Genomic DNA, 72089 nt, shown 5'->3' on the forward strand with positions numbered 1-72089 from the left:
TTGTGGATCTATTCTAGATAAGTAAAAAACTCAGATTCTCAACAATTTTTTTAAGAGTGTAAAGGGATTCTGAGACCAAATGTTTGAGAACTGCTCATCAAGAATATTACTATTATTTATGCATCTGAGATGGTGATTTTTTGCCCCAAAAGTTTCTTTCTAGAAGGCAGTGATCATGGCTACATTTGATCCCAGGCAAAACTAAAATCACTTTATGAACAGATGAGGTATCATTTTTTACACATACATTCATTTCTCATTTTATCTGTTCCAAAAATATTTCCTGAGCTCCTGGCATATATGCTCCAGGTACAGCACCTTCTTCTGGGAAGATAGTGAAAGGTAAGACCAACGTGGATCCCTGTCCTCACGGAGATCTGGGATCTAGTTTGCAAAGGAGAAACAATGATGACTCGAAAATTCAGGATCAATGTAAAACCAGATGGAAACTGCTTTTGTTAACATTCACATAAACTACCAATTTAAAAAAAATACTATTTATTTTCCGGAGTCTGAAGACTTGAGGTTGAAGAGTTTCCTGGCAGGAGGACGTCATTTGACAGGTATTAGATTTACTGGTGGTTCAAGTTACAGCGGCCTTAGTCTGTTATTATGGTGTTTAAAAGTATGATATGTTTTGAGAAAATTCAGTGTAGGTAAACAGAAATCTACATTAGAGAGCATCATGCTTGCATTACAAAAAGGTTTTTCATTTTGGAAATACTATACTGGACTGACAGAGGGAGTGATCGATAACCTTATTGATTGAATGAACAGTTCATTGTATACTTAAAATTTGATTCACATTATCACAATTGATTCACAACTTCTCAGTTACATGTATAATACATTTAGGAAGATGAAATTGTCTTGTACAGTTACAGTGAAAAAGGAGAAAGCAAGCTTCTAGTTGTGGCCAGCGACTGATGTTAGTTGAGCCTTAGACCAGGAGGAAAAGTCCAGAATTGGTAAAAGAGAGGTGCCAAAGAAAACATGAACTGTGAGGTGTAAGTAGAGTTTCATTTCTTTGTTTGACAGCATGGTTGGGCTGGAGGGTCAAGGCAATGCATGTAAATTTCAGCCTGGCATTAGACAAAAATCTTTTATAGTGTCCTTGTCGATTCATGGAGAGTTGGAGGGTAGGTGTAGGGCAAATTCGATTGATTTGTAGCTGGTTGAACAATCACTTCCCAAAAGTCTTGAAATGGATCCATTTCAATTTTGATGGAGGTCACTAGTGACTTGCCCCAGGAATCTACCTTCTGCCTCACTCAGTCCAATATTGTTGTAAGTGATATCCTGAAGAAATCTGATGGTGACAAATATGGGAGAATAGCTTATACTTTAAGATGCTAGAGCTGGGGTCCAAAAATATTTTCAAAGATTGGAACAATGTGTCAAGTCTAATAAGATAGAATTTAAGGGGCGCCTGGGTGGCTCAGCCGTTAAGCGTCTGCCTTCAGCTCAGGTCATGGTCCCAGGGTCCTGGGATCGAGCCCCGCATCAGGCTCCCTGCTCTGTGGGAAGCCTGCTTCTCCCTCTCCCACTCCCCCTGCTTGTGTTCCCTCTCTCTGTCTGTCAAATAAATAAAAAAAAATCTTTTTTTTAAAAAAAAGATAGAATTTAATAGGGAATTATCCCACAGTTATGCACCTAAAAATCATCCAAACAAGGCCAGGATGTTTGGAACCTGGCATGTTTAAATGAAACCAGGATAAGGCAAATACAAAAATGTACCTATAAAGATTTTGTTATGAGTAGGCCAGCACTTGGCATCTAGTCTATTACCTGAAGCTCCATGATAACAGTAGATGTTAGTCCAGGGAAAAGGAAGATGAGGGTGGAGAAGAAATTTGGGTGGGGAGTGTGGCTTAAGAGTACAATATGCAAAAGAAAAAAAATAAATGACTTCTTAAAATGCTACATGAGAGGCCTTGGATTTTATTAATAGAAATATTATGTCCAGAATAAAGGAGAGGATGGTCCGACTCTACTCTGCAAGTTAGGCCTCTCCTGGAATATTGGAGGCAATTCTGGGTGACTATCTTTTATGGAGACTTTGACCAGCTAGAATATGTAGACAAGACAGCAACTAACATGGAAAGGCTCTTGAAATGATGTCATGTCCCTGCTCTCAACACTGCAAAGTGTGGCCCTAGACCTTTGAGGCCACATGACCCCTGGCTACCTCTTAACCCTCTCTTCTGACTTCTCTCCCCTTCTCCATTTCAGCGTGGCCGGCCTCCTTGATATTTCTCAAACATCAAGCATTTATCCTTGCAGGATCTTTGCCCTCCCCGCCCACATATTGACATGGCTCATCCCCTCAAACGTCTTTGCTCAAGTCACTTCCTCATTGACCTCCCTTACCTCCCAACCTAAAGAAACACTCCCATTTCCCAGTCACTTTACCTTGCTTTTCCTTCAGTATATTTATCAGTACCTCACATTATGTTACCAATTTACTCAACGGTTTATTTTCTGTCTTCATCAGTAGAATTTAAGTCCCAGGAGGGCTGGGGTTTTGTTTGCTCCTCTGATCCATCCCTTGCTCCTGATACACCTTAGGTTCTCGATGAGCACATTTTGATGAACTCAAAAGCCATACTGTAAACCCACAGTAGGGCAGGCCTCTGAGAGCTCCATCAAACACTGAAGGAGCTACTTTGTGGAAGAGACCTCTCCCACCCCCATGGCCAGGCTAGAATAATGAGTGGACGCTCAAGGCAAGGTGCTTTGGGACTCTCGGGCTCAATATAAAGAAATATTTCTAAGAACTGGAAAGGGTGGGCCACTAGGAACCTCCCCACCACAGGGCATGTTTCCTCAAGTGTGAGGAAGTCACTTGTCAGAGGCATTTGGTGGGACTTGAATTCAGTGATACCTAAGATTTTTTTTCTATTCCAAATTTTATGAGATCATCACAGGTTAGGCCACCTCTTTCTTGTTGAAACATTTCTGAATTTGGTCTACTGAAATAGTTTTCCTATGTGAACACATTTTCAATGTTTTGAATGTGATAATGGGATTCAATTTGTAGAAACGATGCCCATTTTCTGAAACGTGGTTTGGAATATGTGAGATTTAGAGGAGAAAGATGGATCTCGTGCAAATTGTGTGTCATTCTGTATTCTCTGACAGCATCCCAAGAATGATCAAAATGTACCTAATTTTTCTTATTCACATGCCCAGTGTGCTCACGAGCCTTATAAATAATCACAAATGTTGCTTTCTCAGTATCTTTCTAGATAAGACATGGCGTCTGTCCCAAGGAGAATGATTTTAGCACTCAACAGCTGAGAAAGGAAATGAATTATCCTATTGTGACTACTAGGGCAATTTAGGTAGTCAGGAATTATCCTGGTATGGACAGACAGACAAAGAGTAAACAAGACCTTGGGATGCTTTTTCAATGAGGCAAAAGTTTTCTTTTGGAAAATAGCACTAAATGTTTAACACAGAGTTCAGAGAACACTGAGCACAGAGATCTGTGTATTTTTATAAATTAAAACAAACAAAAAAACCATAACAGGGCTTGCAGAGGACTCTGTGTTTCTCACTTGGGGAAAAAGGGACAAAATATCAGTGTGGAGGGACTCCAGGCGCCTTCCAGTTAATATCTCCAGCTCTGACTTACTCCTACAGTCCTGAAGCAGGCCAAGAACAGAGATAGAGCTTGAAAGTGTGTCATGGGAATCTGTGACCGTTTCTCTGGCTGCGTGATGAGATTTCTGCTGTCTGTAAATGTCTGAGGTTGGAACCCCACGGCTAGTGTTCTGTTAACCTAAAAAGAAAAAGTCGTTCCTGAAATTCTAAATTTGCAAAACTTATTTCAAAAAGCAAACAAAAAAAGCCCAAACGTAATTTCAGCACCTTAAAACAACAACTGCTGAGCTATGTAAAGGCAGACACAGGGGTGAAAACTTCTTTCTCTCCCCATGTCAGCCAGACTGTAGAACCTAGTTTCGTGAGAAGGCAAGGGTGGGATATGGATGTGTGACGCTGGCTCTTAGCAACTTCCCCGGAAATGAATTTGTCCAGAAATGGGGTTAATGAAGCCAGAGCGGACCCAAGATGAGAAATTGGGATGCTTCTATTCCTGCGTCCTGGGGATGTTCCTCCCTGGGCGTCAGCACTTGGTGGTGGTTTTCCTATGGGACTCTACGTTGTTCAGGCTGGCTTTTGGGTCCCTCCCAGGGCTGCTGGCTGAGCCTCTCTTTCCTAGAGCCTCTGGCGCCTGACAGAGTAAGTCAGTGGAATCAAGACAGCTAACCAGGGTGGGCCCCAGGGTGGGAGATGCACTACGATTGTTCTTTATGCTTTACTGGCCCACTGCACAGGGGGCTGAGCAGTTCCTGAAGGACAGGGATGCCGCTTGTGACCCTTGTATCCCCAGCACTTAGCCCAGCCCTAGCGCCAAAGTCAGCCCTCAGGACAGGTTTTTTTGTTACTATTAAATGAAGTGAAAAGGTCCAAAGGAATGCATGTCTGCATTAACCTCCTTCTAACCAGTGGCACAGATTTGCCTATTTTGGTATGACAGCGTGGTTTTCTTCCTCCACATTGTTTTGGATTCTCAAGTAATGGACACCATGTACCTCTTGTCCCCTGAAAACATTTCTTTGATGAGCTGGGTAGTGAGGGCACAGGGTCTGCGTCCTTGCTCACCACTGAATCTCCCATACGGTGCCCAGCACCCCATCGATGGTCAATAAACATTTGTTAAATAAGTAAAAATATAAACATTTAAAAAATTTAAAAAAAGAAAATGATGGCTACTGGTCCCACTTGCACCTACCCGGCTTCTGACATTACCCAATAAATGGGCCTCTTTCAAAACAGGACATGTTAGGAAACTGAATTTCCCTAAAGGGAAAAGATGTTAGGACAGCAGGCCCTTTTCTCCACCGTTTTCTGGGAAGGTGAGCAGAAACATGGGACAAAACTTCCCAGGGTCCTGCTCCCGCACTGACCGATGGCCTTTCAGAGGTGACCGGGTGCCCCCCTCCCCCGCCCCCCGGCCTCGCTCATCAGACCATAAGCGCCCCAGAAAGGAGAGCGGGCGGGTTCGCAGGCCGGGAAGGCTTGTCGTGCCCGGCCCCCGCCCCGCCGCGCGGCTAGGTAACTGCTCGGGCTCCCGCGCGACCACCAAGTGTTCCAAGGGTGAGGATCTGGCGAAATGTGGCCGAGACAGAGGGCGGCGCGGCGGTGCACCGGCCCCCGCCTCCCGGGGCCTCCATTTGGTGAGTTCACCGTGGGCCGCAGAGCCAGGAGAGAGACACCTGCCGGCGGCACGCGGCGGTGCGGGTCCCCGAGAGCCCCTCAGACGCGCACGCCGGGCGCCGGGCCCTGGGCGGCGGGCGGGGAGGGGGCCGCGCCGCGCGGAACCCGGAACCCGGAACCCGGCTCCTCTGCAAGCCCCTTTTTGATCAGGCACCCAACACGATCTCTTCTCTGGACCTTCTTCGAAAAGATTTTTGGAAAAACAGACCTATGTTCACGTATAGGGGAGCCCAACCAAATGTCTCCCTGCCCTGGCCCCTCTGGGCATCGTCAGCCGGCCAGCCTCCCCACACCTGTTCCCGGGGCTGCTGAGCCAATTCAGTCCAAGAACGGGCCTCTGCAATCAGCGGGTCCTTGAAAGAGAGGGCAAAGTCTCACTAGGCTTCTTCTTTTTTTTTTTTTAAGTTATTTATTTATTTATTTTTAATAGTAATCTCTAGACCCAACTTGAGGCTTGAACTCACGACCCCGAGATCAAGAGTCACATGCTCTTCCGTCGGAGCCAACCAGACGCTCACTAGGTTTCTTTTAAGTTCACCTACAAAGGTTAGCCAGATTGCTCTCTGGGAAACATTTGTCCTGGCTCTCTGTGAGCTTCAGGCCAGGCCGAGCCCCAGCCCAGTGCTTGCCCGTGTGTGTGTGTGTGTGTGTGTGTGTGTGTGTGTGTGTGTGTGTATCCAGAGTGTGTGTGTACCCAGTGTGTGTGTGTGTGTGTGTGTGTGTGTGTGTCGGGGGTCTCTGTGAGCTTCAAGCCCGAGCCCCAGCCCAGTGCTTGCCCGTGTGTGTGTGTGTGTGTGTGTATCCAGAGTGTGTGTGTACCCAGTGTGTGTGTGTGTGTGTGTGTGTGTGTGTCGGGGGTCTCTGTGAGCTTCAGGCCCAGCCCCAACCCAGTGCTTGGCCATGTGTGTGTGTGTGTGTGTGTACCCAATGCCTGCCCATGTGTGTGTTGTGTGTGTGTGTGTACCCAATGCCTGCCCATGTGTGTTGTGTGTGTGTGTGTGTGTACCCAGTGCCTGCCCGTGTGTGTGTGTGTGTGTGTGTGTGTGGTTTCTGTGTGTGTATGGGAGGACATGCAAGGTAAAAACTGGATGTGCTAGAAGTCACAATGAAAGAAGGGAGCAAAGTGCAGTGAGAATAAGTAATAACAACTCAACTCTGCCCGGGCTACGCACGGGCTAGTGGGAAAGGAAGGACTAACCTGGCAAATTCTAATCATCAACTTTGATTGCCCACTAAGTACCAGAAGAAAGAACTCCAAGAAGGCTGAAGAAGTAAAAAAGTCTTCTGGGGGCTGCTGGTCTGGAGCGAATCCCTGCAGAATGAGGGAGATGTGAGTCCTTGGAAGGCAAGGGAATGAACAGGACTTTCCATTTCAGGGTGAAAAGCAGTGGCTTAAGGTGAGATGTTGCAGGCTAAGTAGGGTGTGTGGATATTCCCACTGCTGGTTCTCCACAGTCCAGGAAGTGCATGGTACCCCTGGAATTCATCTGTGGAAGCAACTGGTCTCAGAGCAGTTTCAGCCTCCCCTGGGAACCTCTTAGCAATGCACATTTAGGGCCCCTCCCTAGACCTACTGAATCAGAGTCTCTGGGGGTGGGCCCTAGTGATCAGTCTTTAACAAGCCCTGTGGGTGATTCTGATGTTCTCTAAAGTTTGGGAACCCCTGGATTGGGAAATAGAGAAGAAAGGAGCCGACTGGGTGGCATCCCAGGTGCTGGGGCTGTGAGCTCCCTGTGTATAAATAAGGGGGGATAAATGTGTACCGTTGACAGGTACGGGATATGGGACAGGGGATTCAGTTTGTGAGGGGGAGAGCACTAAGTAAAGGTCATTTTGGTCCTGTTGAGTTTGGTGTGAAAGCAGGGTACCCACATCCAAACTCCTCGCAGCATCTGCAAGTTAGGGCCCGCCATGGCGAGGAGAGCAGGGATGGGGCCCCCTATGTGCAGTAGAAATGAAAGAGGGGGTCAGCTCACTGTGATCCAACAGACAGGGGAGGACAGAGAGTCCAAAAGCCTACAGGGAAGAGCTGGTCAGAGAGGAAGGAGAAAAAACAACAACAATCAGTGTGGTGCCACTGAGGCAAAGAAAGGAAAGAGATTCAAGAAGGAACTGGTCAGAGGGAGAAGCCGACCAATGCAGTTGGCCTCGGGCAGTGTTTTCTCACCCATTAGAGGGCTGGGAAGCAATATGGCTGTAAAACCAGCATTTAAAATAATAACAGAAAATGTCAGAGTGTATCTCACATATAGCAAGGATACACTTTCATGAAACTTCTGTGTAAGATGTATTTTGGTGTCAACAATACATCAATTTAAAAAAGATATACTTTGTGAGGGGGGCTACATCATTTCGTGTGGCATTCTTGCTAAAAACGTCTAACTTCACTGCAATCTTGAAAAAATATCAGACAAACTCCGGTGGAGGGACATTTGACAATATAACTGATCGATACTCTTCAAAAGTGTCAAGGTCCTGAAAGTCAAGAAAAGACTGATGAACTCTCATAGATTTGGGAGACTAAGGAGAAATGGCGAAATGCCATGTGAGACACCAAATGGGGGTCCTGGGACAGAAAAGGGACATTAGTGGAAAACTGGGGCCTTTGGTTACTAGTAGAGCACCAGTGTTAGTTTCCTGGCTTTGACCATTGCACTAGGGGAAGCTGGATGAGGATGGTTTCTTCTATTCCAGCTGCAATAACAAAATGCCACAGACGGGGTGGCTTATAAACAGAAGTTTATTTCTCACAGTTCTGTTGGTTGGAAGTCCAAGATCATGGTGCTGGCAGATTCTGTGTCTGGTGAGGGCTCCCTTCCTTCGTCATAGATGGTGCCTTCTTGCTGGGTCCTCACAGGGTGGACTGGTCTAGGAAGCTATCTGCAGCCTCCTTTGTAAGAGCACGAATCCCATTCATGAAGGCTCCCTTCTCAGGACCTACTCACCTCCCAAGGTCGCACCCCCTAATACTATCACTTTGCGCATGAGCATTCCAACATAGGAATTCTGGGGAGACCCAGGCCTCCAGACCATAGCAAAGGATATATGGAAATCCTCTGCAGGATTTCTGCAGCTTTTCTGAAAATCCACAATTAGTTCAGAACACAGCCTAAAAACACAATGTATTTGTGTATATGTGAACTGGGCGGGGGAGGGGCCATGACATAAACTTTGGGGAGGCTTGGTGAAAAAAGTTTGAGAGCCACACTGTCTGGGGTGTGGAGGGCACATGCACCAGGCAGTGAGGGGGGCCTCCTGCAGCTGAGGTCCTGGGAGGCCTCGTGCGCGTCGTCGGGGAGGGTGAGAAGCTGCAGGTCCTGGTCAAAGGCGGGGACTGGGGTTATCACAGTGCATGCAGAAGGGTAGATGCGGGCCTCAGTTCTGTTTGACGAATGCCGTGGATTCCAGAAGGAGAGGCATCCTGACCCCAGGAAGTCTGAGGGGTGGGTAGGCAATGTGGACATTAAAGCTGTCGCAGCGATATCCTGTTACCACCTACCACAGCCACGTGCCACAGACAGATCCCCTGCTACCCAGGGGAGGGTAGCATTTGATAGTCTAGGGTTGTGTTATTTCTTGGATTTTTGTTGTTCGGGGTGGGGGGAGGATCTAATTTCATAAGCTAAGTTTTGTAATCAAAGTTATGATCGAAGACCTATTTTATAATTGAACCCTCTCTGAAATCCTAAAATCCCTAGGCAGATAACTGTCCCTCCTTCATGAGGCATCTTTCAAGCAACCTGGAGGAATGAGAAAGGTTCTGGTAATTCAGTAGCTTCTAACTTTCTTCTCAAATGTTTTGAGTTAGAGCCATGGTTGCCCACTGAGGGTGATTTTGCATCCCCGCCCCCCACATTTGGCATTGTCTGGAGCTGTTTTCAGTGGTCACTACTGGGTGTGTGTGTGTGTGTGTGTGGCATTTGGGGGAGGCCCAGGATGGTGCTAAATATCCTATGGTGCACAAAACAGCCCTTCTACCCACAACAGAAAATTATCCAGCCCAGAATGTCAATAGTGCCAAAGTTGAGAAACCCTGAATTAGACGAGATGAAAATCTGAGGTCTGTTTATGGTTAGGAACGTTGCCTGGCTGCTTCTCACAAAAGAAGGGTATTAAACTTCATTTCTTGGCTTCATTTCAAGTGGATAATTATAACCTGCCTACCTAAAATTTACACTTTAATTTTCAATGGGTATCTTTCTTCAGTTCGTGCTTAAACAGGCTTGGGGTGGCTGTATTCTCGACAACAGGGCAATATTCTGTGCCTGAATCAGTTACAGGTCAGTAGTGGGCGAAACAATTGGTCTTGAAGTGATTCGAAATCTTCGGGCGATAAGCACTAAAACGAGAAACCTAGGGCATTATCGTCATCATTAATTATTAGTACTATTACAGCGCTCATTCAGCCACTCTCGGGATTCCCATGGGATTGCCATTAGTACTAGGGTCAAAAGCAGATTCATGACCTTCAGTATCACCAGACACCGCCCGGAATTATTACGTTAGCCGGTTAAAAGCCGAGCTCTCCTTCTGCAGGGCCTTGCCGCCTGCTTGCAGCGCTTGGAGAGGCTCTACATTGGCAACATTGAGCTTCAAAGCAAATCTTCAAACTTCTATTTGTACTCGCTGTTCCCATATTTAGACCGGAGCAGCACATACTTGTCTATTGCTTCAAGGCAAGAGCAAATTCTGAAGGCATTAAGTAGAGACTCGCTTGAAGCAAACAAGAGAGCCCAGAACAAGCTAAGGGCAAGACTTTCCCTCTCTCTCTCCTTATGTTCTAAAGCTTTATAATAATAATTCAGGGTAGCAAAACTTAAAATCACAAGCCAGGCTGCCAACTAATTCACAAACCAAACGATTGCCTTTTTATGAGCTGCACTGATCAGTTTGTGAAATCTGATTTGGCTTTTTTTTTTTTTTAAATAGTATTTTAATGTTAAACAAGCCTGGGCAGCTACGTGGTAAACAGGTTGGGTGTTCTTTCTTTCATTTGTAAAGTTTTTTTTTTTTAAGTTTTGTTTATTTTCCCTAGGATTTCTGTCTTTAAAAGATTTTATCAAGCTCATTTGAGTTAGCTGGAGCTTTGGCAAAGTATGACTTTGGGGATGATAAATAGCGATATATGGTGCTTCTCTGCTTGACATGTCTTTATTTAAGTAGGTTTGGAATGGAGACTATCCTGACACGATTCTTCCATAAAAATCCATATTATTTCATAGTACAAGTGCTGCCTTTGATAAGATGCCACTGACTTTAATTTGATTTTTTATGAGCTGCCTGCTCCACAGTCTCTGGCCTAGGTCCTCAAAAACAGGCATTTCGAAGGTGTTGGCTGAGGGGAGAAGCAGAAATTTTATTCATGGGGCAGAGTCTGTCTTTGCAAAGCAGCTAACTGGTGTATCCCCGACCGAGCCTGAGATCTGGGCTCCTGGTCGGAACAATCAAAACCATAATAAGAGTTCATGTTCCCTGGTTATTTAGTATGTGCCAACCTGAGTCCCAGGTTTCTCTGTGGAATGATTCATTTCAGGCTTGTCACAACTCCTTGACCACGGTGTTACTTGGTGCTTCTATATCACAGCTGAGGATCCTGAGGCTCCGAGAGGTCAGGTACTTTACCCAAGGTCATGGAGCAGAAAGACACGCTAGAATTTGCAACAAGCCATCGAGGGGCCTTGCTCTTGACTTTTCCCAACAAACATGATCTTAAAAACCTGAATAAGATTAGCATGTGATAATTATATGGTTTGTTTTTGAAATGTTCCAGGCTATTTTCACCTTCATTCCCTCTTTTGCTAAAGAGGCATGATGGTACCTGGAATCCTGGAAGGTGTCTTTTCATAAAGATTAGATTTGAAAACGGCTAGACGAGAGGGCACACACACTCCCTTTTCTAATACAACCTCAATGGGAGGCCTACTTGAGCAAATTGGGTGCCCCAAGAGATCACTTCAGTTTATTTTCCTTCTCCCAAAGATGAATTTATGTGGTGGGGTGTTTGAGATTGCCTTTCAGTAATGCCTTTCTTTTTCTACACTTTTCTTGAACATGATGCAATTGATACCCCTTTGAAGTTTAATTATACCTCTGGCATTGCATTGCATGAAGCATTTACCCATGGCTGTGTTTTTGGAAGCTAAGTGAATAGCAGGAACGACATATTTATCTTGGATTTGAGACTTGAGAAGCAAGTTCCTCCCTTGAACGTGGCTTAAGATAGATCACCTCCCCATCTGGGATTCCAACCTCAGGTACATAAGGGAGCCAACAGTAAATTTGAAGAGTGAAGAGAGTAGGAAGACATTTTTCCCATTAATGTAGCTGAAAGCTGATGAGGGCAAGTACTGCCATCTAAGGTTTCTGCAGGGTTTTAGTACTAGTCTGACCACCCCACCCCGCCACCTCCCCATTCACTCCCCCACACTTATCCTAAAGATAAGAATGGTTGGCAAATCACCACTTTCAACAATGTCTATTCTGGCTTAAATATGGCTCCTGTGCCTCAAGTTGAATATGGAACAAGTTGATAACATACGGACAATTCTATGCTTATGAGACATGTGGCAGCCTGTTGGCATTACTGAGGAGGCCCTTCGAAATTAGTCCCCAACCTGCCTGGCTGACTGGGTTGGTAGAGCATTTGACTCTTGAGCTCCAGGGTTGTGAGTTCAAGCCCCACGTTGGGCAGAGAGCTCACTTAAAAATAAATAAATAGGGCGCCTGGGTGGCTCAGATGGTTAAGTGTCTGCCTTCGGCTCAGGTCATGATCCCAGGGTCCTGGGATCGAGTCCCGCATCAGGCTCCCTACTCCTTGGGAGCCTGCTTCTCCCTCTGCCTCTCTCTCTCTCTGTCTCTCATGAATAAATAAATAAAATCTTTAAAAAAAAAAAAAAATAAAATAAATAAATAAATAAATAAATAAAAATAGAATTAGTTCTCAACCTTCTTTTCTAGATCTAGCACCTGCCATTCTCTACCCTGCAGCTATACTAGATGGCCTGTACCTTTTTATGCCAGGTGGGGTAAAAGGCGAGTTGAGGCCACATTTCAGAATTCCAAGGATTGGTTTTCTATTTCCTCTAGGCTGCACCTTTGAGACTTAGAAACAAGACTAGGATGGGTGATGTGCTTCCAAGATGACCGTCTTGGGCAGCCCAAACCCACAGAGACAGAGGGAATTCAATATCTTAATTTCATGCCTCCACACATTAATTTAATTCATGTGGATCCCTCATCCTGCGATGCCTTCCTTCACCTTGTCTCTAGAATTATACTTTTCCTTCAGTATCTAATCATTTTCCAGTGACCCAACCCTCTGATTGAGATGCCCCCTCCATGCTGCCATAACAGCCCAGGCTTCCCTGCGTTGTAACACACACCACAGGGAGGACTCTCACATATTGCTTTGTCTACCTTTCCCACTGAACTATTAATTCATTCTGGCTGATAGTACAAGATCAATATAGTTGTTGAATAAATGAATGAATCTTTCTTTCTGACAGAGCTTATTTGGGAAACAATTCAAGTCAGAAGATTAATTAGTGAATATAGAAGGCCTGGGATGAGCTGAGCCAGAAATGCCCCAAATCCATTCTGCAGCCAGCTACCCTGTCCCATAGCATCACCACTCTGCCAGGTGGCTCCAGATTCTTCTAGCTTTCCATTTTTCGATGCTGTGAGCACCTCTGTCAGCTCTGGTCCTGTCAAAAGGAGCCCCAAGCCGGTACTTACATCTTTGGTTTTAAACTTGGCCAGAACTTCAGTAAAGAAAAAAACCCAAGAAGGCTCTCGTCTCCTATGTTGAAGAAGTGATGTAACTTCTCACGTTGGGATCATGAGTTGAGCTGGACCAGCTTTGTGGGATGTTCCATCTGCAGGTTCTCCCACATCTACCTCTGGGCCCCAACAGTGCTGTCCGCCTGCTTTCCGAAGGGGTGTGGGAATGCTCTCATGCTAGTGGCTACATGGGACACGAAGCTATGACGAAGAGAATTTTCCCCTGAGAGGCAGCTCTGCATGAAGGTGAAGGAGATGGCCTCCATCAGCCCACTGCCAAATCCAAAGCCTGAGGGGCTTATGGAAGTAGGAGTCTATTAACCTCTGCTAACATATTAGCACTAATCTGTTGTTCAAGGAAGGAAGGCTCCCATAGGAGCCCTTTGACCATTTTGACCATGTAGAAGGCTCCTGAATGATCTATAGGTGCAGGGAAAATAGAAACTTCTGGGCAGCATGAGAATCTGAGCTTGGACCATGGTTATTCTCTTGGTCTTGTTGGAGACCTCGGCCAGGCTCTCCCTCTGTCATTTTGTCCTGCAGTTTTGCATGGAAATCACTCTGTACCTACTGAGACCTAATCAAGTGTAAATGCCTTAAAATGCCATCAAAAGCCTTAGAGGCAGTGGTCAGGTATTATCAGTGACCAACAGTGAATCTGAATGACAAGATCTTTTTTATGGCCAAGTAACATTCCATTGTGTAGATATACCATTCATCTCTCGAAATCTTGTCACTCATGACAACATGGATGGAACTAGAGGGCATTATACTAAGTGAAATAAGTCAGACAGAAAAAAAAAATAAGTCAGACAGAGAAAGACAAATATTTTGTGATTTCACTTATATTTGGAATCTAAGAAACAAAACAAATGATCAAATACACGAAAAACAACAACAACAACAAACAGAAACAGATTCATAAATGTAGAGAGTAAACTGGCAGTTGCCAGAGGGGAAGGGTGGGTGGGTGTGGAACAGGCCACATAGATGAAGGGGATTAAGAGGTACAAAATTCCAATTACAAAGTAAATAAGTCATGGGTATGGAAGGTACAGCATACAGAATATAGTCAATAATATTGTAATAACTTTGTATGGAGATAGATGGTAACTATACTTATCATGGTGAGCATTTCACGATGTATATAATTGTCGAATCATATTTGTACATCTGAAACTAGTATCATATGTCAATTATATTTCAATTACAAAATTTTAGAAATAGTGAATCAGAGCTCCCTTGAGTCTCCCATGCTCAGCACAAGGGCAGCCCTTCCCATCCGCTCATGTCCCTGAGCTTCTGGGAGGACTGGGCCATCTCTTTTATTTGTTTATTCCCCATGGCACTCACCTCAATCAATATTTTACAGTAAGGTGCTCGAAGTGTTTTCGTGAATTGAATTGAAGGCAACAACAAGGATCTGTATTTGGTTGAACTCCATTTGTAGTTCCCAAAAGGTATGGCAACTTGGGCAGATTTCATAGTTTAGCTGGAGTGGTCTGTCAATGGGGAGCCCATGAGACTGGCTACACGCAGCCTGGAATTTTCCAGATGGCCTTGGATTGAAATAATCTATCTTGCTGTACAAATCTTATACTGGAAGTTCTTAACTTGGGACTTGAAAAATGTGATTGCTGTGTCTGTTGGACATCCAGAATAACAATAATAACAATAATAATGCCACCCAATAAAGTGAACATTTGTTAAGTGCCAAGCATGGAGCTAAGTAAGCACTCTTCCATGTAGCATGATTACCAAGGGACCAGGTCTGTGAGAGCTTAGGCAGTATCTTGATTTATGGCCTTGTCATCCATACCTTTTTCCTAAAGAGTTTTCAGCGTACTTGAGGTTCTTCATCACGGGCTCAGGATGGGTCTGACCTGATGAAGGAGGATGCAGGGGCCAAGTCTGCTGAGAGCTGCAACAGAAGTTCCCTATATGGACCTGTTTTTGTGTTTATGGATCACCCGTGGCGACTGTCAGCAGTTTTAATATAGACAACAATTTGAGGCCATCCTAACCACCAGCTTTACTTCTTCCAAGGAGGCCTGGGGCCTTTTCCCAGTGATGATTATCCTTCTTTTCTAGAAATTCAATGGACCTTGTTTCAAACTTAGAATTATGAAGTACAAGCTTTATGTAAGAATAGAATATTCTTCTTTGTTTTTGTTTTTTATTTTAAGAATAGAATATTCTTTGTGGTTTCCAGGAACATGCACTATTCTATTGTATGTTAAATCATAAAGCTAGGGCAGAGAACATTTAAAACTTGGTGTTTATAATCTCTCCTCGCATGTTCTCCTCCCACTTTTCTTCCCTCATATCCCTCAAAGCCCAACTATTTTGCTAACACTCCATCAGGTATCTCCTATGACCTGCAAAATCTATTAATAGGTGAGAAAAAAATTAACTAGTGCAGGCAAAAAAGTTGATCCCAAATCTTGAACATTTTCCATCGGAGGCAATGAAAATGGATTGGGCAACAAAGTTGAATCCTTTATCTTTCTTCTTCCATGCCACTAATTCTCTTTCTAGCAAATCAGATCAATGGGCTGAAGGGACTGGGGGAGGATGAGGATGGTCTGATGGAGGCGGAGCCCTCACCTCTCCAAGCTATGGGCATCACAGAACCAAGGGTAAAGGACAGGAGAGATGGCAGGACGATCAACATAATTTCATCTCCTTGGACATCAGAAGGGATAGGATCGGTGGGTAATTCCTAGAGGTCCTGCTGATCCACAGGGCACAATACACAGGGCAAAGGTTTTTGAGATTACCTGAAGCTCTAAAAATGTGCAGGTGATACTGGACCCTTTAAATTTTCTTATTTTGGTAAAATATACACCCCATCAAATTTAACATTAGAACATTTGAAAGCATACACTTCCGTTGCATTAACTCCATTTCTGTGTTGTGAATCACCACCATCCATCTCCAGAATTTTTTCCTCTTCCCAAACTGAAACTCTGTCCCCCTTAAATAGTAACTCAGCATTCTCCCCTCTACCCAGCCCCTGACAACCACCATTCTATTTTCTGCCTCTATGAATTTGGTACCTCTAGGTACCTCATGTAACTGGAATTATACAGTATTTGTCATTTTGGGATGGGCTTATTTCACTTAGCACCATGTCCTCAAGTTTCACCCGTGTTGTAGTACGAGTCAGAACTTCCTTCCTTTTTAAAGCCGAATAATATTCCAGTGTATGTGTACAGCACATTTTGTTTATCCATTCATCCATGGACACTCGGGTTGTTTCCACCTTTTGGCAATTATGAATAATGCCGCTATGAACATGGGTGTACAGCTATCTGTTTGAGTCCCTGCTTTCAATTCTTGTGGCTATAGACCCAGAAGTGGAATTGCTGGATCACATGGCAATTCTATGTTTAATTTTTTGAGGAACCGCCATATTGTTCTCTGTAGAGGCTGCACCATTCTGATGATCACGGTAGTGCAGATCCTCATAGGAGGCGAACCTGGAGAAGACATGAACTTTATCTTTGATCCACGTGTCCCGTATCTTTGACTTTTTAGTGCTGGGGGGTGTTAGCATGCTTCTGCTTAGGTTCCCCACCTGCAGAAGGAAGATGGCAATTACTCTTCCTCTCAGGAAAACGAGGGACTATGGGAAGTATTACTGAGATTGGCTAGGAGAAGAAATTTGGTTCAAAATACCTTGAGTTCTAGGGCCAGAGCCTGTGCCCGTGCCCTTCCTTTCTCCAGCTTGAACTGGCCCTCCTTCCACTTGCACAGGTCAGGGGTGGTGGTGGTTGGGCTGGAGAGGGTCTAATATCCTACTTATCACACGTGGATTATCAAGGACCTTCTGTGAGGCCCTGGTATAAAGGACCATCCTCAGCGACCAGACCATTGTGCCTGCGTTTCTGACTCCTGTTTCAACTTGCCGTGTTCCCTTTCCCTTGGTGTGGGATGGAGTTCCATAGAGAGACTGTCCACTGAAGGATTGGTTCATCGAAATCCAATCAAGATTTCAGGAAGAACGTGATGGCTCCATTCTTTCCCTCTGTCTCTCCCTTCCCGTCCCCTGGTAAGGTCTTATTCAGGATGTCAAAAGCTTGGCCATTTCTAGAACACACTTTCACTCTCTGATCCACAGCAGGGCTTGTTGAAAGAGGGAAGGCCCCATACTGGGCTGTCATCGAGGAACAGAATTGGTGTCCTGTCCTTGGGAAGGCTGCCCAAGGCTGGATCTCACCCCTCTGGCACTGTGGACAGGCTGGCCTTTCGGGGAGCTCCTGCCCGAGCTGCTGTGGTGTCCTCGGAAGGGGGGGGGTTGCTGTGGAGAAACAGGGAAGCAGAAGGTACTGATGCTCCAGCCGGAACTCTGGCAGTGAGTCGGTCACAGCTCAAGGAGGGATCACTCCCGAGCAGCTCTGCTGTGTTTTTGGCCATGCTGCTGGCAGCAGGGAACCGTCTACACAAAGCCTCTTGTCCGTGTAGGATCAGAAACGGGGAGCAAGGACTCCTCGAGGCTCACTGGAAGGTGTCTCAGAAACCAGGTCCCACCTGTATCTGCCCGCAAAGATTTTCCTCTGTTTCCAAAGCATCAGCTGGTAAAATTAATTAATCTTCAGTGGCCCTGTCCTCTGAGTGATGGCTGTAAGGCAGAAGGGATTCCACAGGCTGCGCCCCCCAGCCCCGCCTCCTGGCCAGGCCAGGCCTCCTGGGCTCGGCCCCTTGGAGATGACTCTTCCTCACTGGAGTGAGGCCCCGCGGCAGCCCGGGATCCAGCTGCCTTGTTCACGGCAGCTTCCTCGGCACCTGGAACAGTGCCAGGCCCGGGAGGCACTCAGTATTCGTAGAATGAATGAATCCACAGCTGAAATCTGGCCTGGGCTGGAGAATGGGCCGGCCTCCTGTTCTAGAGACAGACACTGCTGGAGAAGGAGCTGCCACGGAGAAGCGCTTTGCAGTTCCATTCGGAGAAGGCCTTGGACTGGAGATAACCAGTGTTATTATTCCCCCCGGTCCTTCTGTACCTGAGTCATCACTACCCTCAGACACAGGAGGAAGCAAAATATCGCAGGCCTTCTATGGCCTTCGGGGGGGTGGGGGGAGGGGGGGAGAGTATTACAATGTGCTAGGTAAGGCTGTCACCTTCTGGGTATGGGAAGGGGGGGGTCCCCTTTGAGGCAAATTTGCGTATATTTGCATAGCTGTGCCCACCTACACCCTAATCTGCAAAGGGACACCCAGCTCTTCCCACCTATAAACAGACTAATCCTCCTGCTTTCTCCTTTGCAGGATGTGCTGAATCAAAATTTAACTGCCAATGTTCTAGAAATCTTGGGGGGGGGGGGACACAAAATGAACATGCCATTTACATTTTAAATTTTAAAAATGTCACTTTTAGTTTACATTTTTTTATAAGTAGGAGTATATTTTGAAGACTTTCCAGGAGATCAGACGAGAGACAGGGAAATAGTCAAAGGTCAAATCGATCCTGAATCTTCAGTTGCAAAGAGGATTGGATCTCCTGTTTTTTCCTGTATTCGTGTGCGTGCAGTAGGGCTCCTAACCTGATCCTAATAAGAAGGCTCGAAGAAATTGGGTCTCTTCATTTTTCAAGATCATCACACATTTTCCGAGGGGAAAATGGACTCTCACTTTGGAAAACATAAAACCATGTTTGCTTTATGTCCCTTAGAAAACAGCTCCTCGCGTCGGGCGGAGGCAGGCAGGCAGGCGGGCTGGGCGCTGGAAGCCGGAGCCCAGGGCTGCAGCGCGTTGTGTAACCCGCCTGAGAATCACGTTGCACTGACGAGATCCGCAGGCTTTTAGTGCAATAATAAGCTTGATCTTTTTTATTCAAATACAAGGAACAACCACAGCCGGCTCCAAGTCACGTGGCCCGGTCACATGGTGCCGAGACCCAGAGACCGGCTGGCAATCATTAACCAATGCTTACTCCCAGGGAGAAAATGCAGGTTTTAAAGACCCGAGCTCTGTTTTTGTAAAAGCAGCAGCCCTAGAAGAGAAGGTATACATGGTGGGTGGGGTGTCTGGAGCGTGCTAAGGGCTTTCCAAGGAAAGGGAAAGAGCCACCAAGTCCTCCCCGGTGTTGTGCGGCTCCCACTGGACAAACTTGCCCGGGGTCAGCCCCTGTCCCCAGCCCGGAGGAGCCGCGGGGCTGAGCATCCCGGGCGGCGCGCGGAGGGAGGGGCGGGCAGATTGGGCGCGGGGCCCGGGCATTTGCGTAATGGAGGACACAGTTCTGAAATGAGCAGAAGGCTCCATTTGCTCCCCTTTGTGAACTTCGTGCCTTCTAGGGGTCGGCGGAGTTCGGGTAGGGGGTGTGGGGTGGGCAAGGGCAGGGGGAGTTTGTGGGCGCTTCTGGCGTTTTCATTAAAATGAAAACCAGCCTCCAGAATGTGGTTCCTTTAAGTCTTCCTGTGGTAAGAACAGAAACTGCAAGGGCTCTGCCTACCTGAATGTTTCCTTGTTCAGTCGTTTGAATTTAGAAAGAAGTTCTTTCACTTTCTCCAGCTTGTGTTGCGTTCCTTTGTGCTTTCAAAAACTAATTAGCCGGCGGAGTTTGTTTGATTTGGGTGTAGAAGCGACCACAGTGAGCGTGAATAGAGTTTAGAATCTCTTGCTGGAGGGTAGGGATAGATAAAGTACAGATAAAAGACTGGCAGAAACTGGCTTTTTTTTTTTTTTTTATTAAGCTAGGTGTGTTTTATTTCACATGATAAAAAAAAGTACTTTCCCCAAAACACCGTGCAATATGGACTCAGCCTGGTGAGAAAATCCACCAATATAGTATGGAGACTTATATACTTACTTCATTTCAATCTTTTCGGAAAGAACAGATATGTAAGGAATTTCCAGTTTTCCAGGTTCACTGTCTGACTGAAATATAATTTCAGGAAATTTAGTTTGTTAGGGAGTTCACTTGTCTCTGTTCTCACCTTTTCCCCCACTCTACCCTCTTGAAAAAGATAAAAGTACGTGACTTTAAGGGATGGGCCCAGGTTTTGTAGGGCCTGAAGCTTAACAATCCAAGAGGCCCTTTTGAAGAGGATATAAAATTACATATACAAAATTAGGTATTAAAGTATCCCCAAATTCAGAAAAATATGTATTATTCGCTTACCACATCTCTGATATCCTTTTTGTCCTGTATTTTGGGGGGCACGTTTCTTAGTTGGTCTCAAATTTCATCCTGACCAGTTATCAATTTTAAATGTGCCTATAGTTGTACAAGCTTGATGGTTGGAAACATTTTTCCAGGCCAGCTTCTGATGAGTGTGTTCTGGCTCTGTCTGTCCCACATCTTGATTTTCCTCCGCCGGCCCACACTACCTCCCGTGCCAGACACTGCAGGACACCCTCATACTGCGATATGACCTCTGGATCCGAGCCTTTGCATCTCCACGCCGGGTGGGTCAGCCCAGTGGGCCGTAGGAATATTGCTGGAAACCTTCCCTACTTGAGAACAGCCGGCAGTAACTAAACTGTCCATATAGTTTATAAATTTATAAAAATCTCTTAACCCAAAGTAAAGGTATCTCTGATTCCAGTTCCTTTTAGCCAGATCCCAAAAATGCCCATGGCTGCTCCAAAGTCATCCAAAAGGATGGGAAATGTGGCCCAAAGGAAGTCAGAGTAGAAAGAGGCAGCGATCTTAAGCAATCAAAGCAATCAAGGTCAGAGTATCTTACCACCGCCAAGTTTACAAAAGCAAATGGCCATGAATGTGTTGCTGGGGCTCCTGCGTGGGTGAGAAGCTTGGAGATTCCTTTTCATCAGCTTCAAGGTAAATCTGTTTCTGGTGACCCTGGGTGCATCATATGTACATCTCAGGGAGTCATTTTCTGGGTCCCAGAATCAAAGATCCTCTTGTGTGAGGCAAGCTTGCTTATCTGGACATCTCGTGGGCATGATTTGTCAAAGTAAATTCCATTAATAAAAAGCCTCTGTTGGGCTCTGACTCAGCCCCTTGCCCGTTGCCTTCACCCAACCAGCCTCTCAGGGAAAACCGATCTCCCTCTCCACACGTGCGAGGCAAGGGAGGAGGGGAGGAGCTGGGCCAGGGCATTTATTCCGTGTATGTTTATTCCGCGTGTTTTCCGTGCCCAGCCCTACCGAGTGCTTTTGTCACACGCATCACACCCTGTACTTCCCGGGACGACCCTGTGGAGTGGCTGCGACAAGTCCTGCTCTGCAGATGAGACACGGAGGCACAGGGAGAGGGCTTTCTGCCTGCAGTCACTTGGCGACAGCATTTCCAAGCGGCACCTCGGAACCGGGGCTGGCTGACTCCCCAGGCGGGTTCTTTCCTGACGGCACTCTGACCTTAAACTTTCCATGAAGTGAATGCAGCACACGTCTTGTTTGAGTTTCTCTGGTGGAGCTGACTTCATTTGCAGCGGTATCCGGTTATGGCTCCCCTTTCTTTGCGTCCGTTCTTGCAGAGCATGATCTCACTGCCTGCTAAAATAATTAGGGAGGGGAGCCAACGGGATTCCTTGACCAGCCTTAAAGTTCCTCTCTTCCCCTCTGATGCTGATGTTCTAGGGATCTGCCCCTGAAATGTGCCACCCGCCCTTACGCTGCCCAGCCAAAAGAGTCACCTTGTTGAATCACTTGCCTAGCTTGTCAGGACAGTATTTTGAATTTGGAGTGGCTTGCCAATGTGCTGTTTATGGGGGAAAGGAGGCTGTCAGTTCAGACAATCCGCAAATGCACTAATTAACTGGATGGAAAAGCAGGCGGTAGCATCTCCCCTGCAGATGAGAGAACCCATCTGATCCAGTTTCCTGACTGCGGTAGCAGTGATTTTTTTCCTCCCAGGCCAGGCTGGGGACCAGGGCTCCAAAGCATTACTGACTCCTTTAGCTCGGGGTCTCTCCCCTTCTACACCACTGACATCTGGAGCTGGATTGGAGCTGGGTGGGCTGGGGGGAGCTGGCTCGTGCCTTGTAGGATGTTTAGTAGCGTCCTTGGCTGCTATGGAACGCTAACCCTCCCCCCCCCAGCTGTGGTAATCAATAATATCTTCACACATTGCCAAATGTCCCTGGGGTGGGGGCAACATTGCCCCTGGTTGAGAGCCACTTCTTGAGCCCTGTCAACAGACGGCCACCAACAGCTTCCAGTTGTGTTGATTCTTAAGGTGTGGGGGCAGGGGACAGAGTGGCTTTTGGCTCTCATGGGGCGGTGACTCACAGTGGGAATGTTCTAAGATAGACACAGGGCTCTGGGCGCCAGCCCTCCTGCATGAGAATATTGTGAGGGAAAAGGTAAAACCTTTGAGGATAGAAGCGCGCTCATTTCTCCAGTCAATTAGCCTAACTGACGTTGAGGTGGTTACCTGGGTAGTTAAGAGTTCTGTGGTCAGAGACCCCAGTTTGAATCCCAGCTTTGCTCTTAATTAGCAGTGGGACTTTGGATAAGTGACTTTACCTACCCGTGTCTCGGTTTCCTTATTTGCAATATGGGAATGAGAATATCCATATCGTAGAGTTGTTTAAAGAATTCCGTGAGATAATGCATGTGCTTGATGCATAGTAAGTACTTAACCCATGTAACCCACTTTTAAATTTCTGGACCAATCTTTGATGATGATGATGATTGTTTTGTTTTAATGTAGATAAGTATGTCTCTGCCCAGATTCTCCAGATAATTGTGTCAACCTCCTGCTTGGTTGATTCTGGAAACAGTGTACCAAGTAGCAACTTTAGAGTCTCCTTCTTGCTCTTTTTTTTTTAATTTTATTTTTTTATTTTAAGTAGGCTCCACGCCCAACATGGGGCTCGAACTCACAATCCCAAGAACATCCTTCTTGCTCTTTATGGGAAGTACAGATGCTCTCTCCTTGAGATCGTCCATGGTTATCAACAAAGCTCTGCTGTCCTGAGAAAGTTCTGCTCACCACCCTATCAGGATTCGTGGCCATAAGCCTCTTGGTCTACAGTGTGCTTGCTCAGCTCATGCTGAGCTTGAGGTGTTTTGCAAACATTTTTAACCCCATCTTGTCCATGCAAGGATTTACTAATATATACTAATATATATATAATAATGTATACCATATATAAAATATACTAATATATACTAATATATACTATAATTACTAATATATATACTAATATATTCAATTCCAAACGAGATAATTAAAAAAAAGGAAATCAGTGAAAAATCATGAATGTTGCCCTTGTGTATGGACTGAGTCAACGTTAGAGAAGGTTCGAAAGGACAAAGGGTAATTGTATAGTATATAAAAGCTGCCTTGCTTCTTTGGTCAATAATCAGCAAGAGATAGGACAAGCAATAGACAGAAACGAAAGGGTTCAGAGTGTCACAGCTCGGAGGCTCACATCAACAAAGAGTCTACCAGCCTCTGTCAGGAGCATGCCAGGAGTTTGAAGACACAGGCTGGAGTGATGGCGTGCGTGCTGGAGGCCATGGATGTTTCCTCTGTACAAGGCCCCCTTTGAGGGGGCCTGACTTCAAAGTGCAGCGGGCTGGTGGAGATGAAGTTAAAGAGAGTCTCACAATATTTGCAGATACTCTCTCTCTCAATGTGTTTTCAGTGCAGAAAAAAGACCCAAATTTATTGGGGGAAACACGCCCGAGAGAACATATATCAGTGAGGAGGAGGAGCATGGGCTTGAGTTTAAAACACTCCTGTTTGATGGGCATCAATCTGAGGGCTGCCGGTGGAAACCCCTCCTAGGCAACTGGGATGACAAAGTGCGGTCAGAACAGCCTTTCAGGACCTGACCTGCTTCTACATGGAGGAGCTTCTGAACATGAAGAATCTTGCAACTGCCTGGCAGCTGCCTCGTTATTGCCCCGCACATGTGATGTGTAAGCACAGATCTGTAAACGTGGGGATCGGTCTTACAATTCCGAGGGCACGAACAGATGGTATAGTTACAACCAAGACTAGATGCTTCTGCAATCTTTCGGACACAAGGAAAGAGTGGCTTCCTTGGAGGTTGGAGCTCTGCAGAGCGGGAGCTGAAAGCAGCCTAGACATGCACAGGAATGGGGCTCCTGGGTGGCGCAGTGAGTTGAGCGTCTGACTTGTGATTTTGGCTCAGGAAGGGATCTCAGTGTCCTGGGAATCGAGCCCCATAGCCCCGTGTTGGGATCCTGGCTCAGCGGGGAGTCTGCTTGTCTCCCTCTGCCTCTGCCCCGCCCCCTGCTCACGAGAGCTTTTTCTCTTTCTCTCTCTAAAATAAATAAATAAATCTTTAAAAAATTTTTATTTATTTTTAAAATATTTTATTTATTCGAGAGAGAGAGAGCACAAGCAAGGCGAGGGGCAGAGGGAGAAGCAGATTCCCCAGGGAGCAGGGAGCCCCATTTGGGGCTCGATCCCAGGGCCCTGGGATCATGACCTGAGCCAAAGGCAGACGCTTAACGACTGAGCCACCCAGGTGCCCCTTAAAAACTTTTTTAAAAAGAGGCACACAGGAAAGCCGGTTCCATCCCAGGGGCTATTTGCTTCCCTTTCCTCTAACTTTTTCTAGTCCAGCAAAGCCCAAGGCCTTGGAATTCTAGCCAAACCTACTGACCAATGTAGAAAAATGAGCAAGGAGAATTGGCCAGGCAGCTGGCCCAGGCACCAACTCAGAATTCACCGTTAGGATTGAGCGCTGGTGGAACTTACATCCGTAAGTCCACGTGATTACTGAATAAACCTTAGAAGTTAGCTATGATAGGTCAGCTGAGGATGTAAAATGACATTTTAACATAGTATGTATTTTTTTTAAGTTTTTTATTTTTATTTACTTTGCGGGGGGGCAGAGGGAGAGGGCAAGAGAGAATCTTATGCAGGCTCCATGCCCAGCAGAGTTCCACGTAGGGCTCCATCTGGGGCTGGATCTCAGGACCCTGACATCATGACCTGAGCTGAAATCAAGAGTCAGGCACTTAACTACTGAGCCACCCAGGCACCCCCAAAGTTATTCTTTTTAAATTTATTTATAAGTACTCTCTATACCCCACATGGGGCTTGAGACTCACAACCCTGAGATCAAGGGTCACATGTTCCTCTGACTGAGCAGCCAGGCGCCCCATAGTATGTACTTAAAAAAAAAAAAACTTTTATTTTGCAGTAATTTTAGACTTACAGAAAAGTAAAAATAGTACAGAGGATTTTCATATACCCCTCACCCAACTTTCCCTAATGTTTACATCTTATATAATTATAGTACAGTGATCAAAACCAAGAAATTAATACTATTAAATAAAGTATGGGTTTATAAGGAGTTTGCCAGTTTTTTCACTAATGCCCCCTTCCCGGGATCCCACATTGCATTTAATTATTTCTCCTTAGTTTCCTCCAATCTGTGACAATTCCTCAGTCCTTCCTTGTTGTTCATGATTTTGTCACTATTGGAAAAAAAAAAATACCAGTCAGTCAGTCAGTCAGTTATTTTGTAGAATATCCCCCCACTTGGGTTTGCCTGTTGATTTCTCATGAATTTTTAGCAAGGACACCATAGAAGTGATATACACTTCTCAGGGCATCAGACCAAGGGATTCATGATGTCGATACTTCCTAGAAGTGGTGATGTTTACCTTGATTGCTAGACTAAGGGGCTGGGTTTCTCTGCTGTAAAGTTACTGTTTTTCCTTTTTTAGTTAATAAATATCTTGAGGGAGATACTGTTAGATTGTACAAGTGTCCTGTTTCTTCTCAAATTTCTGCCCATTAATTGTGGCATCTGCTGGAGAATCTTGCCTGCAACAATGATTTCTGTGGCGTTGTAATGGCGATTCTGTATTTTCCTCATTTCTTCTACAATTGTTAATTGGAATTCTTCCATAAGGAAGAGCTGCCCCTTTCTCCCTCATTCATTCATTCATTCATTCATTCATTCATGTGTTTATATTAGTATGAACTCATGGGTATTTATTTTATTCTATGGGCTATAATCTAATTACATTATCATTTATATTGTACCTCAGATTGTTCCAGCTTTGGCCATTGGAAGCGCTTGCAGGTTGGGTCCTGTGTTCCTTGAATCCTGTGCCTTCATCTTTTTTGGGCACTTTCTTACCTTCTGAAATCACAAGATACTTCATGTCTCTGCTCTCTCAGCTGGCTCAACCACTTCCCAAGGAGCCCCGGTGCCCTTTAAAGGATCATAGTATTTAAAGACCAACATCTGGGCACTAGGTGGGCTCATTGTTTTTGGGGTGTCATGGCTTCTAGGCCTTCTCAGCAGGCCGAGCTAGGAAATATATGTATGTATAATAAGGCAAGTATATACACATATATTTTTATTTCTTTATCTATTGAACTGTATACATATTTAAAAGAACATGAGCGTTTGTACTGATAGCCCCGATTCCAACCCAGCACCACAGGGTTTACTCCAGCCTTTCTGCTTTCCTTATCTGTAGCTTCTTCCTCTGCCGGTCGGAAGCCTGGTTCTCATGACCGACACCGTACTTACTGTTCTGTCCAACCCTAGCGTAGGCATAAAGTAATTTGAGAATTGCTAGCCCCCATTTCTTCTGAGAAACGAATGCAGTATTTGCGTAGAATTCTTTTTGTCTTAAGCCTTACAGTCTCCTGTTAAAATAACTGTTTTCCCAAAGTTCCAAAGTTCTTTTCTTGACCCCTTTCAGTGTGGTTATGTTAGTAATTTGTAATACACTTAGGTTAATTTGTTATGGTGTGTATTCCTTTTGGGCTCCCTCCCATACCCTGATTCATTTGGTTTTCAAAATTTACATACAACAATCTTCACACTTTGTGGTGTACAGGTCTGTGGGGTTTTTTTTAAGATTTTATTTATTTGTTTGAGAGAGAGAGAGTGTGTACATGAGCTGGGGGTGGGGCAGAGGGAGAAGCAGACTCCCCACTCGATCCCGGGACCCTGAGATCATGACCTAAGCCTAAAGCAGCCACTTAACTGACTGAGCCACCCAGCTTACCCCCCCTCCCGCCGCCTTTTAAAGATCTTATTTGTTGAGAGAGAGAGACTGTGGGTTTTGACAAATGCACAGAGTTGTGTATCCACCACCAGTCATGACACAGAATAATTCTACCACAAAATTGCCCTCACGCAGTCAACCCCTCCCTGAACCTCATCCCCTGGCAATCACTGATCTGCTTTCTGTCCCTGTAGTGTGGCCTTTTCCAGAAAGTGCAATGAATGGAATTATGTAATAGTCTTTTGGATCTGGCTTATTTCACTTAGGAAAATGCATCTAAGGGTCAGCCATTCAATTATTTGTTCCTTTTTATTGTTGAATAATACTCCACTCATTAGGCACCTCAGGCGTCTGTTGCCATTGCTTCACACTGACTTGAGTCACGGCTGGGTCTTCCAGAAGAAAAAATGATGCTCATACTGCTGGTTTGGTGGTACTCCGGATTCTGGTCTCCTTTCTCCATCTGCCTGCTGCCATTTACTTTTCGGATTCTCCGAAGAGATGCTGCATCGTTCTGCCCAGGTTTTATAAAGGCAATCCATGGGAGAGTCCAGGCAGAGGGTGTGTTCACCATCGTACCCAGACTAGACCCTCTGTCCTTTGTCTTTTTGCTTTTAGAAGTCTGAAGTCAATGTGTTTCCTGATCCTTGTAATTGATCTATTTCATCTTCATGGAAACTCCTAGGATCATTTTTTGTTCCCAAGGGGTCCCCAGTGGTTAGAAATTACCCAATGATGTCCTTGGACAATTTTCATCCATTGTGTTGGGTACTTGGAGGACCCTTTCATTCTAGAATGGCATGTCCTGTTCTAGGACAACTACTTGAATAATTTTGTCCATGATTTTCCTTCTATTTCTTTCTTCTCTCTTTCTGAGATTTCTTCTATTATTTAAATGTCAGACTTCCTGGACTCATCCTCTACTTTCCTCTTCTCCTTCATTTTCCATCTCTTTGTCTTTTTGCTATAGTTTCTGGGATACTTACCATCATCTTTATTTTCTAGTCTCTCTATTTAATTTGTTATTTAAAACAACATCTGTGCAGTTGTTTTTAGTTCCCAAGAGCTCTTTTGGCGGTTGTTCTCTACGTTTCTTCTCTTTCTTTTTTTTTTAGAGAGAGGGGGAGTGGGGGTGGGGGAGAGGCAGAGAGAGAGAGAGAGGGAATCCTCAAGCAGGCTCCCCACTGAGCACGGAGCTTGATGTGGGGCTCGATCTCACAACCCTGAGATCATGACCTGAGCCGAAATCAAGAGTCAGACCTACTGAGCCACCCAGGCGCCCCTCTCCTTCTTTTTTATAGCATTCCAGTCTTCTTGCTTTGATCTTCTGTCATCTCTTTGAGGACATTAATGATTTGGGGGAAAGTTTTCTTCTCCCTGCATAGACTCCAGGTTGCCTTTTTTTTCTGTTTGTGGTACAGCTATGTCCATGATAGAGTTGAGAACAAACAAGCTACCTTGGAAGCTCTGAGGTTAAGGCAGGGGTTTGCTGACTGTGAGCTTCACTGTGGGGTGAGCTGGCTGGGTGGACTATTTGTTGAACATTCCCTAATTTCAGTATCTTTGGGTGGTTTCTCTGGGACTGGTCAGATTCTCCAGTGCAGAACTTTAGTCTCCTGCTTGGAAGCTTAACGTCTGGTGGCCAAAGTTCTGGGAGCTAAGTTGGGGAAAGAGAGCCGGGGGTCTCAGCACCTGGCACTCATTGTGTATACTGTCATTTGATCTTCTTGGTTTTGACACAGTGCGTCCAAGTTCCCAGTCCACAGACTTCTATTTTACACTCTTAGGAGGGTGAAATCTCTAAACTATGGTTAGATGGGGTAAAAGTAGTCTCCCCGTGTACAGAGTGGGGGCGGGAAGCTAGAGACCTGTGTCTCTGGGGGCTTTCACCCAGTCCTTATTTTAGCCACCCTGTTTGTGCCTCCATTTCCAAAGGTACCTGGTGCTGTTGGTTCCTGAGTTTTTTTGAAGATTCTCTAGTGTGAAACAAGCTCATTCTTCGCTTTATCTACTGCCAACTCAAGGCCGGTAAGTCCTTTATCACCTGCTTCCTAGCTTCTCATATTTTGTTGCTGTTTTTTCCTCTCCTGTCCCGCCTGCCTGTGTGGGGTGTGTCTTTAAACAATCTCTTTACTGTAGTTTTAGTGTATTTTGGGAGGAAGCAAGTTAGATGTGATATTCACTCTTGCATCCTAAAAAGGAAGTCTAGAATGTATTTTTTGAAATATCGGAAATCATAACTCTTAATGCTAAAATGGGACTTGGAATACCACGTTTGCTGGGCCTCAGTTGGGGACAGATGACTTGTACAAAGCCACATAACTAGTAGGGAAGAACAGCTTTCGAACCTGGGACCTGACTTGCCTAATTTTGTTTGTACTATATCAGCACGGTGCCCTTTATGATCATTATGAAATAACATTAAAAAAACCTTTTATTCTGAACTAGTTTAAGACTCATGAAAAGTTCCAAAAAAATAGTACAGAGGGTTCCCATGTGGCCTTTGCTCAGCTTCCCCCAACAATAGTCTTATAGACAACAGTACATTGTCAAAACCAGGAGCTTGACGTTGGCACACTACTCTGATGAAGGTCAGGCCCAGACTCTTAAGTAACATTCTGAATGTATGAAATTTGTGTATTCTGCTAAGCAAAAGCCAGAAGAGGACTCAATCTTTTCTTACTAAGGAGGCTACAATCTAAATAGACATACGAAGATAACTCACCAAATAACACTCAAGTACAGTCCAAAATATATTTTAGAGCCGTCTTCCAGAAAAGCGAGAGGTAGTGAAAACAGGATGGGCTTTGAAATCAGACGAATCTAAGTCCGAATCCAACTTCGCTGCTTAAGATTTGTGGGTCGCTGGGCAAGGAATTTCCCTGAGCCTCATTTTCTTAATGTAAAATGGTGAATATTATTATCTACTTCTTAACATGGTGAGAATGAAATCATGTAGATTATAGTCTAGAATAGTGCTTGGTACATAGTAGCTCTTCAATAAATGGTCACCATAATAATTATTAATAAAATAATAATCCTTAATAATCATAATCCTGTAGTTGTCCGCTTGATCTCGTGTCCAGCTCAAACACCAGGTAGGTTTCTACCTCCTAATTTACTCGGTCGGGTTTAAATAGAAATCAAAGAACAGTTCCTCGTGAAGAGAGGCCTCAGAGGGCACCATGACTTGCCCAAATTGGTGGCACAGGTGTGTCCTCTAAGCCTCCTAATCATCCACGTCAGTATTTCAGTAAAGTATGGAAAGACGGTCAAACATTTAACTAAATGCACATAATTTACCTTTTCTTTTAAAGAAAACTTTGGAAAATAACTGGGATTCTTTTAGTTGTAGTACAAGGTAAAGGTGCGTACCTAACGGCCAAAAGGATGCTGTTTATCTCTCGACCACGTTATCACTTTACAAGCAGTTTGGCTCAAGCCCAGGAGAAGACACTTGTTCCTTTCCCAGGACTCCCCCGAGGCCCACCCCCCTCCATTCCACATGCAAGTCCAAGGGTCCCAGCCCATAGAGGAAGTGGCCATCACAGGCACAGCAAGAAAGCTTTGGAATTAGAAACCCATGCAAATTCTAAATTGAGCCTTGTTTGATTATCTGAACAAAAACACTTGCAAGTCAGTGTGTGAACTAGCCACTTGGGGCTTTTCAAAGGCCCACACTTGGGCTCCACTCAGCAGGTGGTTGTCCGATGAGCATCCTGCTTTACATCACACCTGATCGCCCACCGGCCTAACTCTGGCTTGAATTTCCTGCCCTTGGCATCAACAGAAAGGGGGGTTCACAAAGGCAGCAGCTTCCGGTTTGGCCCCATAGCAAGGAAGGAGCTCTGCTTGCAAACTTGGCCATTTGTGTAAATTGTAAAGTCAGGACTTGCCTTTGGGGGTCGGGGTGACCCTGCAGTCCATTCCGGTCCACCCAAGCCGGCTGATGGTAAGACAGGACCTGAGGATAAAGAAAAAGCTACTTCGTGATCCTGTCTCTTTTCCTGTTCTGATTGCCTGTTATTTGAACGAATAACTTCCAGGCCTTCCTTTATGTCTCCAACCGTGTTCCTTCCCAACCATCTCACAAAAGATCACGTTTCCTTCTGCCGGTTTACCTCGTCTGTCTGGGGGGTTTTTAGGGACTCAGGCACAGCTTTTGGTAGTTCAGTAGAACTGCTAATTCAAGAAATTCTCTCTTCTATTAATCATGCAATTCACATCACTAGAATATTCTCAAAGAAATTAGGCTACATCTAAATAAACAGTGTGGTAAGCGCTGTAACATAAATGGAAAACAGTGTTTATTATGGGCTGAATTGTGCCACGTCCCTCATGTTGAAATCCCAACCCCCAACACCTCAGAATATGACTGTATTTGGAGACAGAGATTTTAAAGAGGTGATTAAGTTAGAAGGAAGCCTTTTGGGTGGGACCTAATCCCATATGAGTCGTGTCCTCCTAAGAAAAGGATATTAATAATGACACAGGTGCGTGGACAGAGGGAAGACCATATCGGTGGCCATCTATAAGTCAAGGAGACAGGTCTTGGAAGCAACCAACCCTGTTGACACCTTGATCTTGGACTTCTAGCCTCCAGAGCTGTAAGGCAATAAATCTCTGTTGCTTAAGCCACCCAGTCTGTGCTGCTTTCTCATGGCAGCCCTAGCCGACAGTACATGGTTCAATCATAACTGCGCTGTGATTTTAATCCATCCATTCACAAAAGTTAACGGGCCCCTATTTTTTAAAAATCACCATGTAAAGCGAGTCTGCTTGTTTTCTTTTTCACAGCTTAACTGAGGGATAACTCACATCCAATAAACTGTACATACTTTAAGTGTACAATCTGATAAACGTTGACATCTCTCTACACTCATAAAACCATCAACACAATCAAGATAATGAACATACCTGTCATCTTGAATAAGTTTCCCTGAGCTCCCTTGTACTCTTTCTGTCCTTCCCTTCTCCTTCCCCATTTTCCGGGCCACCACTGAATCTGCTTTCTGTCACTAGAGATTAATCTGCCACTTCTGGAGTTTTATATAAATGGAATCATATAGCGTGCATTCTTTTTGGTCTAATTGCTTTCACTTCGTTTAATTATCTGGAGATTCATCCAGGTGGTGGTGTATTTCAGTAGTAGTATTACCTGGTATGCGTTCGCCAGAGTCCCTCCATTCACCTGCAAAAGGACTCTTGAAGGCCTGTTTAGTTTTCTTTCTAATAAAAAAGAAGTTTTCATTGATTAATGATATAACGTGATTACCAAATTATCTTTGTTTACTGTCTTATCCATGTTATTTTATTTTAAGCGTAGGAAAATAATTGTAATAGCTTTTCTGATGATTGTGAGGGTCCCTATCGTTTTCCAATGGGGGTTTAATTTCTTAGTTATTGGAATGGAATGCCCTAAAATAGGGATTTCAAAACCCTGACCTGGGTTTTAGTTGGTTCTGAGTTATTGTTTTTAACCATAGTGGGTTTTTTTCTCCTTTTTCACCAGATTTAATCAATTTTTTGGTTTACAATTGTTTGAGATTCGGAATAGAGCTGCTATAAACATACATGCACAAGTCTTCCTGTAGACATATGCTTTCTTTTTGTTCGGGAAAATACATAGAATTGAAATGGTTGGATCATATGGAAGGTGTGTTTAACCTTTTAAAAATTGCCAAACTTTTCCCAAAATGGCTGTACCATGTTGCACCATCACCGGCGGTCTATGAGAGTTCTGGCTCCTTTGCATCTTTGCCAATACTTGGAATAGTTGAGCTTTTTGATTTTAGCCATTCCAGTAGGAATGTCGTGGCATAGCATCGTGTTGTTAATTTGCATCTCCCTAATGATGTTGAGTAGCATTGCCGTCCATAGATCTTTTTTTAGATGACATGTCTGCTCAGATCTTTTTGCCTATTTTTTAACTGGGTCATTTGTTTTCTTACGATTGAGTTTTGAGAGTTCATTATGTATTCCGGATGCAGGTCTTTTATCAGATACAGACTTTGCAAATATTTTTTTCTAGCCTGTGACTTGTGTTTTCATTCTCTTAATAGCGTCTTTCAAAGAGCAGAATTTTTAATTTTGATGAAATCCAATTTATCAACCTTTCCTTTTATAAAGTGTGCTTTTGGTGTCACATCTAAGAAATCTTTGCCTAATCTTGTCACCAAGATTTTCTTCTATGTTTTCTTCAAAAAGTGTCGCAGTTTTAGGTTTTATATTTGGGATTATAGCCCGTTGTGAGTTAATGTTTCTATATGGTATGAGGTATGAATAGAAATTCTTTTATTTATTTATTTTTTGCATGTGGGTGTTGAATTGTGTCAGTCCTATTTGTTATAAAGATTGTTCCTCCTCTGAAGAATTGCTTTTGCATCGTTGTCATAAGTCAGTTGTCCTTAAATGTATGGGTTTCTTTTTGGACATTTTATTCTATTTTACTGATACTTTTGTCTGTCTTTATGTCAATAGCACACTGTCTTGGTTGCTGTTGCTTTATAGTAAGTCTGGAAATTAAGAAGTGTTAGCTCTCCAACTTTGTTTTTCTGAATGTCCTTTGTAAACAGCCTAATCATTAACGCCCTCATTGCCACTCAGAGATCCCTTTGAGTGGGCTTAATTAATTTCCTCTCTGAATCTCCAAAGGTGGCTCTTAAAATTTGTGCACTTCTGCTCAAGCCCCTACCCTGCCTCTGCTTCTCTCACTCCCTCTTAGTTCTGGACTTTGCCCCTTGCTTGGCCCAAAAGTAGAGGTCATCAGCTGAGACCTTCCATAACTGTTATACTCCCCCAACAATAAGGTTTTCTACATTTGCACTAATCCTTACCTGCTTCCTTCCTAGCTCAGAGAACAATACCAATTATCATAATGACCAGGTAATTATAGTTACAAATACTGGGTTCTTTCTATGGGCCAAACACTATGCACTTTTTATCATTTCTCATTTCGTCTGCAGAAGATCTCTATCCGGTAGAGATACTGTCCTTGTCCTCATTTGACGGAGGAAGAAGTGAAAGTAGAGAAATTCTTTGTGTTTCCCATATTGGGGTAGCTAGTAGGAGTTGGAGTTAGGGTTCAAGCCTTGGTCCGTCTGGTTTCTGTCCTTCCTCCTGTCCAGACCTAATGATCCTGTTAGTACTGTCCATCCCCTGCCCTCCTAGCTCATCAAAAAACTTGCTCCGTTCATTACCTCCCTCTCCTTTGTCTCTTTCCCCTTCCCTTTCTACTTGCTCCTTTCCATCAAGGTGATCATACCAAAACAAGTATCTTCAACTACTGTAAGAAGTTGAAGTTTTCCAAATGTTTATCTGCAGCCAGACTTACATTCTGCAGATTCATGTATTAAGTTGTGTATTAGAAAGCTCCACTGGGATATCTCACCGACACCTCAAACATCAAAGAAAATGTATCACCTTCCCTCCAACCCTGCCCCTCCTCTGGAATTTTCTACCCGAGCCAATGGCCCTTCCAACCATACAGGGGCCCAAGCCAGAAGCTGACTGTCAAAAGACTCAGATTTTGATTTCAAAACACAGCTCTGCCACTTACTAGACTGGAGACATTTGAGCCTCAATTTCCCAACCCGAAAAGTGGGGGTAAACATTCCACTTCACAGTGTTGTTTTCTGAGCTAAATGACCAGGTTAGTTGCTCGGTAATAATTACTACTGTGCTCATCATTGTCGTCATTTTCACCATCATCATATCCTCCTACCCCCTCCTTCTTTCCAGTCACTCTTACTTACTGCCTTACGGTTCCACAAACAGCCTGCACCATCATTTCAGTTTCTTCAATTTTGCTATTCTGCTAGAAGGTCTTCTTACATTCTAGACCAGTGATCACTGAAGTCCCACCCACGGGGCATTAGAAAGCATTAGGACTTCTATTTATGTTCATTTTTAGAAATTTCGTCTGTTAAGGTTTTATTTATATGTGTTTTATATATTAACAGAGTATATATAAAATTTAGAAATAAGTGTAACTATTGAGGATACATGTCCAAAAATTTCGGGGAAGGATATATAATAAAAATAGTTGGGAGTTCACCATTCTTGACTGAGTGAAGAGCCCTGTTTGGTTTTCATCCAGAACATCATGGCATTTTGTGAAAACTGGGCGTCTGCCCCATGGACAACATGAAGGCAGGCACTGATCCAATTCGGCTTAAGTTGCCCACAACAAGTTCTGCTCTCATTACTTTTAGCGGGAATGGATTTATTATAGGCTGTTGCCTCGTAGCGAGGTTCTTAACCTTCAGCGCGCATCAGAATCTGCAGAAAGGTTTTTAGAGCCAAGGTTCCTGGGCCCCGCCCCGGAGTTTCTGATTCGGTGGGCCTGGTGCGGGGTCCGAGAATCTGCGTTTCTACCAAGGGCCCAGGCGCTGCTCATGCAGCTGCGCCAGAGGCCGCCCTTTGGGAACCGCCGGGTTACAGAATGGTGACAAGGGCTCCAGACTGGGCACCTGGACACAACGCCCAGAGTCACACTGCAAAACTGGCTTGGCCAGGTAGTTGCTGCACCTGCTGCTTCCACTGCCAAGCCCCAAGCCGCACTGCCTCTGCTGCAGGCCAGAAAACTGCACAAGCTGGAGACTGTGCGGACGCCACTCCGTACCCAGGGGGTCGGAGACTGACTAGACATTAGTTCCTTTCTCGCCCTTGCTGGAGACGGTCCAAAGCATCTCCACTTCGGTGTGAGACAGGGCAACCTCAGGGACCTCAGGAAAAACTGCTTTTTTTGCTCCTTTTCCTGCTTCTCTTCTTGCTAGGACCTGCACCCCCGCCTTACACACACCTTATAGAACAGATCAGGTATGACATTAACTCCTTGTAAAGGTCAAGGAGTTAATGATTTCTTTGGAGTCTTCCAGCACCATGGATATGATCTAAAGAGTGACTGGGCAGGGTCCACATGAAGCTTTTCCAAGACCATGGACTCACCAGGACCCCTGGCTCCAGGGCATAAGTGATTTATAGAGGATGCCTAAACACTCCTTTCTGTTCCTGGGTGCCTGGGAAGACACGTGCCCCAGGCCACAGTTTTCAGTAAAAACCCCAGACCCCAAGCAAAGACGAGACTTTCTCTCCTTTTCCTTTCGGAGTCCCCCAGACACTCTGCTATATCTGCTCTCTCTTTATCTTCAATAAACTCTGCTCTCACTTCCTGCTGGCTTATGTCTGATTTCCATCCTGCAGGAAGCCAAGGACCCTCCGGGCTGGTCCTGCGGGACCCCCTCTGGGTCCTCGGACCAGGCCTGCATGTATGATCTGTATCCAGAGGGGCAGTGTGGGGGGGACGCTGACAGCGCCCACACCGCGCTGCGCACCAGAGCATCTGCCTGGGGTAGCCTGCCATTTTCATAACCGACCTAAGGTTACTTGTGGAATCCCTAGGGTCAGGGAGTTTGGAAAACAAAGACTCAGCATCCCAGACTTTAGTGCCTAGGAAATCTTGCTAGGAGAGGTTGGGGTGGTTTTGAGTGAGGCATCTGTTGTAGAGTGTATTTTTTTTTTTAAGATTTTATTTCTTTTATTTGAGAGAGAGAGAGAGAGCATGAGTGGGGGGAGCAGCAGAGGGAGAGGGAGAAGCAGACTCCCAGCCAAGCTGGGAGTGCGACGTGGGACTCGATCCCGGGACCCTGAGATCATGACCTGAGCTGAAGGCAGATGCTTCACTGACAAAGCCACCCAGGCGCCCCTGTAGATTGTATTTTTCACCTTGCTTTCTGGTACAGAGTCTGAGCCCTAGGACCCGGCACAGAGCGGGCCCTCAGCGGGCCCTTCTTCCTTCTCCTTCCCCTGTGGGCTAGCCTCAGTCACCCGCCTCCAGCATGCCCATGTGTCGTGCTTGAGAGTTTGCCCTGCTGATAAAATCTGAAGGGCTCCTGTCTGGGGTCTTCTCTCCGATTTTTTCCACAGTGAGGTGGGCTCTCTGAACACGCTAGGCGTACTGTGGGGAGCAGAATTTTGCAGTGATGGGTCTGCCTCTGACCATCCCCCTGTGGGAGTGTCACCGGGGCTCACCTGGATTCTGGGTCACTGTGATCTCTCCCCAACTCCTTCCCTCCCAGTGCTCATCTGCAGAGACTGGAACCCAGGTGTGGCGCCTCTGTCTTGAGAGGCTCTGAGACCGAGGCCATTCCTGGAAGGAAGATCTGATAGCCTTCCACGAACGAGCTGTAAAACGATTTGGAGTGAACCCTCTCTCCGGGGGGCTTGCAGCTCTTCCAGTGGTTTCCACTGGCAATAGTGGGCAATAGATGCAAACAGTCAAATTGCCTGTTCTCTACCACTAGTTCAGGTCAAAGTGTCATTTAGGCAGCTTCCAAGGCTTCCTCAGTCCTCCTGCCTGGGAGCGTGGAGGTGCGGGCTGGGGAGAAAGGCCAGGCGTGCTCAGGGTTCAGGCGGTAACTCCTCCCAGCCTCTTCCTTTAAAGCCACACTGCAGTGCCACCCACAGCCTTTGCCGACCATGACAGAAGCAAACTGCTTTTAAAATTTTGGCAGCGCTCATAGTGTCAGAAGCCAAGCTTTAAACAGAGAGGCGTCATGACACAGCGGAAGGAGTGGAGGATTTGGAAATAGGTCTCCAGGATCAACTCTTTTCTCTCTATTGACACATTATGTGACTCTGGACACATTTCTTTTTCTTTTTCTTTCTTTTTTAATTTTTTAGATTTTATTTATTTATTTGAGAGAGAGAGAGAGAGAGAGAGCATGAGCTGGGGGAGGGGCAGAGGGAGAGAGAGAAGCAAACTCCCCACCGATGGCAGAGTCCCACTGATGGCTCGATCCTGGAACCCTGAGAGCATGACCTGAGCTGAAGGTAGACGCTTATCTGGCTGAGCCAGCCAGGCGTCCCTCTGGGCACATTTCTTAACGTTTCCTTGACTCAGTGTCTTCACCTGTAAAAAGAGAAAACTCTGCCTTAGAGACCTGTGAGGATGTAGTATTAAGTGCTTGATATGTATTGTCAAATGGCAGCAATTGGTACTATTTCTAGCGAGGAGCACGGAGGATGGTCACAAGTTCATAGCTTGTTTGCTTATGCTCATGAACACGTGTACCTTCTCAGGATATGGACGGTCTTAGTGGAACAGAGATTTTATTTGTAAATTCCACTCATATGCCATCTCAAATTCTGTCTAGAATAAGGCAGGGTATAAAAATTACTTTTTATATTGTACATTCATTTATACTAAGTGAGCACTTCCCCTGTTTGGTGTAGGAGATACAGATCTGAGAGAGACAGCACCTGCCCTCAAGGATCTCACAGTCAAGGAGGCAAGGCCATCACGCACATCTGATCGCAGACAGTGAGATGCATTCTATCACAGGGATGCGTCCGCAGTGCTAAGAGCCTGGAAGAGGGGCAGCAAGCACCATGGGCAGGCCTTTGCATGCCAGACCAAGGAGCTGGGACTCTGTAGGTGGTGGGAGCCCCGCTAGGAGAGAGACCTGGGTGGCTTTGCATTTGGAGCCCTCACTGCTGCAGCTGGGGCTGGAGGGACAGGGGAAGGCGGGATGGCCAGCAGAGACACCACCATCCAGGCGAGCAGTGGCAAGGGAATGAAGACCATGGGTGGATCCCAGGGCTGGCGAGAGGTCCCCTCCACAAGACGAGGTGGGTGCCTGGATGCAGGGATAAAGCCAAGAGGCAAGGACATGGGTGACTTTAGGGTTCCTGGCTTATGCGGCTGGGTGGATGGTCGTGCTTTGGGCCACATTTTCTTTGAACGCAAAAACAAAAATCATGGCCTATTCTTAGTAATTCTGATTTCCTGTGGGTATTTTTGGTACCAGAGTTTATTTAGTTGTCCCATCTTCTCTAAGAAAATTCTATCTGATAACTAGTAGGGGCTGTAAATAAGAGCAGAAGAAGGGCAGGAGTCTTTGCTTCCCCCCCCCCCCCACGCCTCCCCAGATAAGAAGCAATGTGGGGTATTTATTTGCTGTTAACTTACACAGCCTACCAGGGCGGAGAGGGGCGGGGGGTGAGGGCTTACACAGCCGCTCAAGTACTGCCCAGTTGGCCGGGCAAGTGCTCAAAACAGCTTCTGGCTTGGCCACTTCGCCGGGCACCAGCCCCACAGGTTATGAAATGTTTAATACTGTGTTTTTATGGGAGAAATGCAACAAGGAGATAGAAATGTGTTGTAAAGGTGGTCTGACCAGATATTGCTCAACCGACTGGCCTCAAGAACAGGAATGTTTCTGGCCAATACACATTTAAGGGAGAGAAATGAAAACAAAAGCAATCAAATGGTATTTTTCTCAGACTTGAAGGGAGGATGCATTCTCAGCTTGAGAGAGACTTTCTTTTTCCTAATTAAGATGAATGTAATGTTTAATTACAAAGACCCCAGGTAAACTAAAAATGGACTGTTGCGAATTTTAAAAGGGTAAAAGGATTCATGTTGGAAGAAGTGGACTCTCGCTGAGTCTCAGATGACTCAAGTGTCTTTTGCATTATGAAGGACTGAGATTTTCAGCTGCACAGCATATATGCTTACCGTTGGGGCGTGTGTGTGTTGTGTGTGTGTGTATTTATCTCACACCAAAGACCGAAATCTCACAGAAGCCTCGGTTAGCAGGTGTCATGATTATCCTATAAACACAGCACACTGTGGATTGCTGCCACGTAGTTATTTTCTTCAGACATATCTTTGTGGTAGAATGTTCTCTCTCTCTTTTTTTAAAGATTTTATTTATTCATTTGAGAGAGAGACAGAGAGAGCACAAGCAGGGGAGAGGGGCAGAAGGAGAGGGAGAAGCAGACTCCCCACTGAGCAGGGTGCCCGATGCGGGACTCGATCCCAGGAACCTGGGACCGTGACCTGAGCCGAAGGCAGACGCTTAACCATCTGAGCCACCCAGACGCCCTAGAATGTTCTCTTTCTGGAAGCCAACGACTTCTAATACTGGATTCTTGAGTGTAGCAATAAGCCTCCCCAAACACAAATACATTTCCTGCGTTTTAAAAGTAATGGCCTGCATAGCCATTCATCTCCATGACTGGTGATTCGTGCAAAAAAATGGGATCTAAGAAGTGTTAATGAAGCAACCATCCTTGAACACTGAACAGTCAGAACCAAGCCTTCTAATGGACACCCAAGCATGCAGTTAGGGGAAGGAAGGTTTGAGGTTGAATCCTAACTGAACGTCTCTCGATAACCTGCAGCCTGGGCAAAGGTGTGTCCCGATGCTCCGTGGCGTGCTTGGAACTCCCCAGCTGGTGGATTGAGAGTTGTTTGCTCGCCCTGTTCAAAACGAGAGGTGTAAAAGGACACCTGAAAGACGACTCATAATTTGTAACTGACTGGCGATGCTTGACGAGCCCCGTGTATTTATAATCTTTCAAAGCCACATGCAAAGGTCCCCGTGCCTCATTAATCATCCAGCTGCAACATTTTTGTCTATCATGCTGTTTGTTACCACAAGACCTGAACTAAAGTAAACTTCTCCTTCCCAAGTTTTCCCTTGTACCAGAGCTACTGCGCTAGCCTTTCTAAATTATAGCAACCCATGTCTGTTTCAGGCTGGTCCCCGGGGGCTGTAATTGCAGAAGTATAACCTGGCAGTTAGGTCACATGGTCCAAGGAACCGCCGGGGCACCAACGTGCTTCCTGCCAGACGACCTTTGGCAGCTGGAGACACGGGTGCCCCATCTGCAGCCGCTGGCTGTGTGTGCGCTCAGCTCTCTGCTATTCCCAGGGCAGAGTGGAGGTGCCTGTTGAAAACCCCGAGTCAGAACTTGGAACCCTGAGCTCCCGCTCTGCCACCATATCAATTTCCTGTTAATGGAGTGGCTTGCTCAGGTGTTAATTGGCAAGGATGTTTGTTTGCTTTTGTTTCTTATAAAAAGAACGGTATTTCAGTCTGAGACATTTCCTACTTTTGAATTAGCTTAGGGCATGTTTCCTACTAGAAAGATAAGCATTATCTATACAAGGATGCGGAATATCTTCCTCGGTTTAACCCTTGGGAACGGAGGCCTGGCTTCACCGCGGAGGGGATTCAGGCAGGGCACAGCCCGTGCGTGTGGGGATGTGGATGCTGGAGATGCTGGGCCCGGGTCTGATTCGTATCTCAAACCTCAGTGTCCTCATCCGTAGCAGAAGGTAGTCGTGAGGAGTCCACGAGCTAATGCGTATGAATGACAGCCACACACCACGAATGACAGCCCTCACAACGCGCCACGCACTGTTCCTTCACTAACTCGTTTCCCCCTCAGAGCAGTTCTGTGGCGGAGGTGCTATTGCTATCACCCCCGTTTGACAGATGGGAAGTTGAGGCCCAGAAAGGTACAGACAGTAACTTGCCCAAGCTCACGCAACTACTAAGGGGCAGACCTGGGATTTGAAACCAAGCTTGACTATGGAGCGCACGTTCTTATTTATGACATTAAACTTCCTTTTGTAAGATAGTTGGTGAGTGCCGTGTACTTGGTAACTATCCAGTAAATATCAGCAGGGAACGCACAGCCAATTTCTCATACCAGAAGCCATGTTTCTCCTCTCTGGATACTATGCTAAGTGTCATGGGCGACCCTTTAAAGGCCTAAAAGTACTGTTTAGTTCTCCAAGGCTAAGTCTCTTCTCTATGGCCTCAGGAAGTTGGAGCAAACAGAAATGTGGTAAAGGTGTCAAGGCATCAGTCAGCGTGGGGATGGGAAGATGCCGCCATATTGTGGCCAAATCGTGCCAAGCCAGTGGGGGGGCACTTTAGAACACGGGGGGATCTTGATGGGGCTTGCTGTGACAAGGAGGAGACACTTCGTCTGTGTGCACGTGTCTAGGGAGGTGATAGAGAACCTTAGGTGACTTCCGGTCCTGGGAAGGAGAGCTTGGGGCGAGGTCCTGGGTCCTCTGAGTATCTCAGCTGCATTCGAAGTTGGAGACTGAGAAGGATGATCGGGGCTGATCGAGAGAAAGCAGTGTGTGTCTTCCCCCAAGCCTCTGTCTTAGAGACTCTGGAAGGTGTTTTAATAGTAAAGAGATGCCCATGGGATGAGACAGCTTGCGTAGGTTTGGGGGTGGTTGTGACTGGCATTTGCTCTCGGAAGACTAGAGATGCCAACACTCCTATGCTGGAGTTTGCTTTAGATTTTTACCCTCTGTGTAATTCTGCTCCATGACCGGCCAAGCACTATTTTAGGGGCTGGCAATTCGAAGATAGTAGAAAGTGCAGTCCCTGCCCTTAAGCAACCAATGTTCGTTGGAAGAGACAGACAGATAAACAGAAAATATAAATCAATAGGGTAATCCAGAGGCAAGCATGAGGGATCATGGGACCTTTGGGAAGGACCTCTAACTCTGGGAGGGAGGTGGTGAGATCAGAGGCAGCTGGTGATACCTACCAAACATCAGCCTCTGAGGCAGAAGGAGGTGGAAGGTAACAGGGAGCCAAGAGATGAGCAGATTTGTCTTGATGGGGCTTAAAATATTAGGTAAGGCAAGGTAGGGGATAAGGGTGGGGAGACAGGGCCACGTGTAATAGAGGAAGGAGCTCAGGCTTCCATTGGCTCTCCAGCAATAATGGTATCACTAGATCTATGAGTGGCTTTGTAAATAGATCCCTCGGACAGCAGTATGGAGGATGGGTTTCGGGGGAGAAGAGGCTGAGTCAGAGAGACCTGCTGTAGTGAATTCAGACAGGATGAGGGCTTGAGCCAGGACTGTGATGACAGGAAAGGCAGCTAAATAAACTGAGCAGGACTCGATGTTTGATTGGTTATGGGTGGAGTGTTGGGAGAGAAAGAATTTGGTGATGGGTCCCACGTTTCTAGCTTGGGTGGCTGGGAAGATGGTGGTGCTCCCACTGAGTTGGAGGTTATAGGGAAAAAGCTAGGTTAGAACAGGAGATGATGAGGTCAGTCTTGAAAACGTTGAGTTGGAGGTGCCTGGTGGATATTTAAAGAGAGGGTCCCAGAGGCGGTTCCAGAGGCCTGTGCTAATGTCATGAGCATCTAGTGCACCGTTGAAACCTTGGAGGGGAGATGGGCTCAGCGGGGAGCAGACCAGCGCTCCGAGAAAGGACTGTGGCATTTCCGGCAGCCTGAGCTTGGGATGGCACCAGCTCAAGGCATCAGCGGCTGTGAAGCCCAAGGGCCCCGGAATAGAGCAGACTCCTGTGGGCAGAGATGCTGCAGTCTACGCTGGCTTCACAGGAGAATCGGGGACAGTGGGCCTGTTGCCGGGCTTGAGACGTTGTGTCCCAATGCTGGTTCTGATGCAGGGCTGGGGAGAAGGGTGGGCTGGGGGAGGAGAGGGGAGTCGCAGTCCCCTGCCAGCTAAGGGGGCTCTTTAAAATGGAAACGTTTAAACTATTGGTGAAACATCATGAAACGTTCCAGTCATTGGTGTCTAGGCAGAGGTTCTCGGGCAGGTGAAGGCAGGAAATCACCCGTCAGGCCTCTTCACATTGTGCCGGTGCTGAGATTTTCACAGGTCATAGGCTTGTGACAGGCTTGGGACCTGTCCTCAGGGGAGGGGGCAGTGTGGGTCCATTTTGAAAAAAACTCCTGGGGGTGATCCCTCCCAGGCGGAGAACCCCTGCTCTAGAGGACACAGGACTAACTGGAGAAAAGTCTCGGGAACCCTCCCTCTACTTTGTCCCCCTAAGTTGAACTGTTTTCCACCAACACTTCAAAGCGTCCTCCAGCCCAACAGGGGTACAGTCCCACCATGGGGAATTTCTACACGTTACTGCTCACCTTGCGGTAAAACAATTACAGAATCATCACTCACTCACCTGGCATTATCAGGAAGGCTAGGGGGAGCACCTGAAGCCATGGTGCTCTTTCTAGAACACCATGAGATATTGACATATTTATTTCTATTAAATGATTTCAGACAATTTTACAGGCAGAAAGTATGACTCTATAATATATGTATGCAATCTAAATTTACCACCAACTGTCCATGAAAAAAAAAAAATCAAGCTGTCACACCAAGCCTAATTGGTGATTTCTGTGTTTTTCTGCTAATTTTTGTTAGCTGTGCTCATTTATTTGTTTTATCATATAAGTGTTCACTGGCAGACAAGTGGTAGCAGTTGCCAAAGTCTTAAGGAAAATCTAGGAGACAAATTTCGGTGCCGTATACTAAGGCTGTCCTGCCTTTGGGACAAGAGCGCAATTCCATCACCCCCTGAAAATCGGTAAAAACCGCAATCGTTGCATTTTACTCGTAGAACCCCTGAGTCCAGCTTATGGAATAAATCCTTGAGAACCACTGACTTCAATGATAACATTTATTTCTTCTTTAACTGTCAAACAGCAGCTGTGTTTATGTAGATATTCTTGACCCAAGTAATGGGCGAGCTTTATGGGATCTGAGAACCCCACTCAAAATGAAAAGCTGCCTCTGTGTGTTCTAGCTGTGGGGACTTGGTCCCTGGGTTCTTTCTACCCTGAACACGTCCCCCCCGCCCCCAGTCTGTACCAACAAGAAGTCTTGCTTCTAGGCTCCACTCACAGGCCGTTTGCTAAAAACATATTGTACCAAGGACTGAAAGTCTCACAAAGAGAGAGAGGCCTCCTCCAGATTCAGGCACTGGTCAGGAGCACTGCTTGGAGCTCCGATTTCCGCCTGGGTACCTTCAGGGCCAGGGAGCTCACTTCTTCACAAAGAAAAGGTTTTCAGGAAGCCCCTCTGATTTCCATCTCCAACTTCTAAAATCACCCAACCCTTAAATTCTGCTTCGTTTTTGCCATCGGCACTTTCTCCCTTGTAGTGTTTTTATTTGGGTCCTCACCCTGTCCCTCTGTGGTAAGTGGCTCAGGTTTTGGAATCATTTGGGCTAGAACCTTCAACTCATAACTACCTTCACCATTTACTAGCTGTGTGACCTTGGTGAGTTCCTTAACCTCTCTGAGCCTCAGTTACCACATATGTAAAATAAGAATCCCATTACTGTCTGTTTCAAGGATTATCAGGAGGCCCATGAAGGAAACTGCCTGACAGAAAGCCGTCAATGTAGCGGAGATATTATTCTTATCCCCTCTCCTAGATTACAAAGTCAGCGAGGGCTGGGACCTCTTCTTGGATGTCTTTGAATCTCCGCCTACCAGTCAGCAAAGTGCCTGTATGAAGAATCTAATGAACGTACGGCATGAAAGAGACTGAGCTGACCAAGACAGACAGGAAGCTTGGGTAATTATTTGAAATGTCTAAAGTCTTCAGAAGGCTTAAAAATGTAATGTCAACCCTCCTGCAAGAGAAATGTGTGGCGCAGAAAACCCAGGGCAGAAAGCAGAGAGCAAGGGCAAGTTGGGACAGGAAATGAAGATGAAATTGGGAAAGGTCATGCGGAATCAGGTCAAGTTCTGGGGGAAGAAGGAGCAAAGACACATGATGTGGCGAGCGCTAATTAACGTGGTTAAAGAGAACAGCATGGAGCAGTCAATGCCGGAGAGCAAGGAGCCCGGCTCCCAGGCTGCCCCAACGTAAAAAACAAAAGCAATCTCTCCACCCCACGACTCCTTGCAGATGAACCTGCAAACCTCCCTGTCTTGGCTTTCTAGATGAGGACTATGATGGCAGAGTGGCGGGCCTTCCCAAGACGTATTAACCCTAGAATTTGCTCCTGGCTCCTGTTTAGGCCTCAGCCTCTTCCTGACATCCTTTTCCTCTGTGCATGGCTGTCGATGCTCATCCGGGAGCAGGAAATGATTGCATGCTTTGTGCTTTTCTGCAGTTAGTCTTCTAAAGAGAAAAACAAAACAAGGCAAGAAAGCAAGCTGGACGTTTAGAGAGATTCTGAAAGCATTTCAAGACTAGCTGTTAACCGAGGCAAGAAAGGAAAGGTGGAGGCTGGCCATTCAGATTCCCCAGAATGGGGAGAGGTGGGAATTCATCTCCGGCTGGCCTATGTGTATCGTGCACTTCAAAGTGACTTTACAGGTTGATTTGGAGATTCCAACCCAGGAGCAAACAGAATACCTTGCAAACTCTCGCCTGTACGATACATTTTTTGCAAAGAGAACACCGCTCTGGGAGAATTTGGGAGAGTAGGCAGAGGGGACAGGGCCACCCACGAATCACGCACCATCCACATCAAGTCATGGCCTTTTTTTTTTCTCCTAGAGAATCAGCTGTTAAACATTCACCAGCACACTGCTGTGTATAAACAAGATCCAAGAGGAACCAGTTAACCTACTAGAGTGAATAAAGAGTTTGGCACAAAACTGTGGGCAGATAAGTAGATAAGGTTAATTGTATTATGTATCCCTTCATTAATGAAAGCCTGGTAGGAACGCTACCGAATGTGACTCAGCAAATTAGCGCCATTTACTGCACAGCCTTCGAAGCCATAGAATTGGCTTTTATTATTCTTTCTTTCCTTTTGTTTTTTTTTCCCCCCTAAAATGGAGGCCTCCAGTTGCAGAACTCCCCGTTTACAGCTTACACATGCCTGATGGGCATGAAAAGTCCAGTGAAGAGTCCGGTGTAAGAACTCAGGGTTTTGCCTGCAGCTGGTGGCTGCAGCTGCTGCAGTGGAGGTCAAGGTTGAGCAGGGAGGTCCTAGAAGTGTCGGCTGAGGTCTGGTGTTTGTAACTCACACGGCTGAGGTCTGGTGTTAGTAACTCAAAGCTGGATTCCCATCCCTCTCCTTTACACCTTATAACAATTTTCCTTCAGTAATCCCGCGTCCCAGAAGTGCTGTTGAGGCCGGAGGGCGGTGAGTGTAGTTTAACTTCACGGTGTGCTTGAGAGATGGGGTCGTTATGGAGTTTGGGGATCGTTCTCCATGCATTCCAGAAACTGCAAGCCTTGAGGTCCACTCCACCGGTCGACCAGCTTTTTCAGCTGAGAGACTATGGTCCGGCTTCCCAAAGTCCTGTGTCCATAGAATCCAGCCAGGTGCGACCCATAGTGTCCATTCCGGTAATTTCAAAGGTGCAACAACATTGTGTAATGGAAAAGATGGGGTACGGAGTTTGGAGTCAGAAGACTAAGGTTCAAGGCAAACTAATCTCTGGTGCCGAGATCAGAAAGCCGTTGAGGGTTTTCTGGGAAAGGGCCTGAGGGGATTTTCTGGGTGATAGGAATGTTTTGTTTTGTTTCAAGGTAGGCTCCACACCCAGCCCAGAGCCCAAAGTGGGGCTTGAAGCTGAACTCACGACCCTGAGCTGAAATCAACAGTCGGACGCTTAACCAACTGAGCCACTCAGGCGCCCGTGGAGATGTTCTGTATCCTTTTTGGGAGGTGTTACACATGCATATACATTTGTCAAAATTCAGCAAACGACAATGATGATCTGCACATTTTGTTGAATGTAAATTATACAGCAGTTTTTAAAAAGGGCAGGTTCAAGTGCTGTCCGTCTCCCTTACTGTATAGACAAGTCCATCTCTCTGAGCCCTGGTTTCCTCCCTGAAAAATGGAAGGACCACTTATACCTGCACCATGGGTGATCGCATATATTATTAGGTGAGACTACGTGAGTTAAAAGTGCTCTGTAGGGCGCCTGGGTGGCTCAGTTGATTAAGCAACTGCCTTCGGCTCAGGTCATGATCCTGGAGTCCCGGGATCGAGTCCCACATCGGGCTCCCTGCTCAGCGGGGAGTCTGCTTCTCCCTCTGATCCTCCCCCTCTCATGCTCTCTGTCTCCCATTCTCTCTCTCAGATAAATAAATAAAATCTTTAAAAAAAAAAAAAAGTGCTCTGTAAATGATGAAAAGCCCTGTACATAGTGACTCCCGTTGTTCTGCTTTTCCTCCAGCTGCCTTCTAGAGCAGATTATTGAGCTGGTACAAATCTGTGGGCTCTGCCCTGCAACTTCCCTTGGAGATTAGTGTTTATCTATTTTAAGGAGACTCTTTAGGTATCAAAATGCTGCAGAAAAGCAAATGGAATATGGATTTGCTGGAGACAGGAGGGCGGGCAGCAAAGGGAACAGCTGGGGAGAAAGCCATCCGTCCAGCTGGGCAGCAGGGCCAGCCGGGTGCCGAGAGGGAGTCGCTGAATGCCTGCGAGAGAGAGAGAATGAGAGAGAGAGAGAGAGTCGTGACCAGGAAAAGCAGCGTGAGTAAAAAAAAAAATCACATCTTGCCAAACAAACTGGGTCACATTCGTGATGGAGTTAGTCACTGAGCAGAGCCGGGAGAGCGTTTTCAGGGGGAAAAAGCACGGTTGGGGGACCATGGTGACTCAGCTGAAGAGGCAAAGGCCACTTGGGCCTCCTGGCCTGGTGGGGTAGTTAAGCGAGAGGGTCCTTCTGTGGCTCCTGCAGTATTTTGGGTTTGAACTCGATCTTGACTCCTAAAGGCAATCACAAACAACCTTTACATTGGAATCAAGAGCACAGCACACATTTTAAAATGGAAGAATCTTAGCGAGAAGCCAAGTTAAACTGGGACCGGAAGAGCGGGGAGGCCATTGCGGAGCTCACCCCCGGAATTCGAGTGGGAGGTGACAACTGCCTGAGTACAACCGAGCTCCTGAGTGATTACCCTGGCAAAGTCTTTCAATGTAGCAACTTTAAAGTCAGAGCAAAGAGCAAATGCCCTTTGGCAACAAAAACCTATAAGATGATTGAACAATGCCGAGATCAAATTTAAAATTGTTGGCTACTAAAATAAAGTTAAAAGAGGGAAAGATGTAGCAGGAAGAAACAATCTACAAGACAAATCTGATGTGTGAAATTTTGATTTTATCCTCATTATAAAAATTTTGGTGCTTTCTGCTAGATGGTTCTGCCAGGAAATGTGATATGTTGAAAAAGAAGAGGAAATGTACTCTAGATGCTGAGGCTATAAAAGGCTGTTTAAAGTGACAGGAATGAGTCGAGGTTCTCCCCATGACCGAGGTTATAAAATTAGGATCTTAAAACTACCAAATCTGGGTGAGAAAAAAAAAACTCCAGTAAAAGCCATATCTAAATTTATCTTAATATAACTTACATTTTCCCACAGTGTTTGTCTTTTCTCTGGGCATGTCGGATTCCTTATGCTGTTAATTCCCTCCCGAAGAGCAGTCTCTGTTGGAGCGTGGTGGGGAGCTGGGGTGAGGAGGCACAGTGAGAAAGCAAGGGGGGTCTTTCCTACAACCTCTGAATCGGAAAGAGGGTGCGGTGAGACGTGGACGCTAGCATGTGGGGCACATCACCGTGTTGATGCCTGGTGCTCAGGATACTGATGGAAACCTAGCTGGGAGCAGCCTTCCCCACCCAGGTCTTTGTCTTACTGGTAATCTGATGCCTTCAACCTGCACCTCAACACTCGGTGATTCCATTTTTCCTTTTCTACCTGTACCACGCTGTTAATGAGTACGTGGGGTCTAGGACCTCCTGCAGCCTGGGGCTGGCTCCATGAGCTTCTTTACCCCTTTTGTCCCACATCTTCAGGAACAGTTGGACACACACCTTCTCCCCCCAGTCACTCACTCATGGGCTGTGAATCCTAAGGGAATCTCTTCTCTCTCCCTGGCTTCAGAGGGAGATTTGGGTTTGAACCTCAGGGCCGTGACTTATTGGCCATCTGGGAAACCTCTGTGAATGCTGAGTTTCCTGAGAGGTGGCACGGAGTGAGTGGCCAATACACAGGGGCTATAAATAGCTGCTTCACATTTTTGCCAAAGACTGGACCGGACGGACCTCGATGGTAAAATAACCAAATCAACATGCAGTCGGTTATCTTTTGATATAAGGGAACAAATAAGAGAGATCAGAGGATCCTCAAAGGCTGTTTTTGTCCCAAAGCGACTTTCCAAGGACAAAACTAGCAGCCCTCTGTGATAGTGTGATCTAAAAAGAAATGTCTTCATGCCTGGTTCTTCGTACAAGATCTTCTTAAACCCTTGGAATTTCTTGAATGATAGGAGAGGAGTTTCTTTTGTTATTCATAACAAGCCCCTTTCGACCACACCTGAGCTTATGCTAAAGAAGTGACTTCATTGCTTCAGGCTGGGAGCTGTTTGCCCAAGGAACCAGCTCTGTGATAAGAGGGTTAGAACTTTCAGCTCAATCCCCTGACCTGGGAGGGGAGAGGGACTAGAGATGGAAGTAATCACCAATGGCCAATGATTTAATCAATCATCCTTATGTAATGCAACCTCCATAAATGATGGAGTTCGGAGAGCTTACTGATCAGTGAACACCTCAAGGTGTGGGAGGGGGGCCTGCCCAGAGAGGTATGGAAGCTCCACAGCCCTGCCCTCCCTCCACCCAATACCCTGCTCTATGAATCTCTTCCATTTGACCGTTCATTTGTATCCTTTATAATGCCCTTCACAATAAACCGTCTCCCTGAGTTCTGTGAGCTGTTATAGAAAATTCTCGAACCTGAGGAGGGAGTCGCGGGAACCCCCAACTTTACAGCCGCTGGGAGGCCCCCAGGACATGCAATTGGTAGCTGACATGGGGGCAGCTTTTTGGGACTGAAACCTTAAGTTGGGGGCTCCGTATTAATTCTGGAGATACGGTGTCAGAATTAAATTATAGAACACTTAATTGGTGTCCAGAGAGTTGGAGAACTGTTTGGTGTGGGGGGAAAAAAACGCACTCATTTGGTGTCAGGGTGTCCTGAATAGAAACAGCCTATGAAACAGATTTAGGAGTGTCGCCCACAGTGAGGCCCCCACCGGAACTGGGGCAGGACAAGGTAATCTGATGGTGTCAGAGTTCTTCGGCGGTAAGCAATCAGAAAGATTCTGATGCACTTAATTGGAAAGGACTTTGGAAAGGTCTAGAGTAGTGGTTGTTGGGAGGCTGAAGAGCCAGGCCTCAGGAAGAAGGAAGGCTGTTAGCAGGAATGAATGTTCCCCCATCAGAACTTCTAAGTTGCAGTGTTTTCTGTTATTCTCTCAAAGGCTCCAAACCCTAGGAACGGGTCTCAGTGGCCCAGATTGGGTTCTATGCGCCAGTATCCTCCTAGTAGGAAGGGTGGGGGGAGAATCCTTGACTGACAGGCCCTCAGGACTTCTCAGAATGGGGGAAGGGTTAATTCCTTAATGGGAAATCAGCATCCTTTTACCCCCAGAAGTGGAAAGGCATGTATGACAGGCCAAAGCAAAGATCCCTGGCATGCTGATTTTAGGCTCCACTGTTAAAGTGTAGAAAAACAAGGAAATGATTCCATCGTACCCTTCCCTGGCCAGGATCAGGCCCAGGTCTGGGAAGCACACTGTCGGAGGCCTTTGACTGCTTGGGAGGTGTTCAAAAAGAGCAATTAAGACAGTGAACATCTGGAAAACATGACACATAAGAAATGGTTGGAAGACGAGGGGAAGGAACCCAAAGAAGAGAAGACGGAGTGCACCTCTGCTGACTGTTCTCCGATATCTGAGGTCTGGAACGTAGAAGAAGAAAAATTTTGTATTTGGTGGCTCCAAAAGGAAGAACTAAAACCAATAAAGGAACAGATTTCAGTTCTGTGTCTACAGGAAAGAGCTTTCCAAAAAATCAACTGCTGGAAATTAAATGAGTGGATGTAAGGCAGGGAACTTGCCATCCCTGAGAAACCTTGGTTCTTCAATTAGCAAGAGCAGTAATTACACTCCTTGCATCGCATTACAGCACACCAGTGGGTCATGGCCCAGCTTTTGAGCACCCCGACCTAAGGCTGTCAACGGAACAGTACTCTCTGGCCACCTCTGCTAAAGAGCGCTTTTCCACATGTGGAGTTCTGGATGTGCCCAATGGGAGTGAGGATGGATAAAAAGGACAAGAAGGAGCTCCTCCAAGTATCCTTTCTAACCACTTGCTCAGGGCCACAGGGTACAAAGATACCACAGGGAGCCCTTCATTTAGAGCATTGCTCCACTCAAGGACCTCATTTGCCATGTGTTGCATTAATGTGCATCCTTCATGCATCTCCCAGTGCCAACATCAAGCCAACATCTTGCTTTACCATCGAACAGTATGCAGCAAAATTAGGTCACGTCTCTTGGGCAATTCCTATTACTAGAGAGCTACCATATTGGTGTTGGAAGGAATTTTGTGGTCAATGAGTTTACAATGCTTGGAAATATCCAGTGGTGTTCTTGACAAGCTGATGTGTAACCTGGCCTTGATTTTTTTTGGACACTCACAACCTCCTAAAGTAGCACACAGCACTTTGGGCAGTTTCGGTTGACAAAATCCCTTCTTACTTTGGGGTAAAATCAGCCCTCTGTCTGGCTATATCTATCAAAATTGAAAACGCACGGAGCCTTTGACCAGCCATTCCATGGTTAACAATTTATTCTACAGATACAGTCCGCACAGGCTCAAAGACACGTGTGCAAAGGTATTCATTACAGCAAAGGGCTGGATATCATTTAAATGTTTAACCAGGGGACTGATTAAACAACTTATGGAGTATCTGTTCAGTGGAATATCAGGCAGCTGTTAAAAAAAATCAACTATTTTCATGTACTGACAGGGAAGTCTTTACATTGGTTCTTCTGCCCCTGGCCATGTTGATTTGTGAGAAAAAGAAAGTGGTTCAATAATACATGTCACATTTATATAATCAAAAAGAAAGATACACATGAATATATGTTTAGGTTTTATCTGGAAAGATACTGGCAACTGTGCTTGCCTCTGGGAAAGAAAACTATGAGACTGGGTATCGGGTAGACAGGAGAATTTTATGTGCATATGTATATGAATATATATCTAGGTATGTTTATATGTATATGTACATCTCTGTTGCTGTCTCTCTCTACCCAACCCCCTTTCTCTTTTGGAATCTTTTACCCTGTAAATAACTTAAAAAACATCTTTAAGGGGTGCCTGTGTGGCTCAGTCAGTTAAGTGGCTGCCTTCAGCTCAGGTCATGATCCCAGGGTCCTGGGATCGAGCCCTGTGTCGGGCTCCCTGCTCAGCAGAGAGCCTGCTTCTCCCTCTGCCTGCTTCTCCCTCTGCCTGCCTCTCTGCCTACTTGTGCTCTCTCTTTATCTCTCTGTCAAATAAATAAATAAAATCTTTAAGAAAAAAAAACCGTCTTTAAAAATATGTCTTCTTAGGCAACAAAAAACAAAAAGCGACAAATGAGATTACATTAAGCTTAAAAAACTTCTATGCATCAAAGGAAACAATCAACAGAGTGAAAAAGCAACCTGTGGAATGGGAGAGAATATTGGCAAATCATATATGTGATAAGAGGCTAATAACCAGAACATATAAAGGAACTTCTATAAATCAACAACAAAAAACCCAAATAACCCAATTAAAAAATGGGCAAAGGACCTGAATAGGCTATTCTCCAAAGAAGATATTCAGATGGCAACAAGCATATAAAAACATGCTCAATATCACTAATCATCAGAAATATGTAAATCAAAATTACCATGAGGTATCACCTCATGCCCATTAGGATGACCACTATCAAAAGAAAAGAAAACAACAATTGTTGGCAAGGATGCAGAAAAATTGGAACCCTCATGCACTGTTGGTACGAATGTAAAATGGTGCAGCCATATGGAAAACAGTATGGAAGTTCCTAAAAAAATTAAAAATAAAATTACCATATGATCTAGCAATCCCACTTCTGGGTATATATCCAAAAGAATTCAAAGCAGGATTTCAGAGAGATAGTTGTACATTTATGTTCATTAGACCATCATTCACAATAACTGACATGTGGAAATGACCCACATGTCAATGAACAAATGAAATAAATAAAATGTGGTATATACATACAATGAAATATTATGCAGCCTTAAAAAAGAAGGAAATTCTGTCACATGCTACAACATGGATGGAAGTGAAGCACATTATGCTTAGTGAAAGAAGTTAGTCACAAAAGGACAGGTATGGTATGATTCCCCTCACATGAGGTGTCTAAAAGAGTTAAAATGATAGAAAGTAAAAAGGTGGTTGCCAAGGGCTGGGGGGCAGGGGAAATTCGTGTTTATTTATTTTTTGTAAAGATTGTATTTATTTTATTTGAGAGAGAGAGCGAGCGTGAGCAAGAGAGCGAGCACAAGCAGGGGAGAGAGGCAGAGGGAGAAGCAGACTCCCCGCTGAGCAAGGAGCCTGATGCGGGACTCGATCCCAGGACCCTGAGATCCTGACCTGAGCCGAAGGCTTAACCGACTGAGCCACCCAGGCGCCCCAGAAATTCGTGTTTAATGGGTATAGAGTTTCAGTTCTGCAAGATGAAAAAGCTCTAGAGATCTGTCGTGTAACGATGTGAATATATTTGACAGTACTGAATTGTACACTTAAAAATGATTAAGATGGCTTAACAAAAAAACTGACCTCTTAAATCCTAGCACAGGGCCCACCCGGTTCTACCTCTTAAAGCTGTACAAAATACTTTAATCTTTTTTCTACTACGGCAGGCCTTTCCAGACTTCTCCCAGGGCTTCTTAACCTAATGGCCTCTCCTCTAGGTTAAACATGTGCTTCTTTACACCAGTTCTGTCCCTGGTCATCTGGTCTTAACCCCTCCTCCGGCCCAGAACCCCCAGCTGAGCTGCAGCAGGATGGTGGGATCCTTGACACAATGGCTGTACACTTGGGAAAAAGGCCTCACAGACACGCACCCCTGCCCCGGGGAGACCCTGTTCTGAGCACCCAGTGGGAGCATAGTGGTGATCTGGTGAGGATATCTCAGAGTGGGGTATCTGGGGAGGGAAGGACCTCACGTGGGGTGTGGACCAGGGGGAACCGAGGCTGGGTGTGCAGAGGCAAGCTTTGCTACGTGTGTGGCACCCTGTGTGCCCTATACACGGTCATGAATTTGCTGGAATAAAATAGAAAAACCAGTATCGCTTAAATTCACATGGCTCCTTTATATACTTTTTAAAGCATTTTGCAGCTGGATTAAATTTGCTACTCACGCCAACTCCTTGAGGTAGGCAGTCAGTAAGTATTTTTCTCATTTCAAGAAGAGATGACAGCCGGAGGGATTAAGGACTTACTCTGTGTCCTTCCTGGGCTGACCCTTTCCACTCTACAGCCTGCCTTTGATTTCATGTAAAAACAAACAAAACAAGCAAAACAGAAACAAAAGCCAAAAAGACCATTTGCTCAATTGTCCCGAGTCTTACAATTTTGAAAGATGAAAATGTTTTCAGCAGAGGTAGATGCAATAGACCGAACTGCTTGCAGATCATGATGCAGACCCATGAGTGCCAAAGGCTGTTTGTGGGGCGCCCTTGCGCTAGGGCCCTCACTGAGCGGGGAGAGCCCTGGGCTTCTTCTTTGACTGCATTGGTGACACCGGAACCTGCCTCCACCAAAGGGTAAGAGACCGGTTCAACTTCCTACTCTGGGGAAACAGAAATCCCCTCCCCATGGCTATACAAGGGGAACCAGAATATCCTTAGAGCCCAGGTCTGTGGCCGGGGCCCTACCCAGGGCCCACGGGATCCCTCTCCTGCAGGGGCTGGAAAGCCAGAACGGTGGGAAGGCAGAGGGAAAGAGGGCCTCTGGCAGCCAGGATTAGAGAATGTGGGTATCCAGAAGCCTCCAGCAAGCGGGGGGTGTGCACATCATCCAGGCCCTGGCTGTTTCTCCCGGTCAGCACATGGCCCCGAGGCTGCACGTCTGCCTATAATAACTTTATTTTCCCCTTTTAGGATGCTCTCGCTGGCCATTTTAACCTAATTTCATCAGGATAAACAAGTTAGGGAAGTAAAAGGAAGAGGCACAGAGGAAAATTTCCTTGCAGTCTGGAGCACCAGGGTCCCCAAGGGAATGAGAAAAGGGCTTCTCTTCTCGCACATAGAAAAAAGACATTCTGCTGCCAGAGACACTCCCTTCGTGTTCTAAACTGGCAAACTCTGGGCGAGGGAGAGGAAGGTGGAGGGGTTTCTGCAGGAAGTCTGCTTTCTGGCCTCTCGCTGATAGATCCAGGGGCAGGGAGTGATATTTAAAATAGTTAACAAGCGGGCCTGACCAATCAGAGCCTGACTTCCAGAGCCAGCTCCTGGGGGCCCCCTGCTGGGCCGTAGGTTCCAATTCGGCTGCAGGACGGTGGGGAGGTGGGGTGGGGGGACCCCGGGGAGGGGCCGGGGCTGTGGCTGTTTACCCACCAGTGCGGAATTGTTCCCACCCGCACTCGCGGCGCGGCGGGGGCAGCTCGGAGCGGGCGGGGTGGGGGGTGCGATCGTGGTTGGGGGGGGGGCTCGGAGCCGGTGGTCCCGAGCGCCTCTCCCACCGCCCTGCGCCCCCTAAGTGTTTATTCCCAAGGGCAGCCCCCCGGGGCAGAACTGTGGGTGTGTGTTCTCCCTCGTGCAGAGTTCCCGTGGTGCCCGACCGGCCTGGGGGTGCAGCTGGGCGCCCCTCTGCCCGAAGACATGCCCGCGTAGGTCTGACACCCGTAGCGCGAGCGGATCTCGCTTTCCCAGGACGGGTCCTTCTTTCTCTGGCTTTCTCACCCTCTCCTGCCAGGGGGCCAAGCAGCTGGAACGCGCCGGCGGAACGGATGCCTCAGCTCCTCGGGAATCCAGGGCTCTTCCTCTGTAAAGAGGGGGAGGGGGGCTGGGCTTCCAGAACCACTGACAGATGTCTGTGGGAAAGGGCTTCCACACCTGCCAAAACCGCCAGCTTCCTTTCTCCTTCTCGAGGGCTCGGGGTAACACGAGGGCGTTTGAAAAATGTGTCGTGTGCGCCGCGGTTTCCACTTTCTCCCCCGCCCCGGGGCCAGCTAGCTCATCTCCTGAGAGTGGAAAATCCGGCGGCCGAAGTTTCCTACGACCGGAGGCCAGAGGTGGCCCGAGAAGCACGGTGCGCGCCCCCCAGGAGCCCGGCCGCTGAGGACCAGCCCGGATCACAGCACGGGATGGCTTAGACCCCTTGTCCTGAAAGGGAGACCGTAAAGATCCCTCTGGATTGTCACAGTCTGGAAAACTTCTGCCCCAGGGAGGCTTGAAATGGAAAGCTTCGTTTTATTACTTTTATTTCTGTACATATTATCTTCATTTTCAATACGTATGTATATATATGTATAGTTTACAAATTCACATGTTCACAAGACTTCAAAAGAAATCAGGAGACAGTAGCCTCCTGGCCTGTCCATTCTTATCTCCCTTTATTGATTGCGGGAGCCACCAGCTATCTATGGATTTTAGTTGTACTTCGGGTACTTGCAGCCATTATTCCGGATAATATGCTTATAAAGCTGTATCTTTGTTAGTTTTAGAACTCATTACTGACATTGCTGTGGAAGACGAGGGTTTCGCTTTTTCCTTCTCCCCCCCAGACACAGGTACTCACACTCCTCCACTTCCCGACACAAGTCCTATATTTCTTCCCATCTTCGCTGCCATCCATTATACGGTGTAGCATTATTTATGAGTCACTACAAAAGAACGAAAGTGCTTTCAATTACACTATGATCCAACACTTTCTTATCACGTTAGCCACGAGATTCAGTTTGATTTCCAAGGTGTTAAAATGTGAAAAATATGTGCCTCGTGGAATATTATGAATTAGGGAGATATCGCAGTGTCTGATTAAATCACCGATCAGTATTTGCATTATTTTAACGAGGTGAATATCGTTCACAATGTACTATAATTACGTGTCTGCTCTTGTACATCTTTGCCCCCCCCCTTGGAGCCAATGATTGTCTTGTCTGTTTAATTGTGTAGTGTTGGAGGGGGTATTTATGAGTAATTGACCCCCCCAGCTCTCCCCAGTGTGGTGGACACATTGGTGATCTCTCCGAGAGGACATCCTCCTGGAGCTGTCTTCCTACTGCAAACTCAGCGCTGGTTCCTCCTGGGCCCACTGTACTTAGCAATCTCAGAGCCTCCCTTCAGCATCATCCTGAGATTTCTCTTGCCTTCTTTTCTATGTTGCATCCCCTATTCTCTGGAGCTCCTGTCTTCTTTCTTGGTCAGTTCTTTGTTGGAGCACATCTTCCAATAGCTTCCTGAGAAAGGCCTGTGGCAGATAAATGTTTCGAGACCTTGTAAATGTCTTTATGCTACTCTTGCACTTGACAGCTTGTCTGGATATATTACTCGACCTTGGAAAGAATTTTTCTTCATATTAGAGGCTTCTCTCCAATGTCAGGCCATCTACTGCTGGCACTAAAGGGATGTGTGCAAGGGTGAAGCTTGTTGACCAGTGGGCTCCCTGTCCATGCTTCTGCAGTGATCTGGATGTTTCATGGGGGGAATCCTGCTGGGTCAGTGTCTGGAAGTCTTTTTCCTTGGAATGGTCCGCTTCCCTAGAACTGAATCGTCCGTTCTTCTGCCCGTGGGGTATAAGCCTCATTGCCAGTGTTCTGGGAGCCAAGAGGGTGAAGGGGACTGTGGGATCTTGCAATCCAAAATGCAGACTCATTGAATCCCGTTTCAGCCATGTGTCACATGCTAGCTCTCAGTTGGGCTCACTGTCCAGATGATCTCTGATCTACCCTTTTCTCCCAGGGCCGGGCAGGGCAGTGACCTGGCCCCACAGGCGGAGGAAGATATGTGGGGAGTCTCATTGCTCCTTGCGCAAATTTCAGCACCCCTGCACCCATGTTCTGCACAGAGGGAACCAATTTCAGTTTCTGGCTTGCTCCTTACAGCCTTCCTTTCCTGTGGCCTAGGTTTTGGCTTTATCTTCTCTGCTAAATTAATTACCTCTTATTCATCTGCTTTTTTAGTTTCCAGAATGTTGTTGACATTTTTTGTTTGCTGTTGTTTTTGTTCCCGTCTTCTCTTTGTCCTTATGGGTCTAGACAGGGTGTGCTAGTAAATGTTTGGCAACTGACTCTTGGGGGAAGGGGGAAGCTGATTTGTAGCAGTCCAGTTTCTGTGGTATAAATACTCCTACAGCGGCTCATTTCAAGCTACCAAAAGGACATCACTGAACATGCAGATGGGAAGAAATGCAAAGTAGTGCATCATTATATAATACAGCTCTTCCTTGACTTACAATGGGGTTACAGCCCGATAAACCCATTGAAAGTTGAAACTATTGTAAGTTGAAAATGCATTTAATACATCCTCATAGCTTAGCCCAGCCTACCTTAAATGTGCTCAGAACTCTTACGGTAGCCTACAGTGGGCAAAATCATTGAACACAGAGCCCATTTTATAATAAAATGTTGAATATATCGTGTAATTCATTGAAGGCTGTACTGAAAGTGAAAATCAGAATGGTCATCTGAGGCCAGAATGGTTGCCAGCGTGTGGGTCATTGACCCTCATGATCACGTGGTTGACTGGGAGCTTCAGCTGCTGCCCACCGTCACAGAGAGGATCACACTGTCCGCATATCACTCCCCAGGACAGGAGCAAAATGCAAAATCTGAAGTCTGGCTTCTATTAAATGAGAATTGCTTTCGTACCATCATAAAGTCAAAAAATCTGACATCAAAACTTCCTAAGTCGGGGACTACATTTCCATCCTGTAGCTACAATAGCCATAAACAGCTGACATCAGCTGACCTCAAGCGAGTACATAATGGTAAAATTACTATAAATGATAAGTTTTGAAAATTTATGAGCTTTGTTTTTAATATAGTTTAAAAATTTTTAGGCGCGTATCATTTAGTTTTTTAAATGGCTGTATCTAACAACTGGCTCAAAAAATTCCTAAAAATTTCACAATCAGTTTTCACAACGCACTATCAGCCCGGCCCTGGTACCCCATTGGGATAATGCCTTTCTAATGATTTAATTGTCATTTCAGTATAGTATTAAAAATCCGTTTTTCAATTTGCTGCTCTGCAGCATGTAATTACCTTTCCTCATATTTTGGGGTTTCCCCCCCAGTTTTATTGAGATATAATTGACATATGACTCATGTATTATTAACACAATGGTCATCCATCCAGAATTCACATTATCCAACTGTAACTTCCCACGTGTGGTGAAGAAAGAATGACACCTCAGTGGAATGAGATGAAAACTTGATTTGAGGGGTAAAAAGAAGAGTTAAGATAAAATAAGGTGTAGGTAGGTCATCGGTACCCACGGGTGACACTCAGAGGGAAGTGATGTCAACACGCTGAGGCATGAGGTCTTACTAGGACGAGGCAGTCACTGGGCCAAACTTTCTGTTCTAATTTCAGTTTTGAAGAAGACCATTTAGTATATCTACATTTCTTAGCAGTTCTCTGAAGTAGTGCCAACCAACTTCTTATTCCAAACACACATGGCCTTGAAGGGTCCATGTAGTAATGTGAGTGCTTGCCCAGAGCTTTCATTAGCTGAGCTCAAAGCATCTTACCAACAGTGCTTCATTAAGTCCCACCACACCCCAGTGTGGGAGTAGAAGGGGAATATCATTATCCCCATTTTACAGATGGAAGAAACAGAGGCTTTGAAGCAAATCCACAACTGCTGAAACTAGCTTGTCGGCCTGCAAATCCAGTGTGCTATCTTTTTTTTTTTAAAGATTTTATTTATGTATTTGACAGAGGGAGACACAGCGAGAGAGGGAACACAAGCAGGGGGAGTGGGAGAGGGAGAAGCAGGCCTCCTGCTGAGCAGGGAGCCTGACGTGGGGCTCGATCCCAGGACTGTACTGAAAGTGAAAATCAGGATGGTCATCTGAGGATGGAATGGTTGTCAGTGTGTGGGTCATTGACCCTCATGATCACGTGGTTGACTGGGAGCTTCAGCTTCACTTGATAGCTTGTCAGGACTCAGATCATGACCTGAGCTGAAGGCAGACGCTTAATGACTGAGCCACCCAGGAGCCCCTCCAGTGTGCTACCTTTTCATGACAACAGGATTTCGGCACTAACTTATATTTCCTGCCTCTATCTAGCCAGGTGAGGGTACAATTTTATTATCTGAAATTATCTGAAATCAGGGAGTTCCTTTAAGTCCTAAATTATGTGATTCTGGTTTCAGTCATTGTTGACCCTCCCACACCTTTCTGAATGCACGGTTTTATAGTATGTTATGTACATTATTCAACACAACTCCAGTCTGGCTGTAGGAATAGGAGAGTGTTGGCAAGAATAGAAGACCAGATCTTGTGGTTCGGTCTCCATGTTGAGCTGAGCACAGAGCATTAATGATTGCCAAAATAGGCAATGGACTTTTGAGCAGTTACTATGTGCCAGAGATATAGAATTTAGTACTTTATATGCACTATCTCATGTAAATTATTTTAATCTTCACAACAACAGTTTGTGGTTGGTGCTAATATGATCCCTATTTTACAGATGAGGGAAGTGAAGCTTAGGGAATCTAAGTAAAGACAGCTGGCCTCTTGGCTATAATGACTGGTGTAGAGAGGGACCTGTCACCCAACAGAGTCCTAATGTGGGACATTCCTAGCGGGACCTCACAGAAGAACCCTTTCTTCTCTGGCCATAGTGTCACTTGACTGTGAACCCAGTGAGGTGGGCTCCCGTGTCCACTGTTGTGTGAAGAAAGTGCTCCGTAGGAGGAGAGCATGAAGTCCAAACACAAAGAAAAGCAGAGACAAGGATAGAGAGAAAGAATTCTGGTGGCAGTCAAATCCTTGCCTCTCAGTCCCTGCATTCCTTATCTAAGCTAATTTGAGTTCAGCTTTTGTCACTTGGCCACTAGGAGAGTCCTGACCCATACAGTGTTTACACATCATGCTATCCTGCTGCTAGTTAGTACCATATTAACCCGCAAAGGATACCGCTGGGCCCCTTGGACTTACCCAGAACTGTAAGGAGTCTTCTTCCCCATTATAAGTCTTCTTCCACTTCTAGACACATTCTGTATCTAATCCATAAGAGTCTTCTCTGTTTCTTCTTACTTGGCTCATGCCTTCTGATGTGGACATCTTAGAGTTGACATGTGTTATTTGGTCCTCCGACCTCAAGGGGCAGAAGAACAGTCATGGTACCAACAGTACAAATAATATGATGGCACCACTGGCCCCAGCTGTGGGTTCCCAGACTGCACAATTTCGCAAGTCAGATTTTTTTTTTTTTTTTTTAATGGGGCAGGGGTAGGGGAAAACGTCAGAGAGTTGCTGACTTTTTATTTTGCCAAACTGGGGCTAGTAGGCTTAAATGTATCCTCCAACTCTTAATTCATTTAGTAGTTAACAAGGGTAGTAAATACTCTGCTGTACGCCCAGAGGGTATATAGCAATCTTACATTCAAGTCACTAGAAGACTCTAAAGGGCCACACTAATTCTTCTTCCAAAAATTCTGCTCTTCACTTTACTTGATACCTTTGATTGTGGTCTAGAATTTGGGGGTTGGCATATGGAGATTGTCACTCTTGTTGGCAACAATCTAAACAATGAGTTGGAAACGAGAAATGGAAAAGGAGGTAAAGAGGAAGCCCGGGCAGGAGAAGCAGCTTTGGGGCACGTGTAAGGAATGAGGCAGGGAAGGGGTTAAGCCTGTCTGCAGGGACCAGCAGGCTGGGAGTTAAGGGAGGTGTGAGGCCTGAAACAGGTGAGGGTGACCTTGAGGCTTCCTAACCCTGATGTTAGGCCTTGAGGGACTGAAATCCCCCTCACCTCCCTGTAACTGAATAGTAAGTTACATTGGGCCAATGCTGTGCCTTTAGGATTATAACCAGAGCAAGACTCAGAGTAAGTCAACGAGAGAGGCACTCACCTTGTACATAGGACCAGACACAGAGGAAAAAACCTTCTTGATGTGTGAAGTATCTGCAGCTGAGCAAAATAAATTTATAAAAATCTCCTTGAAACTGCTGGCAAAGAAACCCGATAACGTTTTTAGTAAATGTTTTAACATAATGAAATGGAAATTAATTGTATAGTACCTGTTACCTCTAATTTAATGCCATTGATAAGCTCTTTATTGACTGTATTGTCTGTTATTTTATTTTAATAAAAGTAAAAATTTGTCTATTAGAAATTTGTAGATTCATTTGCAACCATGGCCCTCCAATCTTATTTCTCCTAGGTGGCTTTAAGTTCCTGAGTCCCCACTTCTTTTGCTGAGGGGATTTCAGTGATGACTGGTGAGTGTGGTAGGCTGCCTCCAAGAGGACCCCTCATGGTTCCTGCCTCCTGGCGATCTCACCTGGGCATAGTCCCCTCCCACACTGTGTCAGAGTTGGTCTGTGTGGCCCACAGGATACAGCAGAAGTGATTGGATTTTACTTCCAAGATTAGGTTTCAAAAGACACTGGGGCTTCCATGTCAGGTGCTTTATCTCTCACTCAGTCTTGATCACTCATTCAGGAAATCAGCCATCATGTCACAAGAATACACAGACACTCTGTGGAAGCAAGGAAATGAGGCCCCCACACGGTAGCCAGTGAGATCGCTACCAACAGTGTGAGGGTGCTTGGGATGGAATCTCCAGCCCCAGTCAAGCCTTCAGATGACTGCAGTCCTTGCTTGACTGTAATCTCATGAGAGACCTGAGTCAGAACCACCCAGTGAAGTCACTTCCAAATCCCTGACCCATAGAAACTGTGAGATCACACATGTTTGTTGTTTTAAGCTACTGAGTCTGAGGGTAACTTGCCACCCAGCATTAGATAACTAACACAGGAAGGGCAGGTCGTGTCTCTTCCTTGCTAGCCTTACTCCCAACCTCCCCACAATTACTTCTGCAGCGAGAAGTGTCCAGGTCCCTGATAAAGAGGTTGAGTTACCTTCACTTCCTTTGCTGGACTGGGGGTATTGGTATTTTGAATGAGATATAGAAGGGTATTTCCCTTACATTCATCATAATACACTTCCAATCCCTTGGCTATTCCCTTGATGTTTGCATGTATGGATGATAAAACACACATTGAATCTAGAGGATGATGCAGACACTTCTTTTTGTCCCCATCCCAGCTGGATGGAGTATGGAAAACATTTTTTGTGTATATTTAGGCTTTAGAAACTGGTCTAAATAAGAAAAAAAAAAGCCAACTTTTTTTTTTTAATTACAAAAGCAATAATATCTGTGGTGTAAAAAATAAAAAGGCAAAACCATTAAACACTATCTGGATAGAAATACTATTAACAACTGGAGCATTTCTACAGCTATTTCTATCTACCTATTTTACACAAATAGGTAATATAATAAGTGCTATTTTGTGACTTGTTTCTTCATCAGGTATATTATGAGCCTGTGTTTGTGTCATTAATGTAGTATATCATCTATAATTATAATTTTATTTATTTATTTATTTATTAAAAATTTTTTAAAGTAATCTTTACTTCCAATGTGGGGCTTGAACTTAGAACCCCCAGATCAAGAGTTGCATGCTCTATTGACTGAGCCAGCCAGGTGCCCCTCATTATGATGATAATTTTAAATTGTTGCATAGTACTCTATTATACAGGTATGTCATAACTTTTTAAGCCAATTCTGTTTTTTTTGGACATACACTTATTTCCATTTTTGCTATTATAAGAAATGCTATAAAGAAATGCTATAGATTCTGCATAGCGAAGGAAACAATCAACAAAACTAAAAAGCAGCCTATGGAATGGAAGAAGATATTTGCAAATGACATATCTGATAAAGGGTAAGTATCCAAAATCAATAAAGAACTTACTAAACTCAACACCCAAAAAACAAATAATCCAATTAAGAAATGAGCAGAAGACATGAATAGATATTTTTCCAAAGAAGACACACAGATAGCTAACAGACACATGAAAAGATGCTCAACATCACTCATCATCAGGGAAATACAAATCAAAACCACAATGAGATACTACCTCACACCAGTCAGAATGGCTAAAATTAACAACACAGGAGACAACATGTGTTGGCAAGGATGCGGAGAAAGGGGACCCCTCTTATACTGTTGGTGGGAATGCAAACTGGTGCAGCCACTCTGGAGAACAGTATGGAGTTTCCTCAAAAAGTTAAAAATAGAGCTACCCTATGACCCAGCAATTGCATTACTAGGTATTTATACAAAGGATACAAAAATAGTGATTCCAAGGGGCACGTGCATCCCCAACGTTTATAGCAGCAATGTCCACAATAGCCAAACTATGGAAAGAGCCCAGATGTCCATCAATGGATGAATGGACAAAGAAGATGTGGTGTGTATATATATATATATGTATATATATACATATATATATAGGAATATTACTCAACCATCAAAAAGAATGAAATCTTGCCATTTGCTATGATGTAGAAAGAGCTAGAGTGTATTATGCTAAGCGAAATAAGTCAATCAGAGAAAGACAAATACCATATGATTTCACTCATATGTGGAATTTAAGAAACAAAACAGATGTACATTTGGGAGGGGAAAAAAGAGAGAGGGAAACAAATCATGACAGACCCTTGATAGAGAACAAACTGAGGGTTGATGAAAGAAGGTGGGTGGGGGATGGGCTAGATGGGGGATGGGCATTAAGGAGGGCACTTGTTATGATGAGCACTGGGTGTTCTAAGTAAATGATGAACCACTGAACTCTACTCCTGAAACCAACATTGAGCTGTATGTCAACTAACTAGAATTTAAATTAAAAAAAAAAAAAAGAAATGCTATAAATTTAGCTTACAGCTAAATATTTGTACCTATCATTGACTTTTCCCCTTTAGGATAAATTATTAATATAGAATGGTTAGATTAAGGCATATGTACATTTTTAGAGCTTTTTCTACATATTGCCAAATTGCCTTCCAGAGAATATACCAGTTTATACTCAGTGCAATTTATTATATGTCTATTTCTTCAAACCCTTGCCAGCACGAGTAATTATTTTTTATCTTTCTGGCCTAGCATTTGAATGGGAAACACAAGGATTTTTGAAGAAGTCCAGCTTACATTCAGAAATTGGCAGCAGCTTTGAGTGTGAGCTTGTTCCACTTTAACCCAGTGCCCAATCAAATGTGAGGGAAATGAAGCAATGAAGTGAATCTGGCTTTTGCAGATTATGCTTACAAGATGAGGAGAAGAAGGTTGAAAATCGCCATGTTCAAGATTTAGGAACAGGGGTCAAACATAAAACAGTCAAAGCCTTTGGTCCTGTACTTATACTTTTGGGAATTTAGCCTAAAGAAAATTCCCAGTAAAAGGAAAAAGCATATACACGTGAAAAAAGTTTATTATAGGGACACTTGGCTGGCTCAGTCGGTGGAGCGTGCAACTCTTGATCTCAGGGTTGTGGGCTCGAGCCCCACGTTGGGTGTAGAGATTACTTAAAAATAAAATCTTTCTTTTTTTATGTGTATTGTGACATGACTTATATTAGGGAAATGTTATAAGCAATTTGACATAGGAGAAATGGTTTAAGAAATCGAGGTATGCTGACTTGATGGAATTTTATGCAGTTGTTAAATTAGTAATTATAATGATTATGTACAAACATAGGAATATGTTCATGGTGTAATGTTAAGTGCAAAAAGAAGGATATATAATTTTTAGCATTTAAAACGATGTGTTGGTTCAATCCCCATATATGAAGACTAGAAGAAAATATAAAAACTGAAACCAATTGTGAAAGAGAGTGACACCCCCTGTTTGAAATGTTTCTTTAAAGTCATCCTTGTGTGATTACAAAGAAAAGTAACAATCTCAGAAGAGGTGGGAAGAGGTTCATATAAAGAGACAAACGAATGTGCTCGAGGGACAGCCACAGAAAATGCTCGGTCAGCCCCGGGATAGTTACTTAGGGAGGCGTTGTGGAAGATTGGAAAGAACGAGGCGCTGGAGGCAAATGGAGCTGGGCTTGAAGCCAGCCTCCACTTCATACCAGCAGTATGAGCCCAGACAAGTTATTTAACTTCCTACAGTTTAGTTTACATAGCTGTAAAAATGGATGAATAATGCCTGCTTGTGCAGTTGTTGGGGGAGGGGACTGAGTGTGCTCGGCACAGGTATGCGCTAGGTGCCTAGCGAGCGGGGAGGGTCATATAAGTGATGCTGCTCTTCTCCTGTATTTATCTTTTCATAATTAATGATCCTACAGTAAAGGGAAGGACATTCAGCTAAGAGACAATATTTGCAAGTGTGTTTCTCGCAAATGGAAACCACACGACTCTGTCCAGGACAGAAGGGAGTGAGTGAACGAAGACTCTTTTCTCAGCGGGATGGTCATCGAGCCGGCTTAACGGCATCTCTGCTGTGTCTCTGTTAAGTAATATAGCCGGACACCGTGATTGAAAATGACATAGCATAAAAACATAGCTGCAAAACTTCTGCCGTGCATGGCAGAAACAAAATTGGACACCAAAAGGTGATTGACAGAAAAAAATTTTGGAAAACAGAGCATCTTACATAATATCTGTCCTCATGTTAGTTTAAAAAATCGGTTATATGGTGTAATTGGGGGCAAAAATTCAGCGTTGGCTCTTGTTAATCCAGTGATTTGAAATCAGCCTAGGAAGAGCAAACCGCACGGAATTTTGCCCTCTGTGACATTAACCCAATTTGCTAATTACACATGGATGTCCAGTTTCTCTAGTGCTAGGAAAAACTCGGGTGGAGGGAAAATGTCCTGACTTACAGATCCTGAGCAGAGAGACTCAGTGGCCACCTGATGCAGAGAAACCTGTGACCTGAAAAGGTCCGTCTGTGTCTCCCCAGGGACTTCAGGCCAAGAGGATGGGGACAATCTCTCAACTACACCCACCCCTTTTGTAGGGGAAAACATGAGCACCTGGTTTGTACCCAGGCCTTTCTGACAAATTCCTCGTCATATTGAGAGGCTTTTTTCTTTTTCCTCTTCAAAAATCTTTAGCAGTAACGGCAGCTCAAACAACTGGAGTTATTTCAGCTTTAAAATGCAGGTTTTGGGGAGTCTGGGTGGCTCAGATGGTTAAGCGTCTGCCTTCAGCTCAGGTCATGATCCCAGCGTCCTGGGATCAAGCCCCGCATCAGGGTCCCTGCTCAGCGGGGAGCCTGCTTCTCCCTCTCCCTCTGCCTCTCTCCCTGTTCATGCTCTCTCTCTCTCTCTCTCTGTATCTCTGTGTCTCAAATGAATAAATAAAAAATCTTAAAAAAATAAATAAATAAAATGCAGGTTTTGTGGACCTCCTCTGCCGGCAAATGTAATTTCAAAGGAAACTTCTTTTGCCAGGTATTCAGTGTTACACAGGGATTTGGGGAGTTAATCTTCACTGTCTCTGCTGTCAGAGAAAAGGAAAGAAGAGCTGCTCTTTCTAACCACTCTTCCCTGTGGCCATGTGTCTCCTTTTGTAGCCTGGAATTACCGAGATGGGGGAAACTCCAGGGGTGGATATCCCACCTAGCCTCTGGAGGCAGCCTGGGCTCTCCTTAAAACTTCTGAAACAGATGCTTGTTGGTCATAGTTTAAAGCTCTCAGGATAGGCATTCTGCAGCCGCTCTTGTTAACTGGTATCAGTGCTTAACCTTCTTTCATTTGAATAATTTTTTTTTTTAATTACACCAATAGTAGAAACTTAAAAATGAATACTCCAAAAACCCATGCAAAAGCTCTCCATCCCAATAAATCATCTGTAACTATGTTGCTACATTTTAAGTTTACTGCAGACAGAGCTGGAATTTAGGAGACACCATTTTATAAAAATACAGTATTTTCGAGAGGGAGTTACAAGTAAAATCAGTTCTATTCCTCTCGGGGCAGGTACCCCTTCACTAAGGGTCTTGTCTTCAGAAACCCCAGCTAAGAATCGGTCCCGGCCTTCTGCTCCCATGTGTCCCCAACTTCCAGAAGGGAATACCTCCACTGCTCCACCCCGGACAAGCTTGCAGTCCACAGTTCATCAGCTGTGTCTACTGGGTGGGGAGAGGGGCTGAGGTGTTCCCTTCTGGCAGGTCCCCACGGTGTCTGCAAGTGTCTCTCTTGGATTCAGGGTTGACAAATAACGGACAAGAGGCCAAACCTGATCCGCTGCCTGTTTTTGTATAGCTTGTGAGCTAAGAATTTTTTTTTTTTTTTACTTTTTAAGTGGTTGAAAAAAGTGAAGATGTGGAAATCATATGGGTTTCAAATTTAAGTGTCCATAAATAGTTTTATTGGAACACAGCCTTGCTCATTCATGTATGTCTCATTTGTCACCGTCTATGGCCGCTTTCATGCCGTGATAGCTGTGTTGAGTATTTGGGTTGGGACAGAGACTGGACGGCCAGCAGATCCTACAATATTTACCATCTGGCCCTTTGCAGAGAAAGTTCACCAGCCTGTGTTGCAGAGCCTCCCAACGCTTTGGAATCCATTCCCTCTCTTTCCTCTAAGGGAGGGTCAGTAATCGCTCCCCACGAATATTGCAGTCCTCACTCCCAAGGCAATAGACCCCAAAGACTGTCTTATCTTCCCCAGTCTTCTTGTTGTGGGGTTGATCGGGATAGGGCTGGTTCAGGCAAGGTCATATCTGGAGGTCAGGATTAAGGGGCAGGAGAAGGCACAGGGGAGGAAGGAAGAAGGGGTCTGTTCTGGTCCTGGTCATTTGCAGTAGACTTTAGGATGTGAAATAATTAAGCCCTGCCGTTTTTCAGCTGTGCGATCAAATTCTGGAGAATTCGAAGCAACAGGGCATGGGATGCAGGACCAAGGACAAGTCCTCTGTGTGGGCTGTGTTTGGTGCTGTGGATGCAGATGCGAAAGACTGGGGAAGGGACAGGAGAGAAGACTCAAGATTTCACTTCACAGGAACCAAGTTTGTGATTTGTGAAGGGGACACGTATGTGGACTACTGGTCACCCGAGTCTGGGATGGAAGTCTGAGTTGTGAGTCGCTAGCAGATGGGTGTATGGAAAGCCTAGGCAATGGATGACATCGCCAAAGGAGTGAGTGCAGATGGAAAGAGAAGACGTCTGATGACTCGTAATAGGCTCTTCAACATTTAGAAGCCAGGTAGAAAAAGAAAAACCCAGGAGGGCAGGATTCTGGATACAGTGCCTGGCACACGCTATGTGATCTAGGTAATTCCAATTAACTAGGATCTCCCACTCTTAACATATATCACAGCAATTCTAGCATCACACTTGTCTATCATTTCCCTTTCTCTCTTTCTCGTCCTGCCTCTCCTTCTCTTTTCTTCTGCCTTATTGCCTTCTTCTGTTATGTGTTAAGCCCATCAGGGCACCCAGGCACCCCTACCATGCTTGAGCATTGCTTACCTGCCTACAACTCTGGGTGACACTGGTTGATAATCCTGTGAACTAGTCAATATATATCCTTCTTTTTGTCTATCTAGTTGGTTTCAAAATACATTACGCTTGTTCCTATTGAAACTTGCCCGCATTATGAACTATTTCTTTAGTCAGTTAATGGTATTTTGACTTCTATTCCTACCCTGTTACTAATGCCTCGCAACCCGGTGTTATCTGTGATTTATTTAGAAGTTCTGAGTTACATCACTGGGGTAAAGATAGAGATGCTCAGCACCGGCTCCTGCTCTGACATGAGTGAGATCATGCGGGATCCTTCCAGGCTGAGGCTGAGTCATTGATAAGACACCTTTTGGGGGATATTATTTAGCTCTTGGTGCCTGCACCTAAGAAATAAGAGTCTCTCTTCTTTCTTTCTATCTCACTGGTAAAAAAGTCACTGGCAGTGGAATCTGAGGTCATACTCCAGCACAGAGAGATTATATCTCTTGCTCATTCCTTATCTACATGGCCTATCTATTCACCAAAGAAAATTAAATTGGTCTGCCAAGATTTGATCTTCACATACCATTGAGGTGAGTGCAAATTGATTGTGTTATTGCTGGACTCATTCTCTCCCTGTGGAGCGGACTTGTGCTATGGCTTGCTTGGGAGCTGCGGGGGGTGGGACTAGGGAAATCAGAGACCTAATGAGACTCTAGGCCGTACTTAGCACGAGGCAGTATGCCAGGTGCTTTACAAGGATTCGCTTGCTTATTATTCTCAACAGCTCAGAGAGGTTGCTATGATAATTCCTGTTTTCCAGGTAAGGAAACTGAGGCTCAGGAGGTAGAGTGCCTCGTACAAGGCCACGCGGCTGGCTGGCGGCAGAGGTGGAACTTGAACTTCAAGTCATTCATGTGGACTCCCAGCAGTTATAAATGTGTGAAACCCTGGACAGTATTGCAATCTGGGAAAGATTTTGAAAAACTCCTAAGGCTTTAAATGTCGTCTGGATACAAATGACTTCAAAATTTATAACTCTGCCCTCTGAGACCCAGTCCCCATCTCCAGCTGCCTCCTGGACATTTCCACTTGGACATCATGCCAAAAATATGTAGTTCCGCGTGTGAACTCAAACAATCATCTTCCCTCGGGGACCCAGGACCCCCACCCCTTCCATCGCTGTCCTGTGCTTCTCAGTGGCACGACATTCTTTCAACCTTCTCAAAATCTGAGTTCTGTTAAGACCCTCCCCGGAGATTCTTTTTTTTTTTTTTTTAAAGATTTTATTTATTTATTTGACAAAGAGAGAGAGTTAGTGAGAGCAGGAACACAAGCGGGGGAGTGGGAGAGGGAGAAGCAGGCTTCCCGCCGAGCGGGGAGCCCGATGCGGGGCTCGATCCCAGGACCCTGGGGCTCGATCCCAGGACCCTGGGATCATGACCTGAGCCGAAGGCAGACGCTTAACGACTGAGCCACCCAGGCGCCCCGCCTCCTCAGAGATTCTTGCTCAAGAATAGTTCTTGCCTCATCTCCCATTTTCTAGTGTCACCACCTTTAGCCGGTGTCGCCTGGGGCGTAGATTATTGCAACAGCTAAATACATCTTTCACCAGCCACCACAGTTTAGACACTGCTTACTCAAGTCAGTTCCTTAAATATATGGCCCTCAATTTTGTCTGCACATTGGAATTACCCGGGAATGTAAAAAGTACTCTCTAAAGTTTGGGGTCTCACCTTTCCAGCATTACAAGGTTGTTCATATCTCTGACAACAGTGATGTTGTCCTAAGGCTCTGGGGATCAGACACAGTCTCCAGGAATTAAGGAGGGGTGAATCTAGCCCTACTCCTGTCTTTTTGGGCCGGACGAAGGCTTGACTGCCAATAAAAAAGAGGTAGTGAAATTCAGCATCCTGGCACCCCCCCCATTTCCCCAAAATTTCCTCTGAAGAGATCTGCTCTGATTTCCAGCGACTTACTCAGGTTAATGATGCTTCTATGACATCTTTGACTCTCTCACTAAAGGGCCATGCTTCAGACTTGCCAGTTTCACAGTTTACATATTTTCTGACCAGCTTTCTCAAAATTCTCTTGCGGAGGACAGTTGTTTGGCAAATCTGATTAATTAATCCAGACTATAATGGTCTAATGCAGTGGTTGCAAACTTATGTTCCATATAACATGAGTACTATAAGGTGCCGTACAAAAAAAGAGAATCCCAAGGCCAAAAAATTTTAGCAAATCTCTTAAGATGC

General features: G+C 45.4%; 1 long non-coding RNA gene across 1 annotated transcript; it reads left to right on the forward strand.

Moving 5' to 3' along the window:
* The first annotated feature begins 18951 nt into the window (after positions 1-18951).
* Positions 18952-45543, forward strand: LOC116631745. Its single transcript, XR_004299253.1, has 3 exons — positions 18952-19069; positions 28924-29016; positions 45009-45543. It is a non-coding gene; the product is annotated as an uncharacterized LOC116631745 (long non-coding RNA).
* Positions 45544-72089: the final 26546 nt, after the last annotated feature.

Source organism: Phoca vitulina, unplaced genomic scaffold, assembly GCF_004348235.1.
Source record: "Phoca vitulina isolate PV1807 unplaced genomic scaffold, GSC_HSeal_1.0 scaffold5, whole genome shotgun sequence".
In the NCBI taxonomy this organism is placed as follows: domain Eukaryota; kingdom Metazoa; phylum Chordata; class Mammalia; order Carnivora; family Phocidae; genus Phoca; species Phoca vitulina.